Genomic DNA, 72,089 nt, shown 5'->3' with positions numbered 1-72,089 from the left:
AAATGATAAGGTACCATTCAAAATGCAAGCTTTTATCAGCTCCAGTGTATATATAAATATATTTGGTAAAGTGAAGTCAGTATTTTGAATTAAAGTATTCATATAACAATGTACAGGGTTCAATATTTCACAGGTTTCAGAGAAGATATATGGCACAGTCTACTTAAACTCAAGTTGCATTATTGTAAAGGACCATTTAACAATCCCTATGATATATAAAAACTGATGTCAAAGAATGTGCGGTTCCTTAAAGGGCTAAATATCAAAATTACAAAATTGATGTGAAGATCGATCACAGGACCCCATTCACTGGAAATAAATGTATATACAAAAATTAAATGTGTTACTCTAAGATGAACTTCTCTTGTGTCTGGAGCCAAAGTTCTTAGAATTCGCCCCTTAGAAACCATTAAATGTGGATATTATGGCCATAGCCCATGCAAGTGAGGTAAACTGCGGATAGACCTAGAGGTCTAGCATCCAGTCTCACCTTAATATCTTCACCAATTAACAATTAATGGAGAAATTGAGGATGATAATATTATACAAAATAATAACTAGGGAGAAAGTAAAATCAATCAACACCAACTGCTCCCCTAATATGGGGTATATGGGTTAAATATCTGTAAAATAGACCCAAAGAGTGGGGTTAGCCCCAAGCGGGTTTCGAACCAGACCATTACATCAGCTGCTCCCATAGTTCTCTAAGCAGAAAAGCATCTTTATATATTATTTGTTATTATCTTTATACTACATTACCCAATGATTTATGACACGAGATATGTCTAATATTATAAAGGCATGTACTTAAAATACTATACAGTAATCAATTAATAATTGAAAAAATGGTACACCCCAGCTTGAAAGCTTTTGGCACTGACATTATTAACTATAAACAAACCATACATGATAAGAAGCAATAGAAACTTAATAACAACATGATAAGACATTTATGAAGATCTATCTATCCCTTATAATATCAGAAGAACAAAAAACAACATAAACTTCATTAAATAATTAAAATGGACCTTTAGTACTGCAATCTTCCTATATATACTATAAACAGAATAAGCTAGTTACAAACCTTTTTATGCTTGGATTTAAATAAGGATAGTAAATAAAGTAACACCATAGTCTGATAAAAAAATTAAAAATAGTTAACGACTTAATTTTATCGTTTTAAAGGAAAATACCCCATCAAAATCTATAAGAAAATAAAAAAGATACAGCAATTTTCCTGACCCATAGTCTGCCCAGCCTGCAACGTGATTTACCATGTGACCATTGCAAACCACACATCCGTGCCCTTCGATCATAGTCTGCACTGCTCACTATCCAATCATCAGTTGTTTATCCTCACCGAAAGGCGGCGGGGGATATAGCAATAGTCTCCGTCCGTCCGTCCTTCCGTCCGACATTTTTGTCCGGAGCATATCTCAAAGAGTATTTGAGGTATCAACTTGAAACTTCATAGGTGAATAGATCTCATTGAGGAGGAATGCTGTGCACAATAACTCTTCCCATTATAATTTTTGAGTTATTGTCCTTTGTTATTTTTCATACTTTTTGTCTGGAGCTTATCTTAATTTTTAGAGGTATCAACTTGAAACTTCAAAGGTGGATAGATCTCATTGAGGGGGGTGCAGCACACAATAATGATAACTCTACCCTTCATAATTTTTCAGTTATTGCCGTTTGTTATTTTTCATACTTAATTTTTGTCCAGAGCATAACTATAAAAGCATTTGAGATATCAACATGAAACTTCATAGGTGGATACATCTCATTAAGGAGGAGTGCAGCACACAAGAATGATAACTTACCCTGCATTATTTTTCAGTTATTGCCCTTTGTTATTTTCAGCTATCAGTATTGACATAGGTTTTAAATGTGTAATCACTTCAGCCATCAGTTTTCATTACCAAAAGACCTCTTAAAATTGAATTATTCTACTCTACTACATATATATTCTTCCAATGAGCAAACACAATCGGCGAGGGATGGCCATGTTGACATGGCTCTTGTTTGAAATTTTCTCTACAAATGATTCATGGTTTTGTCCAGATTGATTGACAAGTCCATTTAAGATATTTAGTGTGGTAATTACGAACCAATATGTCTTATATCAAATGAAATGCTATAGTCCTTATTATGGCACTGTTCTATAATCATCCAATTTAACCTACTCCATAACTCACTAAATATATCAACTATAGTAAAATTAATGTTTTGGAAACATTATGAATAAACAAATTTAATTAAATATCAATTCATATAATTATACATTTGCTACAGTTGAAGAATAACTAAATTTCACCAAATAATATTTAAACAGATTTGGCATTTTTTCTTAACATGTATTATATAATACACACTAATTAGAAATTTAAATACCACAATAATGAGCTATTTTTTTCTGAATTACCACCTTAAATCAAATACTACTTGATACCTCAATATATTTAAATAGGTTTTTATAGTTATTTAAGCTAACATCTGTCTCTACTTGACATGAAGAAAAAAAAGAACCCAATGAGATGATCACATGCTATTAATTTCCATTCGGTTCAATTGACAAAACTTCACTGGACTGAACTTCTCTTTGTAAACTTTTTTCTTCTTTTCGATCAATCAGGTCAAAGGAGGCAATCCCGTCTAATCTAATGAAATTTATCAAAGGTGAGGTTTTGGATTTAATCACACTCAGCGTCTGTCGTGCTTTTTAAATGGCGTCAAACTTTTTCTTAAAACAAGAACTCCTATACCAATTGGCCAATATTGTTAAAACTAAGTAGTAATGTTCCTGGCTCCACGCCCCCGCCCCCGCCAATTTAACTTGTTTACTATCGACTTTTCCCTTGGCGGGGTCGTGGGACGAAAACACGCTAACTAACAAGGGCGCGGGGCAAATTTTAATAAATAAAACTAATTTGCGTGTTTTCGTCCCACGACCCCGCCGTTTTATTTCTTAAATCTTGCTCCGCGGCCCGGGGTCGAAGTTTAATTTTTAGCATCTGATGACTCCCAAAGCTTTTCTCTAAGTGATATTAATTATGATGTCACAATGTTTATAAACCAGGGATTTATTTTGCTTATTTTATAGCAGATAGTCATATAACCAAATGAAAAAAAATATGTTATTTTCCCAATCCACAGGAAAAAATTGCCAATTGTTACAAAATAAATATACTGAATAACAAATCCAATAATCTTTGAAAATAAGGGCTTCTTCACTATTATTGTGCTTAAATGTTTGAAGATGCCATCCTAGACAGTGATTCTTTGCATTCTTTTCATCACTGCAAAATTGAGGTCATGTATTTTCACCAATTATTTTACAAAACATTGCTGAAATTTACAATTCCAGGGGTATGGGTCATGTTCCCAAAATCCTAGAATAAAGAATGTAAACATGCATATATGGAGTTACAAACGAAACTCTGTTCTTTCACAATACATGAAAAATTTGCTCAAAATATAAGCTATTGAAATTGTTACTGAATTCATGTGATATGAAAATGATTTAGAGCATTATAATGTCTTTAAATTAAATAAATATATGTGAGTGACCTGGTTATAAGTATGTAAATTCTAAATGCTTCTGACATTGGTTTTTACATGATTTTGTTTTTTAACAGATTCGCTTGTATTTTCAGCATTATGTGTATTCCTTCTTCCAGATAGACAGATTCACAAGAGACTTCAATTAATCCAAGAACTGACATTCATGTGGAATTTTCTATAATTATGATATAAACAACATCATAGACTGCAATTTGCAAAATAGCTTCTTAACAAATATGATGTGTCACATGGGATTGATGAACAGTTCATGTATGGAATAATTTTGCATTTATACAAATACTAAAGTCACATAGTGTAATGAAGTCCAGTAATTGTTTGAAGATACTGGTATTTATATTATAGATAATGATTAGTATTAACATTACTCTTCCAAACTGGAGACTCAAACCATGTGTTGATTAGTAAATAGTTAAACTTTAAATAATAACTAAATGAGTACCAGTAACCTGACACTTATAGTTCTTGTTTTATCAGATAGTTGCAGTCATTGTATTGTTTAAAACATGAATATACAACTCAGACAATTAAAGCCATCAAAATAACTTACTCAAGGAATATGATTTTATATCAACTCTCGGGAAATATTTATTTCATTTTCCATGTTTTGTGAATGTATACATATAGATGTATAAAACTTTATTATATAACTCTATATGAATTAGATTCTTACTGTTTATTATTTTCTTTATTTATATTTATGTATAAACATGTTAATACTACTGCTAGTCAATATTTGTACAAAGATATTTTAAGTAAGGTAGTTAAAAGTGACATAATACCCATCCAATGGTATGTAATAAGTTAAGTTAATAGGTGACAAGTCAAAATATTAGTTTTCATTTTGCCATAATTCCTTTCAGTTTTATAATCTATTTTGCATGAATGATAAATAACATTTTACTTGACCCAAGGAAATGTTTGTAAATATCCATTGGAATTTACCTGAAATGTTCAATTTTACATAAAAAGAAAGAAAAATATATTTTATCCTAAACATGTTCCAATGTCATGTATCACCATAATAAAAGTATTTTTTTTTAGAATATATGGTCAATTCATCCCAGCTTGACAATGAAATTATAATGTCACTTTAAACAAAGTGTAATGTTCATGCATGTCCAGATGGATAATTACACTTGAATGTGGTAAATGATATTTTTGTGTTATCTTTGAAATCTTGGTAAATTCCTATCAATTGTATATGTAAAACATTTCAGTGTCATAATTACAAATAATATGTATACATATATAATTATTTAGGTTTTTTTTAGACAAATTGAAAATATCAAATTTATTTTCATTCATGTGTTGAAGTTTATTATATAGATTTGTGACTGGATCTAAATGACAGTTTGTCAAGTTTCTTTCTTTTTAATGTTACATAAGTATTGTTTTCTTAAATGTATTTTATGAGTTGCTATAAATAGATTTTTGTTAATGTTGCAAGAGCAAAGGCTTGTAGTGATATGCATTACTGTCTGCTAGGCCTATACAAAAGAAATACTTATGTCTCCGAAATTTTTTTGAAAGTTATAATTGGAGACATATTGTTTTTGCCTTTGTCCACTCGTCTGTCTGTCCGTACATCCGTCTGTCGGTCTACATACAGCTTGTTTGGTTTTCACAGGTTAAACTGCTGGTCAGATTTCAGGAAACTTAACAAGAGTGATCAGTACCATCCCTAGTTATGCATATTACCGGCACGTTTCTCTTTGCTGAACAAAATGGCCGCCTGAGCTAAAACAAGAAAAATCTTTTTCGTCTTTCACAGGTCAAACTGCTTGCTGGATTTCAATGAAACTTCACAGGAGTGATCAGTACCATTCCTCGCTGGAATGTTCTGCTTTGCTGCATAAAATAGCTGTTAGAGCTATAAATAGTATAAATATTCTTGTCTGGATCTCAAACTGCTGGTGGGATTTTGACCAAAATTAAAATGAGTGATCAGTACCATACATTGTTTTGGGAGGCATATGTCTTTGACAAAAACCCCTTTTAGTTGCATTTTGCCTTGTAATAAATTCCTTAAATGAATGAAAACATGTGTTTAGGCTATAGACAAGGGCTAAAACATTCCACTATAAAACCACATTTTTATTTCACCATTAAGGAGTGTTTTATTGTTGGAAGTTTTATTTGTTGTTGCTCTTTAAACAACATCTTTGACCTCGTCAACAAAAAAGTTGATTTTAACCATAAGTCTGGTGGAATCCTTAGGTTGCCTTGAACGAAGATATTAGCATGCATGATCTAGTCTGATACACAAATCCCATAAATCTGAAAAAGCTAAAAAAATGGCAATAAAAATTGAATTTAAAAAAATAATTTCTTATTCATCGATATGTTTTATCTCCAATATTGTATAAAATTTGCATTTTGATACATGATTTATTACAAGATTTAAATTTACAGTTTAATGTAAGATTTGTATTTGTGTACATAGTATAATGTAAGCTTTGTATTTGTGTACATAGTATAATGTAAGATTTGTATCTGGGTACATAATCTGTTTAATGTAAGATTGTATTTGTATACATAATTTAATGTAAGATATGTATTTGTGTACATAATTTACTACATTATATACAATGTAACTTGAAGATTTGTATTGTGTTCATGGTTTATTAGAAGACTTGTATTGTGTGCTTAGTTGTATTTGTGTACATAGCTTTCTATTACATTTGTATATTCTACATTACATGATATACTAAATCTTTTTATTTGTGCACATGATGCACTATTTGTTTTGAATTTGTGTACATTACTACACATAATATTCATATTTTTGTACAATGTTTTGACTGCATGTATAAGATTTTTATTTTTTATGCATGATTTATTTTAAGATTTGTATTTGTCTATATTAATTACTTTACAGTATTTACCATAAAAGTTCATGTGAATGATAAAAGAAATGCTGCTATAATAATGTCCATTTGATATTTTAAGTTACTTACATGGTGTAATGTTATGTCCCCGGGCATATAGGACTTGAATCGTCTGTCTGCATGTCTGAATGTTCGTCTGTCTGTATGAGGTTACCTAATACAGCAAGTTGTATTTTTCTTAATTATGTCTCCCAAAATTTGGGAGACATATTGTTTTTGCCTTCACAGTCTGCCTGTCCATCCGTCTGTCCGGGCGAAAATCCAATGGTCTATGAGCTTCATTCCGTCCATAATTTTAGTTTAAAAAAGATGGAAATCCTATAATCCGAGTGGTTTATGTGGTAATTTCACTAATTTATGGGGGAAAATGCCACATAAAGATCAAAGAAAAAGCATATAAAGTCCAAATGTTGGCACGTCCGTCCCTCCGGTTGTCCGTCCATCCACATTAAGCTTGTCCGCACTTCACAGGTCAAACAACTGGTGGGATTTTAACCAAACTTTACAGAACTAGTTGTGCACATCACCGGCACCTTCCGCTTCGCTGCACAAAATTGCCACCAGAGCTAGAAATAGAAAAATCTTGTCCGCCCTTCACAGTTTAAACTACAGGTGTGATTTCAACAAAACTTTACAGGAGTGATCAGTACCATTCCTAGTTGTGCACATTACTGGCACGTTCTGCTTGGCTGCATAAAATGGCCACCGTAGCTAAAAATAAAAAAATCTTTTCCACCATTCACAGGTGAAACTGCTGATGGGATTTAAACCAAACTTTATAAGAGTGATCAATAAAATCCCTAGTTGTGCACATTACCGGCACATTCAGCTTCACTGCACAAAATGGCCACCCGTGTTAAAAATAGAAAAATCTTGTCCGGCCTTCACAGGTCAAACTACTGTTGGGATTTCAACCAATCTTTACAGGAGTGATCAGTTCCATTCCTAGTTGTACACATCACCGGAACGTTCCGCTTCGCTGCACAAAATAGCCGCCAGAGCTAAAAATAGAAAAATCTTCTCCGGCCTCCACAGGTCAAACTACTGGTGGGATTTCAACCAAACTTTACAGGTGTGATCAGTACTATCAAAAGTTGTGCACATTTCCGGCACGTTCCACTTCGCTGCACAAAATGGCAGCCAGAGCTAAAAATTGAAAAATCTTGTCCGCCTTTCATAGGTCAAACTACTGATGGGATTTCAACCAAATTTTATAGGAGTGATCAGTACCATCCTTAGTTGTGCAAATCACTGGCACATTCCGCTTTACTGCACAAATTGGCCGCCAGAGCTAAAAATAGTAAAATCTTGTCCGCCCTTCAAAGGTCATACTACTGGTGGAATTTCAACCAAAATTACCACGAGTGATTTGTACCAGTCCTAGTTATGCAAATCACCGGCACGTTTTAATTCACTGCACAAAATGGCCACAAGAGCTAAAAATAGAAAAATCTTGTCCGACCTACACAGGTCAAACTATTGGTGGGATTTCAACCAAATTTTACAGGAGTGATCAGTACCATCACAAGTTGTGCAAAATAATGGCATTTTCCATTTCGCTGCACAAAATTGTAGCCAGATCTAAAAATAGAAAATTCTCGTTCGGCTTTCAAAGGTCACACTAATGGTGGGATTTCAGCCAAACCTTACAGGAGTGATCAGTACCATCCCTACATAGTTTTGGGAGACATGTGTTTTTGTGACAAAAACCCTTCTAGTTTTTACCTGTGCAAATGGCTTCATAACTTACTAATCAATACAAAGTAAATGATCTTGGCAGGTTACAGAACGACATGTAGTGCTCCAAGTTATTGCCCTTATCAGCACTTAGGGATTGAATATTGTTTACCTAAAACGGCAAGTTGGATTTATTTTAAAGTCTTTCTACACTTATGGCTTAATTTCCACGCATACTTATCTATACAAAGTACATGATATTGCCATATTATATAACTGTGCCATCCATTTTCCTAGTTATTTCCCTTTTTATCACTTTGAAAATAGGGCTTTGTATGGTTAACCTATTCCTGCAAGTTGGATTTATCTTAAATTTCCCCTAATAACTTAATTTAATTAATAATATCTTCCATATTTGGTGGGTGGATACATTTAATGGTCCTCTAATTTGTGTGAAGTAAGAGATCACTTGGATCAAGTTCAAGTTCAGTGGTGTAAAGAAAAATTAATTTAAACATCTTTTGCTCATACACAATTTATTTTTTAGTTGAATTCTTCATGTTTAATATGGACAATCCAAAGGAGTTCTTTTCTTTTGGGTTTAGTTAGGGGTCATTTTGGTCAAGATCAAGGTCACCGATGTCAAAAATAGATTTTTACATTATTACAGGTGTAACCTTGTTGAGGCTATTGACAGATGTCTTAAATATTTGGTAGGAACATAAAATTGATAAATGAAATTATGTAAAATTGATTTACCTTTAGATTGGGTAGGGGGCAGTTGGGTCCAGGTCATCAGTGCTAAAATAGATTTTTACAAATTTGCCCATCCAGCTTTAATTCATTGACAGATGTATTTTATTTTTAGTAAGAAGATAACTTGCATAGCTTTTCTTTTGATTGAGGAAGGGTCAGTGGGTCAAGGTCACCAGTGCTAAAACAGATTTTTACACTTTTGCTAATACAGCCTTTTCTTTGACTGATTTTGTAGCTCGATTTTTTTTTGGAAAAAAAAATAGAGATATTGTTACAGTCATGTTGGCGTTGCTATTGCAGTTGCCCTTGCCGTCCGCAATCTTATACCTTGATCATAACTTTTTAAGTTCCTGGTGTATCGTCTTTATACTTTGTCACAACAACTCTTGAGACAAGACATTTTAGTAGATCTGACTAACCTTGACCTTCATCCATATATGACATTGACCTTGAGGGTCAAAGTTTTGAAATTTTCTTTTTTATTTGCTCTAACTGGCTATAACTTGGTTATTATTGAATGGATTGACTTCATATTATAAGAGAATATTATTTAGAGTAAAGTTTTATGTATTTGATGTATAGCATACTCAAATTGACATTGGCTCTCTTACAACCTTGACTTTAAAAATTGATTTTTTTAAATCCCTTATTTTTTATAATTTGGCAATTAATTAATGGATTATCTTCATACATTGACTAAACAACCTTTTGGACAAGACCTTCATAGATGTTGAACTGACCTTGACCTTCGGCTTTAAATAGCCTAGACAGTTAATGTCACTGATTATTGCTTTAATTTGTCGTAACTTTGTACTTAATCAATTAACTATTTTCATACTTGGACAAAACAATCTTTTGAACATGACATTCTTAAATATTGTATGACATTGACCTTGAGCTTTAAACAACCTTGAACGTTAAGGTCAAAGTATTGAATTGTGTTTAAGTTTTACATCAGTTATGTATTTATGTCATGATTTGATTCATATGTGGACAAAACAACACTTGTGACCAATCAGACATATGGAATAATTTAGACATGACCTTTTTTACCTTGACCGTCAAATGATTAAATTTTGATTATAACGTTAAACGTTCTTGTTTTCCCTGAAACATATAATTTTGATATGCAAAAAAGTTACCAAGACAAAGTACTAAAAATGATAAAAATCAAAACAAGATTGCTGCATCAGCTTAAAATAATACGAACAATCTCCAAGGGACTTAGCTTTCTTAACCACTTGTCAGATTTATGAAGCTTAATAGAAAATATTACTGTAGATTTGTTTACAACAAATAGATTAAGTCATTTTGGTCGGCTAAATGAAAAATGATCCGCCAAACTAAAACTATCATTTAATGGCATATGGTCACCAACTATTGGACAGACTTTGATATAACTAAATGAAAATACTTTTCTTTTGGTGATTTAAATGAACTCCACTTAAAAAACCTGAAAATATAAAATTTAAATTTCTTACATAGATCAATGGCGACCTTCAAAACAGAAAGATCTGGTTTAAATGAAAAGCGTTATAATAAGCATATGTAAACCTGCATCAAATCGAACATTTATCTTGAATAATTATTTCTTATTCCGTCATGCCGAAACCTCAGTGGAGTCCCTTTAAGATAAAAATATACATTGTTTAAAATGGATCAAATTGTCTACCAGACCTTTTACATTTAAATAAAACGCTGTTTTCGAAACCACATAGTAGTTTTAGATGAAACTGGAAACAAGCATTATTCTTGGATAGAATTTGTACAAAAAAGTTTAACATTTAATTGTTAATGTTCAAAAACAGTTAACATTTGTACTGTTCAAAAACAGTTAAATTTTGTACTGTTCAAAACAGTTAACATTTTGTTCTGTTCAAAACAGTTAACATTTTGTACTGTACAAAAACAGTTAACATTTGTATTGTACAAAACAGTTAATATTTGCACTGTTTGCTGAGCGAGGGTACTTTCCTCACAGGTTGGAAATTTATTATAGAACTTTTGTTGGCAGGAGATATAAAAGATAATTTTTTCTTGGACATATTTTGTCTATGATTTAATGTATTTTATTATTATCATCATTATAATTATCATGTATCACAAACATATGATTTTGTATGTTTGTATAGTATTTTGTTTTTAAAATTTTTCTGTATTAAAAACAATAAATCGTGTTACAATGTTATTTTCTTTTTAAATTCCCCTGAAATATTATTGCCTATAATTATTTTAATGAACTTCCCCTTTGTCCCTGCGTCTGTAGAGGTTTTACCCTTTGATTTGTTTACAATTAAACCTCACCAGCGGGTTTTATTAAAATTTTGCAATTACTGACTAATAATAATTCAATTATTTGGCTATTGACAGTAGTGTACCTTTAATGTTGCCCGAGTTATTTCCCTGTTAAGCACTTTTAAAAGGTAGAGTTTGGCTAAATGGTTTTGTACTACACCACTTCAAGTCTTTAATTAACTAAGTACAAGTAACTGCTTAACTGCTATTAAATTTAGAAGGACTTATTCCGTTGTTGCACTTAGGCTGCATCTTGATTTTCACCCCAGTTTTTCCATTTTGCGCACTTTTAGATAGGACCTGATACAGTTTACCTATTCTAGCAAATTGGCAAATTATCTTAAAGCTGCATTTAATAAATATGTAAACATACTTTTTCTGTCGGCTTAAAACCAAGCATTCTATAGTTTTGTTAACATTTTAACAGTAGTGTGGTAAATCTCATTAGATATTGTTCATAAGTAATGATTTTAAAAGGAAAATTGGTAACACTAAAGTTTGTATACAATGTTTTAACATGCAAATGAAGACTATAATAAGCGTGTGTATGCGCTTGTGCAAACAAACTTTTACCGTTTTAGGTTCACGGTGCATTAGCCCTGTCTTTCCCTGTCTGGACACGAAAATAAGAAGAGGAGTCAATATAAAAACACATTTGATTAACGAAATATTAATGTAGCTATTTCTTTTTTATGAAATTTATAAAATGTACAACCAGTACCATTGACATAAAAAAAATGTTTATCTATTCTGACCAGTTGGATATAAGTTTTATAAGAACTAATGACTTCATACTATAAACCCAGTAACATATAAATATAAAAATCTGGAGACAAAGTGATCTTTCGGAAGCATTAATCACAACAAAATGACATGAAAATTGCAGACTCGGTTTGATTGAGGAGTCTGTACATGAGGGATAATAAAATAAATGCAACATCCCTCTTGCCCCCTAGCACTGGCTTGAGCGGTAATCGATTCTCCACACTTAATACGACTGCCTCACAGCACTTGACACCTGCTGTTGTAAAGTAAACAAATCTGGAGACAAAGTGACCCCTCGGAAGCATTAATCACAACAAAATTACATGAGAATTGCAGACTCGGTTTGGTTGAGGAATCTGTACATGAGGGATAATGAATGCCTGCAACATCCCTGACGCACCAAGCACCGGCTCAACACTTATAATAGTGCTGGCATCAATGATCCAGAAGGACCAGAAAAATATAACAACACTGAACAACAACACTATGAAGTTGAATATTCTATCGTATATTTTTCATACCAAGTTTAAATTGGCATATTTATGTAATATTTTAAAATATAATTCAAAAATAAAAAATATTTGCTTATTTACTGATTATAACAGGCATGACTTTATATAAAGATTTTGTTAATTGATATTTTACTTCTGTTGTTTTACCAACTGACCAAGTAGTATCTTTATTTGCTGCATGGAAGATATCATTTCATTTTATTTCATATATTCTAAATTTTCTTCAGTTCGCTTACTTTTTTATTCGCTTTTCTATTTTATTTACAAACTTCCTTGCTAAATAATATATGCTTAGATTCCGTTTAAATTTCATTTTTTATTACCATTTTGGACCAAAATAAAGACTAGTATTTAGATTTTGATTTTAACAAGTCTTTTGTTTCCATTATTATCATTTTCTACAAATCATGAATTTATATTTGATTTTAGATTCTGTTGATTCTTTGAAAAATAATTGTGACCTTGTTTAGCGGGAAATTCTCAAATTAATAAATTTAGTGTAATTGTTTTTTTAACTTGATTTTAGTATATAGTGCTTCATTGCTACGATTTGATGATAGTATTACTTTGATATATTCTACTTTGAAGGTTTCTAAGGTATTGCCCAGATATGTCTCAAGGAAACAGGTATCGGGCCAGTTATTAAAATAAGTTATTACATACATGTAAGTTACCTTTATCATTTTGTATTATATAAATGGTAAAATCAGTTAGTATACCTACTTTTAAAATGATGTATCTAGTATTAATGATGTTGAAACAAATACAATAAGAAATGTGTTAGGAAAGACGCAGCGCCTCATTCCATTATATGTCAGTTATGAGAACGTGTGCAACATTTTTATCATTGAAGTGTATGTAGTTAAAACAGTATTAATTTTTTTGAAATTGAATAATATAGGAAAACAATCGGTATCAAATGGTTATTAAATGATCACATTGATTTGTTTTAAAAAAATGTGTCTGTTTTAAATGAATGTTTGTGTGTGTTTTGATAATTGGTCAAAGAAAACATTGAAATACTTAGCAAGCACTATGGACAATAGGAAGTGTTATATGGAACAAAAGTGACATCAAGTTAGAAATAATAATTATCAAAACAGAAACGTATGACAAAACCTTGCTTTACTATGTAAATAGATGTCTTCTCATTTCATTGTATTTCATTAATCTTAGAATTAGTAGTTGGGAACTCAAGCAGATTAAATGTGTGGTGAATATGCATACTAACCACTTCTAAATATTTTCATAGACGGACGTTTACTCTGTAATGTCTTAATTAAAGTAAAACATAGATATTAATATATATTTCCAGTACAGGAAATCACTTCTCTATGTCTTCATAGACAGAAGGTTAAAAAATTGTATATTTGGTAATCACATAAACCGGGGCGCAGGAGTGTAATAAAGCCATTTAATAAAAGCGTTATTACACTAGTGTAATAACACTTGATGTGACATCATTTGTGCTATTATATAGAAACATAGCGTTAAAGCGCGCTAGCTAATGTTGCAATATGGGCGCGTCATTGAAACTTATTTTAACAGTTTTCTGTTCTTATTTTATATATGTGATAAATAGAATATTATATTGGTGTGGATTCAATTCTAAATTTATTGAACTCGTTGAATAAGAGAAATATTATCCTCGCCAGAGGCTCGCATTTTATTCAACTCGTTCAATAAATTTAGTATTTAACTACACTCATTCAATATCCTCTATATATAATCACGGATTTATATTACAAGGATCGGACACTTTCGTTTAGCTTAAAGTCCCGTCGCGCGCATGCGCAGAATCGGATAAAGGTGGACAGAATGAGATGGCGAAACGCTCGGAGTGCAAAATATGACAGATTTTCACAAGAGTATGTGGTGTTATTGCAGCTTTGTGAAAAATTATACACATATGAATGTATTGATACAGTATTATTTTGTGCAGCTAAAGTATTAATATATGAAAATACGCCGATAGAACGCTGCGACGCTTAGTTAAAAAGTACCTAATTTAAAAAATATTCGCCTATTGTTTAGGCATACTCTCTACACTTTGACGCCCTTTAACGTCAAACAAAAATTATTACCGCGATTCAGATTAAGATAATTATTTTTTACATGGTTTAATGGTGGCATTGCAAAAAAATGTTTCTGATTGCTAAAATACTTTTAAAGAAATTCATGTTTGAAATGTGTCTTTATTTCTGTGAATTATTTCCAAATGATTTGTACATTTTTTATTTGATATACCTGTATATCAGTATAAATATAGTATATATATTCTACTAATTAGTGTATTAAATATATTTTCAGATCATTCTAGACATTCGTTCATATATAGATGAATTCATTACATTGGCAAGGAAGAAACTTTTATTGGCATACTGAACAGCTGTTTTATAAAATTTTTATTAAACAGATTTTTTTCATAGTTATCCTTCACAATTCACTTCAAATGATTTATTTGTCATATGTTTATTTTCATTATTTTTCAAAGAAAGTGTTACGAGCCAGGCGTAACGAGAAAGAAAAGCCAGCAACAAACTTGTAACAATAACAAATTTATTACAGAAAAATTATTAAAGAAAATTAAAATAACAAATTATGTGTACAAATACCTGAAGTCCAAATATAAATGTAAAATTCAAATGTCTAGTCTGATCCTGGAATGATCCCTTTTTGAATAGCACAGTTAAATCCAAGTTAAATCCAAGAACACTTTAGAATAAATTCCCACAATAAAATCCACAAGAATAATTTAATCTATTTTGTAATAATCCAAGCTCCAATAAATCACTTAATATCCAAGTTGAATAATACTCCAAATAAATTGATGACTTAAAAGGTAACTGATGACTTAAAAGATCACTAGCTGATGACTTAAGGGGTAATACGAAAGAAAAATGTCTCCTAAATATATTAAGCTAAGAAGTGTCTAGAATAGTCTTTCATTTTCTACAATAATCATAATCTAGCAACTTCAACAATAAAGATCATTCCGGAAATTTCTATCTTAATATAATGCATGAGTTTTCTACAACAGTTAAGAAAGTTCTAGTACATACATGTAGTTTATGTTCTAAAAATAGAACAATGATAATATTGGAAATACAAACTGGTCAGATATAAATTATATTTATGTAATATGTTGCATACATAACACTTCCCCTCTTCAAGAAAAAGAAATATGAATGAAATGAATATTTCTTTAACATAAATCCAAACAATGTAACTTACGAATAACATAGGAGAAATGTTAAACAATTTTATACATTCATATATATGTGTATTATAAACAATAGCAAACAACAACAAAAAAATAATCAATCATATCATATAAATGTTAAATTTAAAATACTGCAAATAACAGTTTTAGACACGTGAAAGTGCATCAGGGATCAAATTATCTTTCCCTTTAATGTGTCTAATGTCAAGACTATATTCTTGCAAAAACAAGCTCCACCTCAACAACCTTTGATTTTTGTTTTTAAGTTTATGCAAGAAAGTGAGGGGATTGTGATCACTAAAGACAACAACAGGCAACTTTGAAGAATTTTTACACGAATATTACTAGTATAATAATCAATAACGGCCATTTTTCAGAAACTTTTAATATAGAGAGAGGTGTGAGACAAGGATGTCCATTATCATCGTCCTTATTTATTATATGTCTTGAAATATTGTCAAATTACATAGAAAATGATCGCGATATCAAGGGAATATAAATTGAAGGAAAAGAAATTAAACAAACTTTTTTTGCTGATGATGCATCTTTTATAAATGATGGTACACAAATGTCTTTTGAACGGCTTGTCTATGTCTTAAAGAATTTTAGTCTTATATCAGGTCTTAATCTGAATACTAGAAAATCAACAATATTAAGAATTGGATCACTTCGTAATACAAATACAATTTATTGTAAAAAATACAATTTTAAATGGTCATCAGAATCAGCAAAACATTAGGAGTTACTTTTTCAACAGATAACACAAATATATTAAAAAATAATCTTGAACCAAAACTTGAGGATTTCTACAACTGCTTGAAACAATGGCAACATAGAAAATTAACTTTGATGGGTTAAGGTAACTGTTATCAAGACATTTGCACTACCAAAAATAATATATCCTTTTTGCGGTGTTAGAAAACCCGCCAGAATCAAAAATCAAGGAAATTGAAAATGCAATATTTCATTTCATTTTTGGGAAGGAAAACCAGACAAAATAAAAACGAAATATTATAAAGCAAAATTTTGAGAATGGGGGACTTAAACTTACAGACATATCATATTTTTTAAAATCGTTAAAAGCAAGTTGGTAAACTTGTATTTTATGAAAACTGGTTTATTAAAGGAATTAAATTCGTACAACACTTATATGATTACAGAACAGGAAAGTTTTATAATTTCGAAGAATTTAAATATTTGTATGACATCAATAATACAGATTTCTTAAAGTATTATATGCTTATTGGAAATATATCTGACACTCTTATCAACAAGTTAAAAAATGCTGAAATTAAACACTGTTTCCTCGCAACCTTTTATACAAAATGTTTATACAATCCAAATCTGTGAATAAACTTTTATATGATTTGCAAATGAAAAACGGAAAATGTCAAGGGAAAAAAAGTAATGAAACTAAATGGGAAGAAATATAACAAAAGCATATTGACTGGAAAAAGATATATCAACTGCCTTATATAGAGAGCACATTAGATGTCACATTAAGAAATTTCCAGTATAAATTCCTCCAAATAGAATTATACCGACTAATACTTTTCTCTTCAAATGCAAACTGTCTGACACAAATTTGTGCGATTTTTATCATAATAGCATTGAAAATATTGACCACCTCTTCTGGAATGTACGAAAATACAAAATATTTTTGTCAATGATACACACGTGGCTAAACTCAATTGGAATTATGTTTAATCTTTATAAAGAAATATTATTCTTTGGAGAACTTAAAATTAATCTGCATAGTAACATAATTAATTTCATTCTCATTCTAATGAAATATTACATTTTTAAGACAAAATATCAAAAAAATATACACCAAGTTTTGAAATATTTAGAAAAAATGTTATACAGTAGAATACAAATAGAAGAACAAATTGCTTTATCTAAAGATAAATTGGAAGCGCATAAGACAAAATGGAATATCCTCTGTAATATAAGAATTGTGGATTGAATCAATTGTTAAACAATGCAAAAACCATATCTATAAAGAAAACTTATAAGATTTGTATAAATCACTATATAAAAAGGGACAAAAACATTTTTTTTTTGTGTATGAGAGAGCGTGTGTGAGTGCCTGTGTATGTATGTGTATATGCGTGTGTGCGTGTGTGCATATGTGTGAGTATGTGTATGTGTATTTGTGTATGTATCTGTGTGAGATTGTTTTGTGTGTATGTTTTACATTACTGTTAGAATTGAATAATTATTATAATGGAATATATTATGTTGAATACATGTAACAACAGTATGTTAACTGGAATGTTTTTGTAATTCATATATGAAAGAACATAATAAATGAAAAAACAAAAAAAAAACTTTGAAGAAGTTAGATAAACTTCAAAATGCTGAATAGCAAGAATAAGAGCAAGACACTCTTTCTCTATAGTAGAGTAATTTTTCTGATGTTCATTAAACTTTTTAGAAAAGTAACAAACGGGATGGTCAACACCATCGTTTTTCTTCTTGGATCAATACACTTCCAGCACCTATGTCACTAGCATCTACAGCTAACTTAAAGTTTTTATTAAAATCTGGTGCCAAGAGAACTGGTGCACTCTTAAGTATGGCTTTAAGGCTGTCAAATTCCATTTGACACTTGTCATTTCAAATGAATTTGTTTCTTTTCTTCAGTAAATTTGTCAATGGTTCTGCAATAACCGAAAAATTATTACAAAATTTACGAATAATACCCTGCCATACCAAGAAATCGCAATCAGTTGTCTTTTACAAGTTGGCACAGGAAATTCTGAGATAGCTTTGACCTTAGCTTCTATTGGTTTAACTTTACCCTGTCCCACTACATGTCCTAAAAAATGTTAAAAATTTTGCATGACAAAATTCACTTTTTTGCAAGATTAACTGTCAATTTAGCATCACTAAGTCGGTCGAAGAATGCTCTTATATAGTTTTGAGATGTTCCTCCCATTCATCAGAGTAGATGATTGCGTCATCAATGTATGCGTCACATCCGTGTAGACCAGATATTACCATGTTTATTTAGCCTATGAAAAGTTGCTGGTGAGTTTTTTCATACCAAATGGCATAACTTTATATTTGATACAAGCCGTCTGGTGTTACAAGGGCTGATATTTCTTTAGCTCTATTCAGTAAGTGGAACTTGCAGAATCCTTTTAGAAGATCAAACTTTGTTACATACTTTGCTTTTCCAATTTTGTCAATACAGTCATCAATTCTTGGTATAGGAAATGAATCAGTTTTTTGTTACAGAGTTCACTTTACGATAAATCTGTACACATTCTATATGTTCCATTTGATTTCGGTACCAGAATACATGGAGAGCTGTAATTGCTTTGACTTGGTTCAATAAAGTTATTATCTAATAAATACTTCTTGTCTTAGGTACTTTTGTTTTACAGGATTCGTTCTATATGGATGTTGTTATATTGGTTCAGAGTTTTCAAGAATGACACCATGATGTATTTTATCAGTCCGTGTGGGAATATCAGGAAATAAGTGTTCATATTCATAAATAAACTGTTTTCAGTTCATCTCGTTTTCCGACGGTTTCTAAGTGAGCAAGTTTTTCATCCAGATTTTTCAGAATATCAGAGTTTTCAAGCTTTTTGCTGAACCAGGATCAGACTTTTCATTCAAAATTTTCATAACTATTTGATTCAACTGAACATTGATTTTGTGGAACAGAGTTTACAAAAGATATAGGTTTACTAATTTTGCTATCTCTGTTCAAAATATTCTTTTAACATATTTATGTGACACATTTGTTTTTGCTTTCGCCTCCCAGGAGTATTAATAATATAATTAAGGTCACTGACTTTCTTTTCAATAGTAAAAAGGACCAAAGTATCTTGCCTGTAATGGTTTTCCAGGTATAGGTAAAAGAGCAAGTACTACTATCGCCAGGGTTTAAAACTTCTTTCCTGAGCATTCTCATCATACCTTGATTTTCATTTTTTACTTTGTGTTGCTTTTAAATTAACCCTAGCTAACTCACATGCATTAGTCAACCTATTTCGAAAATCTGATACATACTGAAGCAAAATTTAAAGATATGTCATCTTCAGACAAGAATTTCTCTTTTAGAAGTTTTAAGGGTCCTCGGACAGTGTGACTAAATACTAAATTCAAAAGGGCTGAAGTCAAGAGATTCCTGAACAGATTCTCTTACAGCAAATAACAATAAATGGATGCCTTCATCCCAGTCTTTTAGTGTCAAAACAATATGACCTTATCATATTTTTCAGAGTCTGGTGAAATCTTTCTAATGCACCTTGACTTTCAGGGTGATAGGCTGAAGACCTATATTGAGTAATTCCTAACTCATGCATGACCTGCTGGAAAATACCAGACATAAAGTTTGACCCTTGATCAGACTGTACTGACTTAGGTAAACCAACAAATGTGAAAAACTTCACAAGAGCCTTGACAATAGTTTTGGCTTTAATATTCCTTAAAGGAATAGCTTCAGGGAAGCGCGTAGAAGCACACATAATAGTTAATAAGTACTGAGAACCTGATTTAGTTTTTGGTAATGGACCTACACAGTCAATAATAACTCTACTAAAACTTTCATCAAATGCAGGAATAGGCTGTAAATGAGCTTTAGTTATTGTCTGGTTAGGTTTTCCAACCATCTGACAAATATGACAAGAATTATAGTACCTAGATACATCTGCTTTAAGGCCAGGCCAATAAAAATGACTGAGAATTTTATGGTAGGTTTTATTTACACCTAAATGACCTGCCATGGGTGTTTCATGAGCCAAGCTTAATATTTCCTGGCGATATGATTTAGGGACCACAATTTGGTGATTAATTGTCCACTTCTCTTCAGCAGGGACATTGGGCGGTCGCCATTTTCTCATTAAAATCCCAATTCTTTTCATAATAACAAACAGGGACTTGTAAAGCTTCATCTTCACTAAAAGCCTTTTGAAAAAAGGACAGAAATCTCAGGATCATTTTGTTGTTCCTGGATAAGCTGTGACCTTGACAGCGTATCATGACCTTGATCTTTAGATCTTTGGTGTAGAAAAGTCAGATATTGAAAAATCTGTCTGTGTTTCAGGCAGAGTAGGAGTAAGAGAAAAATTCATTTCATTATCAAAACACTGACCTATAAAAGTATCAGCTAAGTCAATATCTGAACAAAAATTGTCTTCTTGAATGGCCTTTCTTAGCCATAGCTCAAGTAACTGCACATGAAGGGTAAAGGTCAGGAATTTCCTGCTCAAATGGGGTCAGGTATCTGATCCACGCAAGGAGTGTCAGTTAAAAGTGGATTAACCACTACCTTATCTCCAGCTAAGTCATTACCTAGCAATAAATGAACACCTTTTTAAAGGGTAAGAAAGATCTTTATACTTACAGCCACCGGCCCAGTTACCAAATCTGAGGACAAAATAAATACTATGAAGAGGGACATTAGAAAAACCACCACTCTACACCCCTGAATTTAAGGACACTAGTTCCAGAAAAGAAGTCCTCTCAGAAAAAGGCGAGTGTATCTGCTTTAAAATAAGAGATTTGAGAAGCTCCTGTGTTTTCTTAAAATCTTAATAGGGTAGGTGGGCAAGCATTATCACCGATAAGTGACACGGAAACCTTCCGAAAGGAATGGTTCATAAATCTCCATTATAGAATCAGACTTGGGGGTTCTTTGACCTTCAAAATTTGCATTGTTATTTCAATTACAAAGACTAAGGTAGGTTCAGGACCTTGAAGTGGTTTAAGACCTGTGGGTTTGACCTCAATCCACGTTGGCTTGTTGCCTTTCCTTTTTAAGGTAAAGCAATCAGAAATAAGATGTCCAGTTTCTTGCAATAAAGCATGTAGGACCGAGATATAGGGACTATGAACTTTTATGTTTCATCAGATTGACTTTGGATTTGGGATGTATTTTGACTGACTAGATGAGCCAGATAAAATTACCAGAACTGAACTTGGAAATTAAAATGTGAGGGTGTAGACTTCCCTTTATTTATAAATGAGACTTTGTGGGTTAAAGAATAATCATCAGCTAGACGGGCAGCTTTCTTCTAAAGTTTCTACCTGTTTTTCATCTAAGAAAGATTTAACATCAGAGTGAATACAACGTTTAAAACTCTTCAACTAACATGAGCTGTCTGAACTTTTCATGATTTTTATTTATTTTTCTTAGATAAACACCACCGATCAAAAAAGTTGTTCTTTTTCTCTTGCAAATTCGACATGGGTTTGACCAATTTCTTTCTTAGAATTTCTAAATTTTTGCCTGTAGGCCTCTGGTACTAACTCATAACCTTTCAGAATTAATTCTTTTACATTATCATAATTAGAGCTTTGTTCAACAGTAAGTTGTGTATAGATTTTCACGAGCTTTACCAATTAAGACGCTCTGTAAAAGAAATTCCAGTGCTCTATTGGCCATTTTAAATTTTCAGCAATCTTTTCAAAATGAAGAAAATACTTATCAACTTCTTTTTCTTGGAAAGGTGGAACAAGCCTAATATTTTTAGTGACATCAAATTTTGAATTTATTCTATGTTCAAACTGATTTGCTCTCTCTTTGATTTCTAATTCTCTCATTCTTAATTGAAATTCTCTCTCTTCTCTTTCTTTTTCTAATTTTCTCTTTTCACTTTCTTTTTCAAACTGCCTTTCCCTTTCTTTTTCTTCCCTTTCTTTTTCTAACAGTAACTGCCTTTCTTCCCTTTCTTTTTCTAACAGTAACTGCCTTTCTTCCCTTTCTTTTTCTAACTGCATTTTCTCTAGTTCAAATTTAAATTGAAGTTCAAGCTCTTTTATTTTTTATTTCAGTAATTTCAGAGTGTTTTTTCAACAATGTGAGAAAGTGCGTCTTGTCCAAAAATATCTTCATCCACAAAATAATGAATCAGAAGATTTTTAATTTCTTGTTTACGCATTGAAGATTTAATTTTCTGATAAATTATACTTTTTTGCAAGATCAAGCAAATCAGTTTTCTTAGCCAAATCTAATACCTCCTGGGAAGGTTCAGCTACAAACTTTTCTAAATCAAAAGACATGACTGCTTGCTTGCTGGTTTTTAAACTTTAATATGGTGTGTTTAAAAAAAATTAAGAATTGAAAGGCACACTTAATAGAACAACTATGATATCAACTCAAATGAGTAAATACGGTAATAATAAATGTAAAATAAACGGTAATAATTTCAATAATGTATCCAAAAAAGAAATATTCAAATCCCGGACGAGCCCCCAATTTCTGTTACGAGCCAGGCGTAACGAGAAAGAAAAGCCAGCAACAAACTTGTAACAATAACAAATTTATTACAGAAAAATTATTATTAAAGAAAAATTAAAATAACAAAAAATTATGTGTACAAATACCTGAAGTCCAAATATAAATGTAAAATTCCAATGTCTAGTCTGATCCTGGAATGATCCCTTTTTGAATAGCACAGTTAAATCCAAGTTAAATCCAAGAACACTTTAGAATAAATTCCCACAATAAAATCCACAAGAATAATTTAATCTATTTTGAAATAATCCAAGCTCCAATAAATCACTTAATATCCAAGTTGAATAATACTCCAAATAAATTGATGACTTAAAAGGTAACTGATGACTTAAAAGATCACTAGCTGATGACTTAAGGGGTAATACGAAAGAAAAATGTCTCCTAAATATATTAAGCTAAGAAGTGTCTAGAATAGTCTTTCATTTTCTACAATAATCATAATCTAGCAACTTCAACAATAAAGATCATTCCGGAAATTTCTATCTTAATATAATGCATGAGTTTTCTACAACAGTTAAGAAAGTTCTAGTACATACATGTAGTTTATGTTCTAAAAATAGAACAATGATAATATTGGAAATACAAACTGGTCAGATATAAATTATATTTATGTAATATATTGCATACATAACAAAAGGATTATACAAATTAAGTTGTTTATTTTCAATTTCATTTATAAATGTTAATAAATAAAATAGATTTCCATTGTATTTATATATATCCGCTTCAGAATCATTTTCTTACCACACATGCCATGGACTGTAACTAAAGACCGCGCACATACAACATATACATTCAAATTCTATTTGTTTTTGAAGATTCATTGTTGAAATTATCACATGTAACCTGATAATGAAAGTTTGAAAGTAAAGTTTTTCAATTATCACTTGTTACTTGGTAATTAACCCCCTTCAAAAATAATTAAACTTCAAAGAAATTTAAGCGATGTGTAAAAAATAATCAACAGTTACTTTTATTTCGCATAATATACTGACTCAAACTGTAAAGATTTTTATTGTTTTTTAGCGTTACATTAAAAAAAAATCAGAAATATCTTTCTAAAGGCATTCAAATAAAAAGAATAATTAAAATATACGAGTAAAATAATTAAAATATACGAGTGACATTAAAAAGGCCGGTATTGAGACAGCCACACGAGAGTACTTTACTGTTACGATGATTGTCTACTTCACTGCACCGACATTTGAAAACAGATTTACAAAAAATAATAATAATGATATAAATGATGAAGAAAATTTAAATATCCTATGAAAATGGCAATACATGTATTGACAATATCAGCAATATCTTGTATTTCAAAAAATGAATAAATTTACTTCACGTGTTGAGCGAATTGTAAAGCCCGCAATACATTACCCGTAAAACAATTGTGCGTCAATTAATTTGACTACATAACCAAATGAATCTTAAATATTGCATCTTTGATCAACTGTGAATAACTTCCATCGGCTTCTTTTTTTATTAATTTTGAAATTGAATTTATTATGTTACCGTAAAAATAAATTTCAAATATCTGCTTTTTATATAAAAAATGTAAATTTACCGCGGATTTCGTCAAGTTAATTTCTTAATCGTCGTTGCGGACAGATAGTCTGTATCTTTAAAAAATAAATTCGATATTTGAATTAAACAAGCATTTTCCTTGAAAATAAACTTTAAATTTCAAAAATCGAATAATAAATGGAAAAGCTATATGGTATTTTGTAAAGTAGGTATCCGTTGCGAAAGGGCATTTAAATCGCTTAGCGCCGATAAATTATCGATCGATGTACCTTTATCGGGTGCACGACAAGATATTTAAGCATTTATATAGGGTTAACTGGGAGTGTCCGATCCCTGTAATATAAATCCGTGATATAATTGAATCGGCGTGAACGGTTTGACCCATTCTACAACTTTTTCTTCATACTGTCAAACCATTCCATCGCCCGTCCAAAAATATCTCGATGTCTCTTTGACAAGTCTAATTAGTTGGACTTCAGTACAAGTGATTCCCATGCCAAACAAAAAAGTACTATAAAACTTGTTCGCTGAAGTCCCTTTAGCTATGCCAGGAAGAAGCAGAAGAAAATTAGTAGAAGAAAATATAGTAGTAGTGTTTAACCTTAGCCTCCATCAATATTTAGTAGCTGTTTACCCAAAATTGATACGCAAGCGTCCAGTAATCACCGATGATCAAGCGAACTTTACCCTCTCCAATTTAGATGAGATCTAAGAAGATACTGTAAGTGTATTTGTATCTTATTTGATTTTTTGACCGTTATAAGTTTTAATTCCACCTGTTTATATCACAGGCAATCGGTGCGTGGCTTGGATAGTATACATGTATCGTCGAGTGACCCGTTTTTACGCTGCCCTATTTCGACGCCATTTATATTTTGCCTCATAATTGATATAAGCGGCCGCTTACGTCATTACTGTACTACGCTATAGCAAAAGGGGATTCCTCTAGTTTGTCAGGTAACAATATGTAGTAAGTAAGACACCCAAAGGTAAGATTTAGCATGTTATACCTTTTTTAAGAGATTTTTGTATGATTTCACTAATGCAATTTTGACCCTCACTTTACTATTTCACACAGGCAATCGGTGCGTGGCTTGGATAGTATACATGTACATGACCACGCCCACTTATTTTTTTATAATTTTTTTTTTTTCACTAATAAAATATTTTTTATTCAAAATGTTTTTAAAATATCTATTTTTCAATAAGTCAACAAACGAAAATTGTTTTTAAAAAATTTCATCCATATATAACTATTATATAGTAAAGGTAGAAAGGTTTCGCCAGCGACCTACACCAGGCCTTATGTTACCTCCAGATTCTTTGTTAATTGTTCAACCAATTTTCACCAAATAAAGTGCAATCTACGCAGAAATGATTTTTCTTTCGAAAAATGTACAATATTAGAACAGTTGGTACGACAAAAGATGGAATTTTAAAGCAAAAAATGCACCTTTTTGTCTAGGTCGGCCATTGCAATGACCGAGCCGAAAGTAGACGATTTATGAACATAAATCGATTCTTTTTCTTAATAACAAATAATGTCAGTGCATGCAAACAGTTGAAATAGAAAAAGGCAGCTATAAACTATCGCTTATGGTCCAAAGTTAATCCAAAACGTCTGAGGTACGCACCTTTCAGTAGTTATTTTGCACTAAACTTTTTAAATTTCCCGACATTGTATCATGTATAACAATTCTGATCCGGATATTCAAGGTACGCATGCTCGGTTTCCCGCTGGTACCCAGTTCGCTCAATTTTATTATGCGAAAAGGGGTACGCATCAGATACATCCGGGTCAGCATTTGTATACATGTAATGTCAGGGAATTTAAAAAGTTAGTGCAAATAACTACCGAAAGTGCGTACCTGCAGTTATTAGTTACTAGTTTGTTATTAAGAAAAGATCGATTTTTGTTCAAAATCGTCTACTTTCGACTCGGTCAAGCGATGGCCGACCTAGACAAAAAGTGCATTTTCGCTTTAAAATTCCAGTCTTTTGTCGTACCAACTGCTCTCTAATATTGTACATTTTTCGAAAGAGAAATTCATTTCTGCTTAGATTTGCACTTTATTTGGTGAAAATTGGTTGACAATTAACAAAGATCTGGGAGGTAACATAGGCCTGGTGTAGGTCCGCTGGCGAACCTTTCTACCTTTAACTATATTTATAGTATATATGACGAAATTTTTAAAAAACGAATTTCCTTTGTTGATTTATGAAATAAGAGATTTAAAAAACATTTGAATTGAAAAAGATTTATTAGTGAAATAAAATTATTTATAAAAAAAATAAAGTGGGCGTGGTCACATTGTACATGTATACTATCCAAGCCACGCACCGATTGCCTGTGGTTTACATCATTGTTGCAGGAATCCGCGGTCAGCTCGGCCCTAAAACGTACTCGGCCCCCGCACTAACAAAGTTTGCACATATTACCCTATGCTACGACCGGATGTAAACAATACGTTCGCACAGGGCAATGCTGCCGCCCACAACCAGGTGGTTAAATTCCACCCATTTTATTCGATTAAATTCTAGAACAACCCTACTTTCGGTTTCAATTTTTTGCTGGACAAGGAACAGTTTGAGTCAACGTAAGTGTTAATTTTAATTTCAATGTCTAAAACTTGCCACTACACGGCATAATTTTCATTACATATCCGTATTATCATCGTCATGTGGTAGTTTTTATTCCAGTCGGTCAAAATGACGGTACACATTTACATGTAAACAAACAGATTTAACTTCTCAGACAATTTAAATAAGGAATGGACAACACGGTAAACTCATGTTGCAACGTAATAGTATATTCATAAACCTGTTTAGAGAAAAATTGTCTCCGTGTTCAAATAAATTTCAAAAACGGGAAAAAATCAGTCTTTTATACGATTACCCTGCAACAGAACCTTATTATTCTGATGAATTAAATTGACTTTATAACGCTCGTATACAATTATTTATTGATCGATTTTCATTATATTTATTTTGTAATACCTATCATTCAATATGCAATCAAACAAAACCAAGTTTTCCTACATTCAAGGAAACTGTTAGTTAGGACGAGCTTTCAAAACGAACAGGTAGCAATTTCCAACACGCTTACCGAAACTCCAACATGGCGGCTCATTTGCCTAATTTATTCATAAACGCAGGAGCATAGAACTTTGTTAGTGCCCCGAGTCAGCTCGACCCTATTCCAACTCGGCACGGGTCAACTTGGCCCACTTTTCAATTATTAATATTTAGGTTTGTGTTATCACTATTTATTGTAATTATTGTAATTATTTATAATACACGGATTGACAGTTTCCAAACTAGCAGCAGACAGGCTTTTCTTATCAGTTGAATTGCGAGTAGCCGAGTATAGATAACCGATTGCGTATCTCACTGTATTTCTGACTTGTGGTAGGTTTAACCGTAAATTTAAATACCTTCAGTGTCAAACAAAAACACCTTTTTGTGTCGCCTCTACGGAGTAGTGGCGACATTTTCCGTAGAGGCGACATATAGGGATCACTTCTCCGTCTGTCTGTCCGTCTGTCCGTCCGTCCGTCACAAAACTTGTCCGGACTACTGCTCATAAACTACTGGTGCAATATCATCCAAATTTACAGGAATGATCAGTACCAAGTCTAGTTGTGCATATTGTCAGCATTTTCCGGTTCAGTGATTTTTGTCAGAGTTATGGCCCTTTAATAATTTTTAATTTTAAAGTTTGTCCGGACTACTTCTCTTATACCACTAATGCAATTTCAATGAAACTTTACAGGATTGATCTGTAGCTCAAGTCCTTGCGCATATTGCATGGGTTTTCCGGTTGAATGATTTTTGGCCGAGTTATGGCCCTTTGATAAAAAGGTCTTTTTTTCTGTGTGTTGCCAGATACGCAAAAGCTTGTCCGGACTACTCCTCATAAACTACTGGTGCAATTTTATCCAAACTTTACAGGAATGATCAGTACCAAGTCTAGTTGTGCACTGTCCGTCTGTCTGTCACAAAATTTGTCCCAACATGAAATTGGCCATCATGAGGCGACACATGTGATTACTGATCGCTCTTGTTATAAGATCTATATAAATTTTATCGAATCTGCAAGACAAATAAATAACATTTTTTTTCTAAATATACTTTATTTCGGCAGAAGTACAATTTAAAATTATATAAAAATAAGATATTTCTAATCATTCATTTACCTTAACAACATGCAAAGCAAAGTTAATACGTTATATATATTTTTGTAAAGTGGGCCGAGTTGACCCGTGCCGAGTTGGAATAGGGCCGAGTTGACTCTTTTCCTTGTTGCAGTATAATTGTAAACCTGGAGAAAAGAAAGCCTAAAATCATGACTTAAATCACAGGCGCTTGAAATTCTATCAATCATCGCTGCAGATAAAGTCCATTACAAAATTCCACTCGCTATAAAAAGTGTTATTGTATACAATGCTTGCAATGGATACAGAGTTATAGCTGCATTTCAGAAATTAATAGGGTAAAAGCCTTAGCTGAACAACATCCACTTCCGGATCGGTATGTCTTAATGTTGATACCGGATTAGTCCTATAAATATGACGTCGCTTTGAGATATTTTTGCTTCTGGGCAAAGCAACGTCATATCGAAATTGCTCAAAAACCCATAGCATGTTCCGCCAGAAAATCGGGCGGAACGAAAAACAGTGAAAACAGCGTGTATTTACATAATTTTTGACCTATTTATGAACAAAACTAAAAAATAAATACCTTTTGTCAAAATAATTAAACTGTCACATCCGAAAAATCATGATTAAATCCTCTCATGTATTTCAATTCCTTTTACAGCCGATAAACAAATGGCGGCCGTAAAGTGCGCGAAATCTGATTGGCTAATTCAAATGCAAGCGTTTAACTGAGTCAGAACAATCTAACGGAATATTTTTTTAACGAAATAATTGCCCATGCACCGTTAGTGTGTTCGAATATATTTTTCCGTTCAAAAATTTGGAATCAATCTGTAAAGCACCTTGCTTAACCAGTATGGCTGATAGACAAAAATAGATTGATGTTTATATTTTATTTTAAATTGATAAGTACATCGTTTGAAAGTTTTTGTGTATGATTGAGCATGAAATTGAAAGAAAATATGATAAGCTTTTGAATAAAGCTTGAAAGGCAAGACAATAGACATTTTTTTATTTTTTTTTGATGCTATGCGTTTTTGAGCAATAACTATTAGACGTCAGGCTTGACCGACAAAAACTATAACAAGCCTGTAACGTCTAATATATTGGACTAATACCGGATATGACTCATACGGAATTGGGAGGTTACGTACCACTGCATAAATGTACCATTTTTGGAGGTTACGTACCACTATAGAAATATATAATAAAGTGATAATAAGGGATAAGGTGTGAGTGGGTTTTTTTTTTTCTGGATGCAGGCCTCGACATTAGCGGTGGTCCATTGGTCCGAGACCACCTGATTTTTTCAAGGACCACCTAATTTTACAGGCAACTGGTCCGTTAGACCACTTGAATTTTCCAAATGGTGCAGGGCTCATCTAGGAGAATGGTTATTTGGTCGAAAAACGTGTTCAATAATTGTCATTTTAAACCATTTCTCCGATGTACAGGTATATGTTCATTCATCTCATAAGTTCAAAAAGATCTTAAGACATCCATAACATTTTATTAACTCGCTAACAGTGTAGTTAAAAAAGTAGAATATTATTTTAATAATTAAAGTATAAAATTCATTCAAATGTCTCTTGTACTGCATTGAATTTATAACATTGTATCACTATGGGATATCGGATAAACACATGAATAATGGTGCAAACAAAGGCAAAGGAAAAATTAAATATCTAGTAATCTTTGGCTACTTTTTTAAACGATCAGAGATCCATTTTTAGCTCACCTTGCACAAAGTGCAGGTGAGCTTTTAGGATGGCCAACCAAATGGCGTCCGTCGTCCGTCCACATTTTAAATATTCTAAGGACATCTTCTATGATACCGCAAGGCCAATGTTAATGAAACTTGGCATGAATACTCTTTGTATGAAGCTCTTAATTAAGATTGTTCAAAGAATTTCATTTCATGCAAAACTCTGGTTGCCATGGCAGCCGAAAGAAAAATCTTTAAATATCTTCTTTTAAAGAACCGTAAGAGCTAGAGCTTAGATATTTGGCATGAAACATCTTCTAGTGAATGTCTACCAAGTTTGTTCAAATAAAAGCACTGGGGTCAAAATTGGCCCCGCCCCAGGGGGTCATTGATTTTCCCTATATGCATATAGTAAAAACTTAAAAAATCTTCTTTTAAAGAACCCAAAGAGCTAGAGCTAAGATATTTGACATGAAATATCTTCTAGTGAGTGTCTACCAAGTTTGTTCAAATAAAAGCCCTGGGGTCAAAATTGGCCCCGCCCCGGGGGGTCATTGATTTTCCCTATATGCATATAGTAAAAACTTAAAAAATCTTCTTTTAAAGAACCGTAAGAGCAAGAGCTAAGATATTTAGCATGAAACATCTTCTAATGAGTGTCTACCAAATTTGTTCAAATAAAAGCCCTGAGGTCAAAATTGGCCCTGCCCCAGGGGGTCATAGATTTTCCCTATATGCATATAGTAAAAACTTAAAAAATCTTCTTTTAAAGAACCAAAAGAGTTAGAGCTAAGATATTTAGCATGAAACATGTTCTAATGGTTGTCTACCAAGTTTGTTCAGATAAAAGCCCTAGGATCAAAATTGGCCCCGCCCCGGGGGGTCATTGATTTTCCCTATATGCATTTAGTAAAAACTTAAAAAATCTTCTTTTAAAGAACTCAAAGAGCTAGAGCTAAGATATTTAGCATGAAACATGTTCTAATGGGTGTTTACCAAGTTTGTTCAAATAAAAGCCCTGGGGTCAAAATTGGCCCCGCCCCGGGGGTCATTGAATTTCCCTATATGCATATAGTAATAAATAAAAAAGTTATAAGTTATAATTATGCGAATTTCGTTCTGTAAAAGTCATATCCGTAGCGGACAGAAGTTACCGAAAATGACTAATATTTATTGATTTTTTATGAATTTTTCTTGATACGATGGTTTATAATAAATTTTAAATGATTTTACATGCAAAATATCGTTAATTTGGTCTGGTATTTAAAGTCATACCCCTTCCGAAAGAAACCTCGATAAAAGTAGTTCTTAATTTTGCACTTTTGTCACATTTACATCACTTCTTATTAAAATATTGTTTGCATAGTTGTCAAAAGGTAACTATGCATTTTAAGTTTAAAGAAACATCTCTAAACATGAAAGCATAAAATATGAAAATTACCAGTTCATTGATAAAAGCACCTACGCCTCAAACGTCATATCCATGCATGCGCGTGATAGAATGAATGAATTACAGGGCACTAGGACTTTAAAACATGGAGTCCATGGACTCCCAACCCTGAAAAAGTTGGAGTCCAAAAGCGCGTCACAATTAATGTTTACAGATAAGTCATTCAATGCTCACAATAGCATTACTGATATTTCAAATCTTCAAGAGACTTCTGGCGTTTATAGTTATTCAACTACATATTATAATTATTGTTTTGATGTTAATATTTATTATGAAATTATTTCATTATAATGCATCAACACATGGAAATCGTTTTTTTGTTTTTGTTTTTTTTTCTCACTTTTATACCAAATCAAATTTTATTCTGGTTAAATAAGTCCACTCTAAAGACAAAAAGTTTATATTTGTAAAAAAAGAAACGTAAATGTATATAGGCTGCGTTTAGCGGAATGAATAGGAAAATCTTGTACAGCATCACACAGTGTGTAAGAGATTCATCCAATCAACAGTTATTTTAGCAAATATCTTCAAAAGGGGGCAAATTGAAGATCAATATTTAAAGATTTAATGTTGATTAATTAATAAAGGAACAATTCATTCATATGTTTGGCTTGAAAACTGAGAATTTTTGTGAAATTTTAGGGTTTCTGGCGAACGTGAAATCGCGGATGTTCGGGAAGAATCTAAATATCAAAGAAAAGCTTATGTGTATTTTGGTTTGTTGTTCTGGCATTTCGGCACAATATCTTAAATTCTTAATACTCTTATGGAACGTTTTAGCAAGAATGAAACTAAAGCAAAATTGTGCCTAGAAAATGCCGAAAATATTCGACAATCATTCAAAATTACACTCATTTGTAATTTGAGGAAACAGTCTTTAAACTTGCTGCGTAAGTAGTCGATAGTTATTAGTTTTATCCTTTTGTCGGTAAAATTTGCTTATTTCCAATCAACTGTTGATCAAAGATATAAAATTATCACCTCGTGTTATATCTGGTAATTACATGTACAGCGATTGTATACATAAGTCTGATCAATGATCGGAAGCGTTATTGCTGATTGGCTAATCGCTTCACGGGTAGATGTGCATAGGACCGCCTACCTATAGACTGACACGCGCTGACGTAATTGTGTATATGTGGTTGTAAACAATCGGTAATGTTTATGCGTCCCCAGGCAAAATTAAGCGTACGTGGAATCCTTGCTCTGAAATATTTGCGTCCAGCTGTAATAAACATGGCGTACCGGGACGCCGAAATAAGCGTCCCCGAGAACCCTGAATTATGGCATAAAAAAAGTTGTCAGACTCTTTATAAAAATATGTCCAACATCCAAAATAAATATAAATCAAACAAGTTAACCTTATTTACACTTGAAGTTACACTTGCATATTGTTTTTCTATTTCAAACTGTTTTACAAAACGAGCATATATATACAGTATAATTTATATGGAGCTCCGTAACAAAAATGTAGGTAGTATCACAGCTTTCATTGTAAATGTAAAACAATATATCTACGTGTTAAAACAATTGAATACATTTAATTTATGTGCAGAAAAATGCTTATCTGTAAATGCATATAATTATGCAGACCGTCACTTCCAATTCTACATGTATTCTTATTAACACATTGATATTTAAATGTCTCGGCATGTAAGGGACTCGAACACCTAGCTGACTCTCGGAATACCGTTCTTCCAACTGAGCTATCTGGCCGGTTACACATAATAATCTCCCCTAAATAGTAAACAGTTTTATTCATGCATGTACATACCTTTGGACAGAAAATAATATGCGGTGGCAGATTTGTGCCATGGCATTTATTTGTTTCGTAAGGCAAAAACACAGAAATACAACAAATTAACCACTTTGTCATACTTCCCTGTTTTCACCTGACACCCAGCTAACATTTTAGTATTTTGCCTGGAGGGTTGGCTCTTTCCACAACCTAAAGGTTTAAATCGGTGCGCCTCCATTAAAAACAATAAGACAGGAGATGTCCTTTACATATTAGAACTTATAAAATATGAATTCAGTATATGATATTTTTTAGACCTTATATTTTTCTAGACCTTCTCTTCCCCTTTATTTAAGGACCTGTAATGAAATTGTAGTTAAGATTTCTGTTTGCTGCCCAGTAAAATTCCATCATGGGCCCTGTCACCACCAGAAATGTTCACCAATTTAACTTCAATACTGCACAAGTTCAGAAATATATTTTGAAATATACTTTGCTGTCCCAAAGGTAGACAATTATTGATAATCAATTCACTCAGTAAGGCTGAGCCACCCTTTATAATTTTTCCATAACTCTTTAGACAATAATATAGGTAAAATTATTAGCCATATATGAGCTTATGATTGCATGGGCAGCCAAATAAGCCTTAAGTAAAAAAAGAGTTGACCTGGGATAACCCCAGTGAAGAGTGAAATATGACACTCTGAACACCTACAGGTGCATTTTAAGTTTGGTGTTTATGATCAGTTTTAGCATAAATAGTAATTTAATTTCCCCTGAAACCACAAAAATTTATTTATTTAGAGTCCTGAAATCTGTCAAACCAGGTTTAAATGAATAATTATAAAATTCCTAGCCACAACAACTAGAAAAACAAAGTTTAAGGTATATAAATCTAGTGAAAAAATAATATTTCTATCCATATTCATCATTTCTGGACCTTCATCCATCTGATGAATTTATTCAACTGGTAACTTTTCATCTTATTCTGTTCTATTTGTTAATATAATTTTTGAAATATTTCTTATGTTTATATACAGCTACAGAAAGATGAAAAAAGTATTCATTAATATGGGAGATAACGTCATAACGTTATTACCGAGAGATTACTTTCCCTTGCACCATAACGATTTTAAATGACCTTGGTTGTTTATTGTGTAGTCTATTTATAGATAAATTATTGGAAAAACATGCTGACATAAAATTATGCTAGAAAAACGTCACTGAATGTTTACTTCTGCGCTTATTTTGAAATGGGTAGAAAAGGTTCAGAAATGACCATTGATGTAAAAAATATTGCTGTTTGTATGTATAATGATGGAATGTTAATAGCGGAAATTTCGAGAACTTTACAGAAACCTCACAGTACCATTTCATCTATTTTAAAAAAATTCAAATCATCAGGATCAGTGGAAAATTTACAAAGATCAGGCCGACCTCGATCAGTGACAGACAGAGATTATCGCCATCTTGACAGGACTGTGAAGTGCAATCGTCGGGCTTCATTAGCAGACATAAAGAGTAAATTTAATGATTGGAGAGCAGCGCCAGTTTGTAAGAGAACTGTTCAAAATCATTTACATAAACATGGATTTTCTAAAAGAGTGAGTAAGAAAAGAGTTATTGTGTCAAAGGTGAATAGAGCAAAGCGCCTTTCTTTGTGTAGAGAGAAAAGAAGGTCTAAAGTAGTAGGTGAATGGGATCGTGTGATATTTTCTGATGAAAGTCAAGTTGTAATAGGCAGTTGACAAAGAGTTTTGATATGGAGGAAGCGTGACGAAGGGTATAGACCTGATTTATTGACTCCCGAAATCTTCTAATAACAAGAAGGTTATCAAAGTGATGATATGGGGGTGTGTCACTTGGCATGGTGTTGGTACTCTAGCGAAAGTCAGTGGTAACATTAATGCTCAAAAATACGAGGAAATTTTAGAAGAAAATCTTTGGCCAGTTATTGCTCGTCATTCCCCGATAACTCCTACACTTTTCAGGACGACAACACACCTGTTCATCGTGCACCGCAGTGTCAATCTTTATAAGACCAGAAACGGTATAAAATCCATGTTTGGCCAGCACAATCACCTGATTTAAACATAATTGAAAAATCTGGTTGTACATTAAACGGAAACTTTCAAACAGTACAGTTATCATTAACAGTGAGCAGATATTATTTGACGAAATTTTTCGGATCTGGCAAGAGATTACACCCGCCTATGTTCAGAGCCTGTACAAGTCTATACCACGGAGAATTATGCAGGTTATAAGGTTCAAAGGGCATTTAACTAAGGATTAAGGTTAGTAAACCGAGTTTAAAAGTTAGTTTACTCGTTCAGTTAATGTTAAAATCAAGTTTGAAGTTATGTATGTAAAAGACAGAAAATCCAATATGGCCGCCAAATCACGAATACTTTTTTCATCTTTCTGTAGAATAGTCTGTAATGACTAAGATAGACAGGTAAGAACAAACTATTTAGTAAACATGAGTTACATCCCTTCAAATGGAGAAAAAATGAAACCCCAAAGAAACTGCCATGTCTGACAGACAGCAAAATTATAAAATGCTGCAGGCTCAATTTGATTAGGCCCATTACGAGGAAGTGGTTATAATTGTGGTCAAAAATTAAATGATATCATTTTCAAGGGATGTTTCTGATAAGAATAACTAATTGAACTTGGTTATTATCAATTAATGTTTCTTTGACTTTTATGCCCATGTACATGTATGTGACATATGATATATTAATGACATTGCCCCTGGGGTCATATATTAAGGTTTTCCTTATATGTATATAGTAAAAACTTTTAAAAAAATTGTCTTTCCAAAAAGCTTATGCTTAGAGCTTAAGATACTTGGTATATAATATCATCAGTACGTCCTCTACCAAAGTTGTTCAAATGTTGCCCCTTAGAGTGAATTGGCACCAGGGTGTCATAGGTTTTCCTTAAATGTATATACATGTATAGAAAAACTTAAAAAATCTTCTCTAGATTGACAAAGACTAGAGGTATGATATTTGGCATGAAATATTGTGTAGTAGACCTCTACTAAGATTGTTAAAATTACAGCCCAGTGTGATAAAATTTGCCTCATGCAACACCAGGCTATCTGATTTGTATGAGGGGGCGTAGCCCCCGTCTATAAATCAGATTGCAGAGTGTTTTGATGTTCTTTCTCTTTTGTTTCATAGTCAAACATAAAAACACGTTGCAGAGTGTTTTGATGTTCCTTATCTTTTGTATCATAGTCAAACATAAAAACGTGTTCCCTGATACCACAATGATGAAACCCCTCAAAAAGTAACCAATAAACGAGCATCTGAATATGACATTTGCATCGCTATCCCTTTCTCTGTCGTCACAATATGTAAACCCCGGACAAAATGAACCAATCAATAGGCATGCTCTGGAGTGCGGGTAACTAATACCTGCACTCCAGTTAACGCACTGTGCATACAACTGTATATGTATACGATTTAACTCAACAGAAAGGTCCCCAAACTATGATACAAGATAGTTAAACATCATTTCAAAGCCTTATAAGTATGGAAACTGTATATATTACATGTTAACCCCAGTTATTCTTATTTTCCAGATTAAAATTGTCATTCAACAATGTGATGATGTTAACTCAGTAAGACAAAGTAAACAATGGCTTCATATAGCCCAAAACTTTCAGATAAGAAATACAATAACTGGGTTAAAGCTCAGTTAGCAGCGTTGTTTACTAAAGAAGGACTTGAACCTTTTGTATGTCATGAAGTTCAAGAATTCCAGTTGAAATGTTTAGATGATATTTGCTACAACAATGGATTGATTAGTGGAACTTTGTGTTCAAATTGCTGTACGGAAAATGTTATTAAATGTCCAACAAATAGAATATGTAATGTTGGACGTGGAAAATGCAGTTATCATCGAAATGCTGCAACAAGGTATAATCCTGCCGGCTGCCCTAACAAGATATGTCATAATTTTACAACTGAGATACAGAACGCGCATAGGTACGCTGGTCCATCGTACAAAAACACTGATGCTACCCAGTGGTGCAGTAATTTCTGGGAAGTGGCGAAATGTTTCATGCCTCCAGATGGGTTTAAAGATAAAGCATCTGCAACAGAAACAGACTTCAATGGTATAATCAGCGTTATTCTCAATTACAAAGACTTCCAGATGAAAATACATGAAAACCTTAATAATAAGACGAATATGTTTGAGGAGGTAATCAATATTTAGATACTATTTATGCAGGCTTACATTTGGTCCTTAGTTACTAAAGACGACAATTATATATTTCAGTGACCGTATGATAATTTATATACATTGTATAATACACTTAGATTTTTGCCATGCTGTCTGAAAATAAAGCAAACTGTTACATTGGGGATTGTCGATAAGAAGGATTTGTAGGCTAGCATAAAGAATTTTTTATATATACAGAACACTCCTCAAGCAAACCACTCCACTAGCAAACCACTCCCCTAGCAGACCACTCCCCTAGCAGACCATTACCCTAGCAGACCACTCCCCTAGCTATGACATAATAGCTCAACACAGCTCTAATCTTGTTTGTAATTCTTTATTTATGTATTGTAATTCTTTATTTATGTTTAAACATGTGTTACTAAGTATTTTTTACTACATGTATAACGTAACAGTTTTTCAATTATAAGTAAATTTTATAATTAACTGATTGGTTTCAGGTAAAAGTAAATAAGAAATGTGATTTATTTTTGACTAGGCAAGAGAAATTGAAAGAAATGTGCGACATTCACCAACACTTGAAGTAGAGGATTCAGATCTTCAGAAATACTACATATTACTAATATTACAGAAACTACTTTCTGATCCAGTATATTTAGGTAGCGACACGCTAGCGCAGAATGCTAAAAAGAAGCTGATAGAGGTAAACTACTGCTACTACTACTACTACTTCTAACAATAATGATAAAAATAGATAATAATAATAATAATAATTAAAAAATAATCAAAATGGTTTAAATGATTAAATAGTAATCACATTTTAACCTTTTTTTTAATACACATGCTGAAAATTCATACAATTTATTTTATTTTTAACAATTATAAAACACACATACTTTATTCAGTGTATTATTTCGATCTGCAACTAACAAAGTCAAAACTAATAAAGTCAAAACTAGGACAGACACCCATTACTAGAAAACATTTGTAGTAGAAAATAATAATAATAAAAATAAAAGTAAGAATAAAACGATCATATTATGTACATATAATACATATGAACCGTGCTAAACTTGATCGAATGATTATTAATACGCTTAACAATTTCATCAAATAGCTAGTATATTTCGAATGATTTTAAATTAGTGTAATGTAAAAGAGTATAAGTCAAATTAAATACTTTTTTTTATTTTTGAACAAATCATGGTGTTTCCCTTATCGAATAATACTGTTTCTATGAAGTTATGCTCGATTCTCAGAAGTATTGCAACATAGAATGCTACTTACTGAACATGACTATTACACACAAACAAAATAAACTATTGCGGAACAAATTTTAAAATAGTTTGTTCTTGTTAAATGTGAACCGTTTTGCAATGGCTCAAAGTAAATAAACAAACATGTTTTTATTCACCCGAAGGGAGGCATAATATAATCGCACAGTCTGTCTGTCTGTCTGTCTGTTCAGGAATCACGTCCCTTCTTCAAAGGTAAAGGTCATAGTTCATGCTATCACAATTAGAGATTACAGGTACAATAAAAAACAACAATATTCAGCAATAAGTTACTTTCATTCTTTTTTCTTTTCACAAAACCTTCATGCTTAAGAAACCTTTTCGGGGGCATTCGTCACTTCGGTGAGAGCTCTTGTTTCATAAATGTATTTTAGAAGTACATTTGTGGATACACTTTTGTACAATATTTCTTTAAAATGTATACTTTATAAATAATTGATAGTATTTTTTACTATTTATAATCTTAATTATTTATTCATTTTCTTATTGATTATTTTTATTCATTTTTTGATATTGTATATTTTATTGTACCAATGTATTTATAATTACAGTTAGAAAATGACACTCTAACCCTTGGTAAAAATGATTTAAAGCAAGTACTAGACGATGTGGCAAAAGCAATACAGGACAAGATGAAGGCTGGATTAGATGAGCAATACGACAGAATTAAACTAGATATGATAAAAAGAAAACAAGAAGATCTTCAGTCTCTTCACTCACAAATCGACGAAGAATTGACACAATTAAAGGATAAAAGTGATGCTTCCGTTAAAAGACTGAATGAAGAACGGGACAAAGCAGGTGTGAAAATTCATAAACAAGAAGATAAAATACAAACAGACCTGGCTGAATTAGGAGAGACGTTACACAAAAAACTGAAAACAACAAATGAAGACGAGAAAGAAAAGGAAAATACTGATTCTAAACAAAGTAAGAGATATAATGTTTAATCACATGACTTCATTTGTTTAAATAATGTTCTAATATCATCAATTCATTATTTGATCCAATCCTATTATTTTCATGTTTATTTCCTGAGCCCAGAAGTCTGTATTAAATGCATATTGAACGCCATCTAGCCTCGCTTTTATTCCCCGAAAAAAGTATAATCCAATTCAAATACATCTTATATACTTCTAGCATCGTTGTCACTTTCTTTGTCAACAACGTCCATATCAAATTCATATTGTACTCGAGGTGACTATATCGTTATAGACATTTTTGTGCGCCCACTTTGCGGGGGGATTTAGATTTACCCTTGTCCGTTCATTCTCATTTGTAGCTGAGAAAATATTTGACCTATAGTCCTTTTAATTTCTTAAATCTCGCTCCGCGCCCCCGCGGGACGAAGTTTTATTTATTTAACTTCGCCCAATGTCATTGCTAATTAGTGTGTTATCAGTCTGCGCCCGCCATTTTAACTTGTTAATTTTCAACTTTTCGCTTGGTCACGGGGCGAAAACAGGAATGGCACAAATCAGCCACCATAGTTTACAATTATTTTGGTAATACTTATGTCTATAACTGAGTGCTTTTTAATTAGTAAACTTGTTTTGAAAACATTGTTACTGACATGAATCCAGGCCGCCCGGCAGGGGGGGGGGGAGTGCGTGGGGGCGGGTGGACATTTGTGTTTACCGAACATAACTTGTTTCTTGTTGTTTATTTATTTTATTTTTTTTAATTTATTTTTTTTATTTATTTATTTTTTTGCTTTGTTGTTTGTTGTTGTTATTTTAATCTCAGCCAACAACGAGTAAAATTTTATTTTTCAATAATTAATGTTGGATTTTAATCACTGAAAGGGAAGTTGTTTTATATTATATACTATATATACTATATACACAACAGCATCTTAACTTTACTACTTTGATAATGCAATCCTTCATAAGAAAATTACAATCAGTAAATAATTACACCATTTAATTGAAATCAGGCTCCAGACAATACACTTTTTCGTATCAACAATTAAATAAATACCCATCTTCCTTTTTAATGCAACCACCACCCTTAATAATATGTCAAAATTGATTTGGTGCCCCTAAGGGTGCTCTTTGGGTCAAAATATTATAATCAGTTGCTTTGTTTCATGACTGTTTGCTTCCATGTGCATGTATTCTGATATTTTTAAACAAAATTTCAAAAGGCATGTTCTTACTAGTTTTCATTTAAAACATTGCCCAGTCAACAGCTGTTAGACAGGTAAAAATGAACCACATGTTTGTTGTATGTTTGGTTCACCATATGTTTTCCATATGTATAACATATGTGTTTCATGTGTTTTGAAAAACATGTGTTTAAGAACATATGTTTTTCATATGTAAGATTAACATATGTTAAACAGGACCATAGGTAAAACATGTGTCAACAAACATGTGTTAAACTCATGGTTATCACATGTTTTTCATATGAATAAGTTTTCATATGTTAAATATATGTGACCTTTCATGTGTTTTTCATATGATAAATTTATGATACTGCAAGATTTACACTTTTAACAGTCTAAATAGATTCCACATAATTGCACATAAATTCTTTAAATATTCTTGGTTCATGCATCTATGTGCAACTTATTGTTATAGGGACAATAGTCTGCCATTCAGTTTTAGGAACCGAAGGGAGACATCATATTATCGCACTGTCTGTCCGTCCGTTTGTCCGTCCTTCCGTCCGTTCTCATATTGTGTTGCACGTAGCTTAAAATGTATTTGACCTAGAGTCATGAAACTTTTCAGGAATGTTGATCAGCATGTGAAGTTGTGCACCTGGGGTTTTGCTTATGGATTAATTCTGTTTTGTCACAGTTTTGCCCTTGATTTAATAAAAATGTGCGATTTTCAACTTGTGTCGCACGTAGCTCAAAAAGTATTTGACCTAGAGTTATGAAACTTTACAGAAATTTTGATACGCATGTGTAGTTGTGCAACTGGGTATTTTCGTTTATACATTTCTAGTTATAACATTTAAACAAGCATTTTAAAAGAGAAAATGGATCATTAAAAACAAAAATAATTGTTCCGCTTAATATCATTATCCCGGGGGCATTTATATTTTGCGGAACGAAACAGAAACAATATAGAACGAGTTGTACTGAAACAAATGTCACGTGACACTGGATTATGAAAGATTACTTATCCATTGTATATTTATTTTTCAAGCCACTGGACACAGCAGTTTGATCCCTCTAGAAATCCTTAGAATGGATAAGCATTCGATAGAATTATACAAACGAGCATTAAGTGAGGGCAAAGAAGCTGTTTACAATATTCGAGTAATGGTTGTCGGCCATTACGGTGTTGGCAAGACAACGCTAACAAAGCGTCTGTTAGATGAAGATGTTGATATTAACAAGCGAGAGAGCACAAATGGTATTGATGTTCACGTAAAAAGATGTAAAGTGTCTCGGGAAACTGGACAATGGGAAACAGTAGCCAAAGGTGAATATACCAACCTGCACTTGAAAATATCTGAATGAATGGTTTGTAGATTTGTTCATTAGCTATATGTCATGTGGTCGATATTTGTGTTTTGTTATTTGTTACGAATATCGTTTGTATGTATCATTTTGTCCTTGTATTTGTATATATATCTCGTGTATTTGTCTGTTATCTATGTTTCTCTACAGTCTGATATACTATCCATTATCCCATATCATTCCAATATCATTCCCTTTCATCATCTTTTCATTATAACAACTAATTACTTATATTTCATTTGACATAATTTGCATGCCGGGTCTCAGTTTTTACAAACTTCCCGGATAAACCACCTCACGCATGCGCACTTTGATAAACTGTCACAGGGTGAGAAAAATGTGCAGCCTGACCGGGACTCGAACCCGGGGCCCTCGGAATACCGTACTGTGGCTCTACCGACTGAGCTATCCGGCCGCTTACACATCATCTCCCCGAAAAAGTGAATAGTTCTGAACTTTGAGATACTCCCCTGCTTTATTGAAATTCGTCCTCGAATTTCACAGAGTTACAGAGCAATGTAAATTAAACTCTGAGCTATATGCAGTCACGGTCCCCCACACTGGCCACCAATGTCCTATGGTCCTTTTACATGTAGGGAATGGTTGTTTATGATGCCTGTAAAGGACATAAAAGCATACGCCTTGATAAATAAATAAATAACACAAACAATTTCTGGCGCAAACCTTAGAAATCTAAGGTTTGCGCCAGAAATTGTTTGTGTTATTTATTTATTTATCAAGGCGTATGTTTTTATGTCCTTTACAGGCATCATAAACAACCATTCCCTACATGTGAAAGGACCATACAACATTCGTAAAATGCCACGGTTCAGAACTGTCCACTTTTTCAGGAAGATGATGTGTAAGCGGCCGGATAGCTCAGTCGGTAGAGCAACGGTACGGTATACCGAGGGTCCCGGGTTCGAGTCCTGGTCAGGCTGCACATTTTTCTCACCCTGTGACATATATCACTGCAGTTAATTGAATTCACTATACCCTGTCTTCTGAGCCGATACAATTCAATGTGCATCATGACTTGCAATTACAACCATGTGTAACTTACATTTGTTTGTACCTTCATAAAAATCATTAAAACTACCTTACTGTGCTTGTTCTTGGGCACTTATATAGTTTAATGTTTACCTTTCTCGCAATAACATGATGTAGACATATTTAAACTGATAATCTAACATATGCTTTTCATAGTCCTATTTGGTAGTTTTGTTTCTTTTTTATGCCACCGCAGCATCTGCGATGCGGTGGCATATAGCGATTCACCTGTTTGTGTGTGTGTGTGTGTTGGTGCGCGCTTGCGTGTGCGTGTGTACGTGTGCTGTATAGATTATATAGTGAACTTAAAAAGTCATCTTGTGGAAAACGACTAGCCCAATTTTAACCAAACGTGGCAGGATTGTTTTTTGGGTGAAGGGCTTCCAAAGTTGTTCAAAGAATTCGATTCCATGCAGAAATCTGGTTGTAAGAATAAACTTAAAACATCTTTTTTGTAAAGATCCACACGGCCTAGAGCTTAGATATTTTGCTTAAGACATTGTTTGGTAGACTTCTACCAAGATTGTTCAAATTATAGCCCTGGAATCAAAATTGGCCCTGCCACGAGGTCATTAATTTTCACTATGAGCATATAGAAAAACCTTAAAAAATCTTTTTGTCTGAAGGTACAAGGCTCAAAGCATTGATATTTGGTAGATAATATTATATATAAGTCTTCTTCCAAAGTTGATCTGATTTTGCCCTGAGTGTCAAAATTGGCCCTTTTCTTATGTGTATATAATAAAAGTTTAAAAAAAATTCTTCTCGGTGAGATATTTGGCATGAAACATTGTATAGTGAACCTCTACCAAGATTGTTCAAATTATAGCCCTGGGCTCAAAATTGGCCCAGCGCCGGGGTCTTTGATTTTCACAATGTACATATAGTAAAAACTTAAAAAAAATTATTTTATGAAATGAAACAACTTTCAATGGAATGCCTGATACATATCATTGAATTTTTATGTAAAAGATTCAATAGCTTGGAGTCAGTATATAGGTCATAATTTTTAGAGATGTTTATGAAATGATTCATATCATGAACTCTAGCAAGACAGTTGTAAGCTTTGTAGAGATATTTGAGCACATTATAAGGACATTATGATTCACACTATGGATATAATAATGATTATGTTTGTAGAAATTGGTAATGCTTTATTGAAAAGATGGTATTTAGAAAAAAGTTACTGTACCTGCATTTCAAAGTTTAATACAGTTATATTAAACAGTTAATACCTATTTTGTCATTAAAGCTTCTTTCATCTTTTAACCTTTTACCCCATGAGAATATTGCGAAAAAATGGCCGTTTTCATTAAAAAGCCTCCTGTAACAAGTTCAAACTGCTATGAAACTATGAAAAATGCTTAAATGCTGATAAAACTTGGCACAAATGTTGACTAGACCATAGCCTCTGTAACAGTATGCTCAATCGCAAGTTAACAATGTAACAAGGGGACGTCTCAAATTTACCAAAAATCACTATTTTGCATTGTTTTTTTCCCATCAAAACTGATTTCAAAGTGCTACAACTTCTCAATGAATGGAGATAGAGTAAAAGGCTTTTCAGCGTCGGTTACTAGTTACCCTAAGATCGACCTGAGGTAATTTTTAGCCTGTCACATGTCCAAAATTTTCTTGGCGATGAGGGGGACTACCACCCCCTTCAACCCCCCAAACAGAAGGGGGCACATCCCCCTTCTGGCAACCCCATGATGTAATAATTTGGACAGGGGGGCGCCGAAAAAGTGGTCACTTTTTTCAACAACATTTCTCAAACGAAAAACACTGTTTGTGGTCTAAATAGGGCATTTTATCACTGTTTGAGTCCTCAAAAGGGGGGGGGGACAAAAGCCGTCGAAACACGTATATATGAGGGAAAAGGTTAATCAATTATTGCACTATGGCCTTTGTATATTAACATTAGACACATTTGCACATGCGTCTAATGATATGATATGCTGAAATATGACCTTGACTTCAAAATTCACTAGACACTACAGCATTATGGCAGTTCAATTTTATTAGTAACAAAAAAAATCTACTTCTGTTTATTTAATGCGGTGGCATAACATTTTTTACATATGCATTCTTGGTTATTTTGTTGTTGATGTTTTCATTTTACAGAAAAAAATGATGTGCGATTTTGTACCAACACAACATGTAAAATTAATACCAAGCAAGGAAGCAATGAAATAAATCACTTTTTGTTTGTTTGTAGATCAGAAAGTTGGCACAGTGTGTAACCGTCTGCTTCATTTGTTAAAAAAACCACTTACCACGGAAAAGGAAGTTGTTGTAATGGAAAATGAGAGTACAGTAGGAGCTGTTAATGAAGAGTTTGAAGTTGTAGATGAAGATACAGCAATAGAGAGCAACAGTCAAGATATAACAGAAAAGAATGAAGGTAATGATGATCATATAATGATTGAAAATACACTTGGAGCGTATTGTCACCAAGTATTGCTTAACATTGTCAAGACAACCAAACGGTTTTCAAATGGTTGAAACAAAACGCAGAACAACATTTTTCATGGCAAATGTTCGATTTCTGTATATCGATTCATAAATTGGGTACTATTGTGACATCTAGGTATATAAAAAAAATTTTCAGAAAGAAAGCTTAATCTAACGGCTAATCAACGACCTAAAGCACAATATTATTTATTATCCCCCGCCGAAAGGCGGCGGAGGATATAGAAATAGTATCTGTCCTTCCGTCCGTCCGTCCATCCATCCATCCATCCATCAGTCCGACATTTTTGTCGAGAGCATATCTCAAAAAGTATTTGAGGTATCAACTTGACACTTCATAGATGGATAGATCATATTAAGGAGTGCAGTGTGCAAGAATGATAACTCTATCCTGCATAATTTTTCAGTTATTGCCCTTTGTTATTTTTCAAACTTAATTTTTGTCCAGAGCATAACTCTAAAAGGCTTTGAGATATCAACATGAAACTTCATAGGTGGATAGATCTCACTCAGCAGTTGTGCAGTGCATAATAATGATAACTCTACCCGACATAATTTTTGAGTTTTTGCCCTTTGTTATCTTTCATACTTATTTTTTCACTTGAGTAGAGCATTACTAAATAAGTCTTTGAGATGTCAACATGAAACTTCATAGGTGGAAAGATCTTATTGAAGAGGAATACTGTGCATAAGAATGATAACTCTACCCTTTATAATTTTTGAGTTAATGCCCATTGTTATTTTTTTCTAACTTTTGTCCGGAGCATATCTCAAAAAGTATTTGTGGTATCAACTTGAAACTTCATAGGTGGATAGATCATATTGAGGAGGAGTGCAGTGCACAAGAATGATGACTCTATCCTGCATATTTTTTCAGTTATTGTAATTTGTTATTTTTTAAACTTAATTTTTGTCCAGAGCATAACTCACAAAGCCTTTGCGATATCAACATGAAACTTCGTAGGTTAATAGATCCACCTCAGGAGATGTGCAGTGAGAATGATAACTCTACCCTTTATAATTTTTGAGTTATTGCCCTTTGTTATTTTTTCTACTTTTGTCTGGAGCTTATCTCAAAAAGTGTTGGAGGTATCATCTTGAAACTTCATAGGTGGATAGATCTCATTGAGGAGTGCAGCACAAAAGAATGATAACCTACCCTGCATTATTTTTCAGTTATTGCCCTTTGTTATTTTTCATGTTTATTTTTTGTTATTTTCAGCCATCAGTATTCACATAAGTTTCAAATCTGTAATCACTTCAGCCATCAGTTTTCATTACCACCTCTTAAACTTGAATTATTCTGCTCTACTACATATACATTATTCCAATGCGCAAACACATTCGGCGGGGATGGCCATGTGAACATGGCTCTTGTCAGTTATTAACATACATTTTATCAATTTAAATAAAACTAATACTGTGAAATATAGGTGCAGAAGTTGTGTGTACAGAACCAGAACCAAAGAAGTTGAAAGTAACTTTGACACCGCTGGAAGAAGAAAACGTCACTTATGAGAATTTCCAACCACTTCAAGACACCAAGGAAGAAAATATACTCTATCACTTGAAGGTAAGACCATTTTTGTTGTGAGTCAAGTTTTATTGTGGAGGAATACCTCAAGTGCTCCTTATTTCATTATTTTAGGCCATAGTGTGCACATTAATAGAACCCCGACAGTATGTAAGCTACCTGGGTTGCTTTCTTCTATAAAAGAATGTTAAGTCCCTGGCGGATTCAAATCAACACGGTGGGAAAACAATTTTGTTAGAAGTCAGCAAACCTTTTAATTTTCTGCCACAGTTTTCCCCCAAAGTATAAAAAAGGTGCAATATTTTTAATCGTCATTGATTAAATCTCTTTCTTAAAGTCCCATTAAATGAAGTAAAAATTATGAAAAGTAGGATAGTGTGGTATTAATTGATTGTGTGTTATTAAGGATTGTCATTAATATTCAGTACTGGTTTCCTAGCAGTTTCCGGCCAAAAATCACACTTTTTTACAAACAGTATAAATATCGGTCGACGGATAAATATAAAATTTTGATAGAACATAGGTAGGTTCCTGCCCAGCAGTATCGTGTTTTCGATTATTCTATTTTTATTTTATTTTTAATGAAATATGGGTCAGAAAAGAAGTACCTTTTTCTAGCTTTTTTCTTTAATGTCATAGCAGTTTTCCGGACATTTTCATTTTACATATAGTTTAGCCCAATAAACGATGAAAAGATGTTTTATTTCAGAAATATTTTGTTCTACCCTTTTGTCACACAATACGCACAACTGCTTGTTTTTTTTACGTCATATGAGCTATAAATAGCTCCGTCAAAGTTGAGGCCCGGCCCGGGAGTAATAAAAATTAACAACAAACGCATATTAAAGGTGATTTGATGTTTCTATATTACGTACTGCATTAGATCTAGATATATAAATTCACTTTACCTTTTCAACATTTGAGAACAATCTACATAACAATGATTAAACATAAAAATACTTTTTTTAAAGAACAAAAACAAAAAATATACAGTATACATGTATATAAAAAATATGTTAAAAGTATACATACTATCACAGTTAAATTATAATCACAGTGAAGTCAACGAACTTTAAAAAGGTTTTTTTTTTCTACAGTAATAGAGCTTTATCCTGTAAAACATATAACATGTATATAACAGGCACTTTCTGTTTTTAAGTTCTATTCCTCATACAACCATGGTTTACAACTGTGGCAATACCAGACCTCATCCATTTCCATACTTTCCCATAAGTATTCTTTGGCCTGTTGCGTCAAGCAGTCTTCGTGGAACCATAAACCACACGTTTCCTCATCACATCCAAACCATAGTACTCCATTTTCCTCGTCAGCCGGGCTACCCTTCCCTTTACAAATATCACATATATACAAGCTTGCAATCATGATCTGTTCCTCAGTGTATGACCTTCTTTTTATCCGTTCCTCCTTTAATAAATAAAGAATTCACATTTAACAAGAGGAAAATAAAACAGGCATATACGTAAGGAAACTTACTTACGCAACCACACGCTTGCGCGCACACACAGATTCATATCAGGCTAAATGTCCAAAATAAAGATTCGAAAAAAACCATCGACTCGATACTTGGTTATTTTCAAACTTGAAACTAGATAAAAAAATAGACATTAATGCTCTTACCTTCTCTTTTTGCTTCCTGTCACGTTCCTCTATACGTTTTTGTTTCCTCTCATTCTTCAGTTCTTCTTCTTTCTTCTTTTTAGCTACCCTTTCTTCCTTCTCTTTCAGTCTTTTATTTTTTCTCATTTCATCATCAACTTCTTTCTGCTTTCTTTTTCTTTCTTGTTCATTTTTTCTCCTCTCTGATTCTTCTTTCTTCTTAGCGTCTAGGTCCTCTTTTTCCTACATAAATAGGAATTGAAAATGAGTATAACTCATATATTGTTATATTTTGTTACAAAACATGTTTTCTATCGTTCTTTACTGTTAAGATACGAATATTGACAAAAAATTGCATACTTAAGCATAGAAATGATTACAAAAATCTAGATAATTCAACTTTTCTGGAAAATATATCGCAATAAAATAAAATTTCGTGATATGTACCTTCAATTACTCATAAGTTAAAAAAGGGTTACAATATATGTTTTGAAATGTTTTGAAATTATCGCAATGACAGTTATGTATACGACATGCAGTCGAATTACTACCATAGCGTTTATAGTTAATCGAGAAACAACGCGGGCAAACCTTTAATTGATTCAACATTTCTTGGCCACTTATGAGCCTTCCCTCTGCTACCACTCTAGACTTTTTTGCTTGTGTGTTCTGTGGTTTAGTTGGCGGAGGTAGAAGAACATTTGCCAAAGACTCTGATATCATGCCTCTCCTTACCAATGGATTGGTAAGGAACGATCCACAGGTGCTACATGTCCTTACCTCATCTTCTTCTAAAAACAATGCAAATATTGTTAAAGTATTAAAAAATTATATATCAAATATTTACTGCTTTCTTTAAGTGTGTTTAGATATTACGAAATATAAAAAGAATTACTTTATCCGACAGTTTTTTTTTTTTTTTTTTTTTTTTTTTTTTTTTTTTGCCTTACCGGTACTAATTAAATTTACAAACAAATGTATCGTACTCGGCAAGTTTTACCTTCAATAAATGTTGGCTTCACTATCTGCGTTTGATCAATGATAGAGGGGTTAAATGGACAAATCCCTGTTTTCGTGAAGCCGTCAGCTATAGTTGCAGGAGCAATTTTGTCCATTGCGTGCTTTAATAACACCGGGAATTTTTGCCCTTCCTACGCTTACTGCAGTTTTTAGATATCCAAGACTTGACAGTGTTTTGGTGTAAGCGTCCTTCAAAGGTGATATAATCTGAAAGTATTTAACACATTCATCAAAAATGTTTGAAATTTAAAACTTGCACATGTGTGCAGTTACAATAAACTGATTAATACTAAATGTATTATAAACGATAATTTAGTTTGATGATTAGATTGTTTAGAACGTCCGGCTCTCTTTCTAAGCGAGATGTACAAATTTTTGTTCGTACTGAAAAGCAATTTAAGTAAAAATATGTTATTAAAACATCAAATAATATTTCCCAAAGCAAATAGTGGTAACATTAACTTGTATATTACATGATTGGGTAAGCTGACTAATTATTACAAACTTACGTTCACGTCCAAAGGCTGTAGAATATGCGTGGAATGACCAGGAAGACCAAGAAGAACAATATTTTCAGCTATCGCCTTTTCAACAACTGGAATGCTAATATGAGAGTCGTGGTTATCCATGATAAGTAGGACGGGTCTTGTTCTGCCACAGTTTGGAACAAACACGCTGAAAAACCATTTTGTGAAAAGTTCACGCGTCCATGTAGCCGTTTTCACTGTGGCCAAAATACCATGACGACGGTACACTATCTGTGTAATTCTGGTGAGGTAATGAACCCTGTAATAGAAAGTACATGATAGAAAACGTATCATTGTATATCAGAATAAAGTATAGTATACATGATAATTTTATACAGTTATCTTGTACATGAAAATAGAATTGTACTTTCTTCAAAGCGTTATCGCTAGCAAATGCATACTTAATAAAATACCTTGTAAATTATAAGAGGTGGTAGAAAGTGTCCATCTGCTGAGACACAAAGATGTGCTGTCACGTGATCTCCTGAAGATGTCTTTCTTCTAAACAAATGCCCTCCACGAGGCCCGATTACTTTCGACCTAGGTGCCTCTTTTCCTGTAAATCCAGTTTCGTCACAATTGAAGATCTAATAATAAAACATAACAGTTACTTAAATTATTCATACACGGTATGCTTATTATAACGATCCGTTGTGGAATATTCTTTGTTACCTGTATTTTCATATTTCATATGGATATATTTTTATGTATCAAATGCCATAATATATAAAAAGAGTTACATATGTAAAAAGAGATAATTAGTTCGTTATAGAACGTTTATTCTATATAAAGTGCCAACATAAACAATGCTTACTCTTTCTGGTTTGTCTTTCAAGTCGTATTTTATCAAGAAACAGACTTGAGAAGAGGAAAAAAAATTGTCAAGCATCCTTTTATGATGACATGATACTCGGGCATGTCCATGTTTTCTGCCCTTTCTTTCGCCCCAGCCAAAGTTCTGATGCGGGCCCCAAAAGCGCCCTTCCCCTTTTTTGGTTTTTTTTTTTACCCCCCCAAAGGAAACTTTGCTCACACAACCATCAGGGCACGCGCGTTCCGGGGTTTTTTTTCTTTTTATGTAGAAATTAAACTAGTGACGTACGGCTCTTTTAAAGAAAAATTTTTAACAAAATTACAGTACCCTTTAACAGAACTATATTTTCATTGTAACTTGAAATTAATGATGTAAGAATTCCCTTTAGAAATTCGTTCAAAATATGATTATGATAGACACAATATAATTGGTCGAGTAGATTCTAAAATTAAACCCGCAAATTTACCATGGAACATTTTATATTAAAAAAACACACACCTGATTGTATATTATCTCTTGTATGTAACACCTGATCATAGCCCTGGAAAGTGGAAAGCCTTGATTCGCCATGTATAAGAGATACTGGACAAGGAGTCCTCTTCGTGTTGTAGTAGCTGTTTTTCTGGTCCAGGTCTGTTTCCCCGAGTACTTGTGTCTCACTTTGTCAGAAGAGAGTTGATTTTGGTACTCCGAATATTCTAGCAGCCGCTGTAATTTCATTTTTCTTTGACGCACAGCTGACAAAGCTGACGCTAGTTGATCTTCGGTGTATGTCTTTGGCATTATATTACCTAAAACGTTTAACCAGTAATGTATAATAATAATTTTTATTTGGAAATAAGATAAATTTTAAAGTTTGTAAAAACAAATTTTATCGCGAATAGCTTGTATAAAAAATAAAAAGGAGAGAGGAGAGAGAAAAAAAAAAAAAAAAAAAAAGAAGTGGTCGTGAGTAGGTATACGAACCCGGGTCGCATGTGTACAACGCCAGTCATCATACCTCTCGGGCTACAGAGGATTGTTATTTGTGGACGATTGTAAAATATATATAACCATAAAAGTAAAAATAGCATCGATCGATATTTTATGCGATATTCAATTATTCTTGCTGTAAAAAACTACATACGACTTTCTGTGCATCTTTCACTGTGATAGTAATAATTTATCGTGTATATTTTAAAGCTGGAATAATTTTTAAAAAATTTTTTAACACATCGTCTGCAAGTAAAATGTTCGTAAATATTAATTTACCTCGAATGGGGCCTCATTATTGCGCATGCGCATTTAAGCTGGAAATCCCCAGGTGTTGTTAATAGGTGATGCGACAAGTTCCGTAAAGTAGCTACAAACAACCGGCAATTCCTCAAAATAAATAGACCGCTGTTCTTATTTATTTGCGCGTTGTCTAGAAAACAAACGTCTGTATGATTTGATGAAGTTTCTAGATGCTTTATAGTTAAAAATAAACCGAAATGAACGAAAATGAAAACGGCCGGAAAACTGCTAGTGTCCGGAAACTGCTAGGAAACCTGAGTACAGAATTTTTGTCTTTATTTCTAAAAACTTACTCTTTATTTAAACAGTTATGAATGAATATTTTTGCTTGACATCTTATATTTCGTTATCCATTTTCATCACAGTAAAAAAGTTGTGGAGGTATCTCACCAATTCGAGTTTTTGACTTATTCTTAATTTGTAATATCAGAACCATTCAGTTTGATATTATGTGCTGTAGGATTATTACATATCGTATCAAAAATTCTTTCTTTTCTTTCTAATCATCGTTTATACTTTTATTTAAGTTATAGATATTAATTGTTTGATTAAAACAAATACTTTCTTGAAGGAGTTTTAAATTTCATTTCTCTTGGCTGTCTTCTATCTTCAAAGGCCTTGATAGAAGAAGTTCAGCATTCAGGGTCCACAGATGATTTAAACATGGCGGATGTCTCCATTTGGGATTTTGCGGGACAGTCTGTTTTCTATGCCACTCATCAGGTGTTTTTGTCAAGGAGAGCAGTGTATTTGTTAGTCACAGACGTATCTAAACGCATGGAGGACGAAGTAAAAGATGATGAATGTTTCCAGGACAGCAAAGGAGTTAAACATTGGAAAATATCAGGTATGCCATAAAATTAAACTATATATATTAATAAATATATTAATTAAACATTTTGACGCATGTTTGTGTGTTAATTGTGGACAAAAGTACTGATCTTATTATGTTGAATGCATCATGATTATATGATATTTGTAGGGACGCGAGAAGACAAAATATTTGAAATATGTCAAATCACTCAATGCATTATTATTTTTGCGTATGATGTAAAAATATTAGAAATGAAACAGTAATAACAAATATTAAAGACTATTTTTGTTTTCTTATAATTTATCACAGAAAGCAAGTAAAAAAAGTTTCCAAGTGGAGAATAAAAACATAATAAAAGCTATTTCATGTCTTAAAGCAATTTTGCTGTTATCAAATGCTTTCATTTTTGTTCTGCTTTAAGTTTTATTAAAAATACGTTATGCTCATTTTTAGCTCGACTTTTCAAAGACAATGAAGAGCTATTGCAGTCGCCCCGGCGTCGGCGTCAGCGTCTGCGTTGTTAAAGTTTATTGTAAAGTCAAACATCTCATTTATTGCTTTAGATATTCAATTGAATTTTACAGTACTTATTTATAGTAACAATGTACATCAGATTGACAAGTTGGATAATTCTGCCTACAATATTTAAAGTTTGTTTTGGTTTGTTTTTGTTTGTTTATTTCATTTTAACCCTTTTCCCAACAGTATTTCGTCATAAAGGCGAGGTAGTTTCTTAACCATTGTTCATGGAGAGTTACACCAGTACTAGACTACTTTCCTCCGCCACTAAACTACCAAAGCATTCTCCCGGGGATCGAAAACCCACGACAAGAGAATCGGTAACTTAGATTAAAAGAAGTCATCGACTTTAAACCCCTCGGACCACAATGCCTTTATTTTTACTTTGGTTTTAAAGTTTTTTTGTAAAGTCAAAATCTTAATTATTGCTCGAATTTCAATTTGAAATTTACAAATACCTTTTTTATTGTAGGCAAATGTACATCAGTTTTTGCCAAAGTTTCATAACTTGCCTGCCAATATTGCAGACTTATGCCCCTTTAAAACCTTAGAAAATTTCTGGTTATGGTAAAAGGTCTTTAAGAAACTTGAAACTTTTACACATGTACTTAGGGTAATAATTGAAGGTTACATCTCATGATCCATTACTCTGCCAGTATTTTGACTGGAATTATTGCTCTCTTATGAACTAAAAAAAATCTCCTTTCTTGGGGTAAGTTTAACATGCAAAGTTTTGCATAATCTCTGAAAACTATTAAAGATTACAAACTTGAAACTTCATGTGTATATTTGTGCTCATAATTAAAGATAACTGAACAGCACACATATATGTGTTCATGCGTTTAGGCTGATTAATCTCCCCCTTTTTTACTTAGTCTCTTTGGTAATGTTTTAATGTAAGTTTTACATATCTCAATAACTATCAGAGATTTTGATTTGAAACTTCACATATATAAAAGGGTCATAACTGTATGTCAGTGACCAAGTTCAATAACTCTATCATTAAGGCTGATTTAACTCCCCTTTTCTACTTATTCTGTTGGTTAATGTTTACATGCAAGTTTTACATATCTCAAAAACTATCAAAGATTTTTATTTAAAACACATACATGTATGCATTTAGGGTCATAATTCTAGATCACTGATCAAGATCCATAATTCTATCTTGCATTTAGGCTGATTGTTCTCTCATTATGAACTTTATATTTTGATCAACATAAAGGTTAAAAAATTATTACAGAATAATCATTATATTTCCAAAGGTAATTTTCTCTTAATACATTTCATTTTCTGACATGACTGTCTATTGAAACTCCAACACGTCCATTACAAAACTGCTGACTTGTTCCTTGATTTTAAAAGGAACTTATTGCATATTTTTATAAACAAAAATAAAGGTTCCTGAAAATTAAATCTTTTTACACATGTTTGTTAGGTAGAGGCCATTTTTATAATAACTGAGTACTCTTGTTTTTCAAAATTTATTTTTTGGGCTATAAATTTTTATTCACAATTTTTTATTATGACCCCTTTAAACACATTTCAATTTGACCGAAAGTTTTTTATTTTTGTTTTGTTAAAATTTTCATTTCCCTTTTTAAATTAAAATATTCAAATTCCCTTATTGGAAATTTTAAAAGAAAGTTTAAATGCCCCGGCATTTCCTTTTTGTATGTTCCCAAATTTACTAATAGAAAAACTAGTTTTTTTCCCAATTTAAAAAACTGCATTTTTTTAAAAAAAATATTTCAATTTTACTTGCAGTTTTTTAAAACCCTTTTTTTTAAAAAAGTATGCTTAAAAATGATATTCTAAATAAAAAAAAATGCTTTTCCACAACCCCTAAACCCAGCCGGGGCCTAGCGTAAAAGGGTAGATTTCCCGGGCTGTAAAAAGGTAACCATTTTTCCCCAGTCCCTGTCATTTCCATTAGTCCCTAATGCCATTATTTGATAACTGGTTCTAATTGTCCTGCATGCTGTCATCGGAACTGCTCTCCAAATTTATTGCCCCTTTTTATACCTCCGATGAAACTCATGGTTAACTTTTTGCTTGTAAGCTGGTATCTACCTAACTACTGAAGGGAATGAAATTACATTAACATACATTTTTCATTGTGATTTTTTAACATGATTGGCAACAGGTCCCATAACTCTGATTTTACTTATTTACATATTTGCCCCATTTTTAATTTTCAATGAAACATCCTTTTGTGACAACTCTATCAAACGCCGAGCCGTTGCTGTCCGCCGACAGCTCTTGTTTCATTGTGAAGTTGAGTTTTTAATTGATTATATATTTTTTAAAGATTACCCCATTAACAGTGGCGATTGATTAACATTTGATATTGAAAAGTGTTAAGGATATTGTATAAATCTGCATTAAATATTTAACGGCTTTTCCACTCTTTTTTTATAAATTGAACTTTAGAGGTCATTTTCATTGAATATTGTTGGATATTTATAGATAATTTCTTATGCGATTATGTATCTTAATTTATCTCGTTAATGAGGATATATGGACCGAAAACTTTGGATTATTTTAATCAATTATATCCTGATATTCAGACATCAATGCATTGCATATCCATTTACTTAATATAACTTAACAAGTTATTTATAATTTTTCCGTAAGTGATTGAAATCTAATCCATGATTTCGCTTGAAGATCGAACCAGCAACCCAAGAATTATTTTTCCGTTGCTCCTCCAATTAAGATAAGCGTTCGGTCCCTAAGGCTTGGACATTTGTGTAGTTTTTTTGTTATTCCGTTTCAAAGTGGATTAATTTACAATGAACATATTTTCCAATAGATATTGTTATAAAATGTTGCTTGATATAAATGTTGATAAAGTTCTCAGTGATTTGGAATGACCATTTATCTGATGAATGTTATAATTATGTTCTAGGACACTTTTTTTCTGATGTTATATAGGATCATGTATTTCAGATTTGCCAACAACTTTCATTCTTTTAGGTCAACAGAACATAAGGTTCAGGGTGAGCTATTAGTATCAAAGGGGGATACTCCGGCGTCCGGCGTCCGTCGTCATGCGTCAACAATTGTCTTCTTCTCTGAAACTCCAGGGCAGATTTACTTCAAATTTGGCCTGTAGCATCCTTGTGACATTCACACTTGAATTTGCTCATGTCATTTCAATTGGCCCTTTTTCCAAATTATTTCAAAATAATTACAAATAATAACAAAGCTAAAAAACAAAAAAAACAATAAACATCTTCTACTACAGAACTAATTGATGGAGCATTCTTTGGCTGTAGCATTCTTGGGTAGTCTTTTATCAAGTTTGTTCATATTAATTTGATTGGCCCCTTTTTATGGGTCTCTAGGGCTAAGAATATAAAAAACTTTAGACATCTTCTTCTACAGAACTAATAGATGGATGATCACCAAACTTTGTCTGTAGCATTTTCGGGAAGTCTTTTATAAAAGTTGCTCATATTTATTTGATTGGCCCCTTTTTAGGGGCAGCTAAAGCTAAAAATAGAAATACCTTTAAACGTCTATTTCTACAGAACTTACTGATAGATGATCACCAAGCCTTGTCTGTAGCATTCTGAGGTAGTCTTTTATCAAGTTTGGTCATATTATTTTGATTGGCCCTTTTAGGGGTCTCTAGGGCTAAGAATAGAAAAACCTTTAAAAATCTTCTTATACAGAACTAATAGATTGATGATCACCAAACTTTGATTGTAGCATTCTTGGGTAGTCTTTTATCAAGTTTGCTCATATTAATTTGATGGGCTAAAGCTATAAATAGAAATACATTTTAACGTTTATTTCTACAGAACTAATTGCTGGATGATCACCAAACTTTGTCTGTAGCATTTTAGGTAATCTTTTATCAAGTTTGCTCATATCAATTTGATTGGTCCCTTTTAGGGGTCTCTAGAGCTAAAAATAAATAGAAAAACCTTTAGACATCTTCTTTTAAGAAACTAATTGATGGATGATCACAAAACTTTGTCTGTAGCATTCTTGGGTAGTCTTTTATCAAAGTTGCTCATATGAATTTGATTGGCCTCTTTTAGGTGCAGCTAAAGCTAAAAAAAAGAGAAACCTTTAAACGTCTATTTCTACAGAACTAATTGATGGATGATCACAAAACTTTGTCTGTAGCATTCTAAGGTAGTCTTTAATCAAGTTTGCTCATATTAATTTGATTAGCCCCTTTAAGGCGCCACTAAAGCCAAAAATAGAAAAACCTTTGAACATCATTTCCTACGGAAATAATTGATAGATGATCACCAAATTTTGTAGCATTCATAGGTAGTCTTTTATCAAGTTTGCTCATATTTATTTGATTGGCCCCGTTTAAGCTAAAGCTAAAATGCCCTAGGTCATGTCATTTCTTCATATCATTGTTTAAACATATTCCATGCTCAAAATTTTAGACAAAATTGACAATGGATAATATCTAACACTGAAAAGTAGTTGTTTCTTGTGAGCGACTCAGGGTCATAATGGCTCTCTTGTATTATTTTGTGGTTTGTTGTATTGCCAAATACTTAATAAATACTATCAACGTAATTATGCATTGAATTACAGTCCCAACATTATTGACCACTGCACTTTTTATGCCCCCAAAGGGAGGCATAATATAATCGCACTGTCTGTCTGTCCATCTGTCTGTCCATCTGTCCCCTTTCATTCGTGTCCGGACTGTAACGCTGTCATACATTGAGAGATTTTGAAGTAACTTGTCACAAATGTCGACCAAATCAAGACAATATGTCACATTCCTACCTCAAAGGTCAAGGTCACACTATCATTTTAAAGTTGTACATTATCGCAATTAGAGTAAATAGGTACACACATTCGTATCCGGACTGTAACTTTGTCAAGCATCGAATGATTTTAAAATAACTAAGCATAAATGTCTACCACATCAAGACGATGTGTCGCGTGCAAGAATAACGTCTCTACCTTAACGGTCAAGGTCACGCTAACATTTTGAATTTCATTTTGAATTCACAATTAGAATAAATAAGTACACACAATCGTGTCTTGGCTGAAACATTGTCATGCATGAAAGGATTTTAAAATAACTTGGCATAAATGTCTACCACATCAAGACGACACGTCGCGACAAAGACCCATGTCCCTAAAGTCACACTTATTGCTTGAAGGTACTCATTCTTTCGAGAAGTGTTTGAAGATACACATTCAAGTCCGGCCTGTAACTTTGTCATGCATGGAAGGATTTTAAAATAACTTGGCACAATGTCTACCACATCAAGAAAATGTGTCGCGGCTAAGACTCATGTCCGTCTGTCCGTGTGTCCCCACTTACACAACAATCATGTCCAGACTGTAACTTTGTCATGCATTGAGGGACTTTGAAATAATTTGGAACAAATATCTATCTCATAACAAAACTTTGTCGCGTCCAGGAAACACGTCCTTTCTTCAAAGGTCAATGACACACTTATATTTGAAGGTTCGTGCTATCACTATTCGATATTACAAGTACATTATTACAAAAAACAATATTTAGCAATTAGTTACGTTCATTCTCTTTTCTTTTCATAATACCTGCATGCTTAAGAAACCTTTTCGGGGGCATTCGTCACTTGGGTGACAGCTCTTGTTTATATAATGTTATCGTTTTTGTACGTATTTTTAAATTTGGTTATGATGACTTTCAGAATTTGTTAATTTCTGGTTGAATTCAATCCAGGAGTTTTGTGATTCATCAGAGGATGGAGGCCCGCCTGTCCTACTGGTTGGAACGTTTGCAGATAAGATAGAACAAGTAACTTGACATTCATTTTGTTATGCCGCATGGTTTAATAATATTTTAAAAAATAATATCAGTCCCAGTGGTGTTTATCAACTATTTGACACCAATGTTATCTACTTACTCTAATATGCATTGAACAAGTGTGACCATTTTTAGCATTGGATCTCAGGTGAGCGATCTAAGGCTATCGGTTCTGCTGGTTGGAATGATTTCAGATAAGATAAAAACAAGTGACGTGACATTTAATTTATTAAACCATATGTTTTAATGATATTTAAGAAATATCGGTTTTAGTTGTGTTCAAAAGCTTTTTTTCACCTGTTTGGAATTTTAATGAACGAAACAGTAGACCTCTATTAAGTCATATAATTTATGCTCCAGGGGCCAAAATGACCGCACCCTGAGTGTAAATTAGTGAACGTTGACTTATGATTGTGTAATTAAAAACGTTTTGGCATAAAGCAGCACGCCTCTAGATTCCTGATTATGTTCATTAAAATTTTGAAAATGTATTCAAAAGTAAAATATTATTAAGCGGACAGAGAAAATAGTATGCACATTTCAGACGGCACTTACAGCCAATGTTAATTACAAAAAGAGGTCAAAATATGCAAAATTAACCCTTACTGCGTTAGTAACGCAGTATAAATATGGTGAAAATTACTGAAATATTAGCCATCAATTGCAAATAACATGAAAATTATTACTTTTATCTTTAGTCTTTTTACATTTTTCATAAAACCTCAATACATTTTTGTAAGTGTTAATTCTTGAAGTTTTTGGCTCATCTGTACGCATGCAGCTTTAAACTGTACTGCCTACAGCTATATATGTTGCATGAAGTCTCAAAATTGTCTCCAAGAGAGGTATTTAGTTCAAAAATACTTGTATACTATAGGAAACACATATAAATCTTTTTAAAAATTACAATGATCAGAGTTTAGATATTTGGTATGTAACATTTTACTTGACGACCTTTACAAGTTTATTATAAGGTTAAAAATGGCGCTTTTTATGCTCTCTTATTAATCTCTTATGCATTTAACAAGTTTGACTATTTCTAGCATTTGGGTCTTATGTGGGTGATCTGGTACCACCATGAACTTTTTGTCATGTTAATCATTTTTATTATATTGTTTCTTTTCTTGCAAGACAAAAGTTCTTACGAAAATTATTATCTTTTGTTATTTAACAACTTTTAATGTATTCTGTGTATGTCAGTGTATAATTTTAAATAATATCTTTTTCGATAGGAATCAAAGCAAAAGGCAATAGAAGATTTTTTCTATACATTGAGAGAGTCGCTTGTTGACAAAGTAACATTAAGTCATCTTAAAGAGAAAGACTTTGCAATTGATAATACTATCAAAGACGGCAACATTGATTTACTGAAACAACAAATTGTCAAATCCGCTTCGGCACAATCATATTGGGGAGAGCTTATTCCAGCAAAATGGATAACATTGGAAAACAGCATTGCCAGTCTGAAAAATAAGGGTTCAAAGGTAGCAATACATTATATACAATTTCAGTAAGAAAAAGCAAATGAAGCAATTTATTCTTGCAGTGTCTGTTACAATGAATGCTAGTTCTATCCAATTAAATTTTGACCAAATGGTTGGAATTATTGATATTTGCCTCATTATATTTGTAAAAGGATGAGGGGTTGCCTTAAAGCGTTGCGGTATCAGAAAAGCAGCCACCGTTTATCCCTGCGTGATCTTCAGAGTCGTTTAATGGGTTCGAGTAACTGGAGTCTATGCATCTTGGAGGTGGTTTTGACCCAGTGTTAAATGGTGCCCGGACTACTAATATCAGTTATTCAGATTGTGCACGCAATGTCACACTTTAAAAATCTGGAGATCGTGTGATGACTCGGGAGCATTATTAATCACAACAAAATTACATGAAAATTGCAGACTAAATTTGTTTGAGTGTGTATATGACGGATGATGAAAAAGTGCAACATCCTTCACGGTCCAAAGCACCGGAAGACAACGGAAAACATATATGCTCAGATGAAAAATGATAGCGATTACAGAAATATTTCTTTTCTTTCTATGGGGTAGTTATTCTTGCAATGTCATATTCTTGTAATAGAAAGAAAAACATTTCTATATTAATTGTAGGTTCTACATATAGACATGCTACGGCGTCTGAACAACGCATTGCCTGTTCCTATAGAAACAGATGATGAACTGAAATTATTTTTAAGGTTTCATCATGAATCTGGAAATATTCTGTATTACAGGTATAGTATGACTTTGCAAACTCTACAAATCTTTTCCATGACTTATAAAAGTGTTGTCTACTCAGAAGAAAAGTTTCTTAAATCATTTACTTTTTTAACGAAATGACTTAGATAGTTTAAGAAGCTCGTATTCTAATATTTTCTGGATTTAAAGCTGAATGTTTATGGGAATGTACTGAATTCAAATATGTATTTGATATTTTAAAGTGACATTTTGCCCATTTTTTAGTGTCAAGTTGAGATGAATTAGTAATATGTTTCAAAGGATTCCCTGTTATAATGGAGATTGATCACTAATTGATAAAAAATAATAATGGGATATAATAAAAAAACAAACATTTTTTTTAAAAATCTGTCCCACTCTTTTTTAAATAATAAACGTAACTCATACATTATGAATGATTTTTATACATATTTCCATGTGTCACGTTTATTTATGATAATTTTCACATATTAAAATATAAAATTGAACACAATTATTGCAAATTCCCCATTTACAATTGGATGGGGATATTGTCACTAATAATTGATTCTAAGATTTGGCATGTTTTTGTGTTTTACCTTGAAGATATAGCAATGTGTTGATTTATCTTAATTTTTATGTTCTATCTACACTTTATAATGGAATATTATTATATTGGTTGATAATCCAATTAAAATTAATAAGTAAATGGCGTAAATCATTTATTTTATTAACTTAAAAACTTAAAAGGCACTGTAAAATAAGGCAACAACATTTAATTGCTATTCTTAGTGATTTATAAAAAAGGCGATGTTTTTTATTTCCAAATATGACATTTCACATTACTTTTTTTATTTTAATTGATATTCTCAAAATATTTAGGTTTGTGCATGATCAATTTGCGCTGTTTTATTGTCCATAAATGTTAATATACTTTGGTTTTTTATTTTGATGTCTCGCCCATGGGTAAGTTTAGATTAAAACAAACATTTGTATTCCCTTGTGAAATTTGAATGTTTATAATGTTTAAATAATAAACCATTTGATTCAAGTGTTTATTGCTTAATTTTTTAAACATTTCTGATGATTTTTCCCCAAAAAAAGTTTGTTGTTGAAAACCTCAAAGCTAAACTTTGAATATTTCAGCGATGATAACTTAGGTGATACAATTGTCCTTGACCCCCAGTGGTTGATAGACGCCTTCAAAAGCCTTATAACCGCCAGAATGTTCTGCTGCAGAAAGCCGAATATATTCGAGAAATGGATTAAGTTTAACGAGACGGCAATTTTGACTCGAGAACTTATTGGTGAGTGTAATGTTCAAGTATTTGTGATGTAAAAAACCTTTTGTCGAAATGTTTTATGTATGCAGCATTTATTTATAGCATACATTTTTGAGAAACAGATATAGAGTTTATGAAAGGTTTATCAATATTACCTCAGAATAGTGAATCTTATCTGCAGGCGGCTTGATGCGGGAATATTTTATTGCAGTAATGTTCAATGCATGTGGTCCCCAAATACAGTTAATGCACGTATGTGCACTACGCAAGAAATCATTTGGTGGCTGGGGAAAAAACACCTGCAAGTAAACTTAAAGTGTACATGTATTTGTTTGAAGGATACTTTATTGCACAAATCATAACCGACATTTCCGTATGACTTTTTCAAGACTCATATATTTCATAAATGTTCTAACAGTTGATGAAGAATTTTGAATTTATTTGTTTATAGATGCAATTTGGGAGCAAAAAGAGAATATTGTGTTTTATGAACACAGAGACCTTCTACTAAATTATTTGGAGAAACTTGGAATCATCGCTAAACCACACCAGCTTCCACGTGTAACTAACGTAAGATTATTTAAGAATAAAACACATGTTTTGTGCATGCATGCGCCTGGAAAGATAAAATTGTGTCTTGTAACTGATTTACCTGGTACTTTATGCAAACATGTGGCAAGTTGCAATCAGGTTTATTTAATGGCTTATGATAATTGATATCATAGTTCATATCATTGATGATAGATGTTTGTTTTTGTTGGGGGTTGTATATTAGGGGGTTGGGGATTTCCTTTAGGGTTGGAGGAAATACTTACAGATAGAGGCCTCTTACATGTATAATAAAAACAAAAGTGCGTATGTCAAGATTACAGATCCAGACTGGCAGGAACCATTCGCACCTGCTAAACACTCCCTTTATGAACATAACTTTTCAAATTGTATTTCTTAAAGCTTATTGAATTAAAAACACTTTGTTATTTTCTAAATTGTTGACAATAATCATAATTACAATAAGATAAAGTCATAAGTAGTAAAGATACATATACAGAAGGATATCATGAACTAACTATATTGATAACTGTTATATGTAAATATTCTATAAACGTTATCAATTTATCAATATTTTATGTTGAATATCATAGGAAACAGATTACTACTTTGTTCCGTGTGTCCTGAAAACACCACCGCCAGATGAATTGTTAATTCAAAAAGAGAGCACGGACAGAAGGTCCACCAGTAAACTGTGTTTGACAACCGAATTACGATTTCTACCCACAGCTGTCTTCAACAAGCTCCTAGCAGCTTGTATCAACAGATTGGCACTGCCAGAATCGGATGCGAAACATTTAATTTTCTGTGGATGTGCAGTTTTAGATCTCGAAGGAAATCATACCATTCATTTGTATTTTTTCGATCACGTCATTCAGATTTGGATTACAAAATTTAGCTCCCAGAAGGAAGAGCAATCCAATCGTTTATGTTCCCAAGTTTACGCTTTTGTCTTAGACATTCTCGCCAACGGCTTGCACCTTTCGGATCATCTGAAGGTGTTCTTCAAATGTCAGTCTTCTCAGCACAATTCAAATGAAAACATGTTTTCGGAAGAAAGACTTTCAAAAGGTACAGATGTTGTTTGTCACTGCAGAGCAGGACGGCACGTGTTACAATCTAATGAGCTTACCTATTACTGGCATTGTAAGTTCATGTAGTAGTTTTATTTTGATTTAAACAATTAAGCTTAGAACATTCTTATTCATTACAAAAAAAATTCAAACAACACTTATTTATCCGAAAATGACTGACAACTAATGCCTCATTATGAACCAGTGGTGAGAGACACATGAAATAAGAGTTAGTGTCCAAAATAAGTTGTTACAGAAAATATAACACCTCACCCATTGATCGAAATATCGACCTCTGGATTACTGAAACGATGCTCTACCTAATTAGCTAATGAGCTAAATAGATTGAACTGATGATAAGTGCCTCTTCGCAAATTTAAAACCTATTTAAAAGAATTCCAACATATAGTCATTAATCCCAGTAGTTTTTATAAAATATCTTAAACTGTTTCTTATGTTCTTTAGATGCAGAGGAAGATCCGGAAGAAATGTTAACAGATAAACAAATTAGTAGCATTGCTGGAAACATTGGTAAGGAATACCAGGCGCTTGCGTTTAAACTTGGTCTATCCCAAGTTGAGATTGATCACATTATCAGTGATTTCAATAATGCCGTAGACAGAAGAACACGTATACTACTTCGGTGGAGAGATAAGATGAAAAAGAAAAGGGAAGCTAATCTGGACACTTTAACAAAAGCTATGAAAGCTGTTGGAATTGATTCGAGAACAGTTTTAGAAAGTGCAGAATGTCTGTAGATATCGGAAACAAATAAAAAAAATGGTGGATTTTAAAAAGAAATGGACAAAACTTTCTTGTAACTAGAACACAACTAAACTGAATACTATTTGCATTTGTCATTGATTAAAGAAGTACGGGACAAAATGTATATAATGTGCTTCAGAATAATTTTTAAAAATCGTTTTGCAGTCCAGTGTTCTTGTCTAATCGTGTTTTGCATTGTTTTGTCATAGATTGCATTATCTTGGCACCCCTAAGATTTTCTGGTTTAAATTGTCTTTTTTTATCCTAATCTTTCATAGTCTTGTCTCCGACTGTCTTGTCTTATCTCGTCTAGCCTTGTCATGCCTTATCTTGACTATGATTGATTTGTCTTAAATTGTTATATCTTAAATTGTTTTGTCTTAGATAATTAAGTCTTAGATTGTTTTGCCTTAGATAATTTAGTTTTAGATTGTTTTATCTTAGATAATTTAGTCTTAGATTGTTTTGTCTTAGATTGTTTTGTCTTAGATTGTTTTGTCTTAACTTGTTTTATCACAGATTGTTTTATCTTAGATAATTTAGTCTTAGATAGTTTTATCTGAGATAGCTTTATCTTAGATTGTTTTTGTCTTAGATTGTTTTTGTCTTAGATTGGTTTGTCTAAGATTGTTTAGTCTTAGATTGTTTTTTCAAAGAGTGTTTTGTCTTCAATTGTCTCTGTCTTGCCTTGTTTTCCTTATCTTGCCTTATTTTAGACTCTATTATCTTTGCTCGCCTTCTTCTAATTGTACATATATGCAGTGAGTGTACACATGTGCGTATTTTGACGCCAAAAATATATTATATTTTCCAGTTTTGTCTTTAAGTATTTTTCAGTCTTGATTGTAATTCAATAAAATAATAATTATGATGTCCGTACATTTTTTTCCCTAAGCGTATATTCCTATTCCTGTCAATATGAATATTTATACACCCAAAACGAAGTATATAGGATAGGATGTATATAGGAGTCACCCGGTGGTCGGTCGGTTGGTCGGTCGGTCGGTCCAGCGGTCCGTTGAATTTTCCTTGTCAGGAGCATAAGTTGAAGACTAATGTTTATAATTCTATACAACTTCATACAGTGGTCAATCACATAGAGAGGAAGTGCAGTGCATAAGAACCATAACTCCATTTTGACTAATTACAGAGTTTTTGCCCTATGTTACTTTATATTGTCCAGAGCATAACTTGAAAATTACCGGTTGGAATTCAAACAACTTCGTTCAATTGTCAAGCACAATAAGGGGAAGTGCGGTGCACAAGAACCATAACTCTATCTAAAGTAATAACAGAGTTATTGCCCTTTGTTACTTTTCCATTGCTTTCTTTTGTTCGGAACATAACTTGTAGACTAATGTTTGGAATTCAATATAACTTCATACAAAGGTCAAGCACATTGAGAGGAATTGCAGTGCACAAGAACCATAACTCCATTTTGAGAAATTATTGTGTTATTGCCTTTGTTCATTTTCCTTGTTTCCTTGTTGTTTCCTTCTGGACTTATTACAGAGTAATTCAATAACACTTCATCAATGGTCAACCACATTGAAAGGAAATGCAACATACAAGAACCACAACTCTTTAATTACCCACAACCATAATTCTATTTCAATTCTTTTACAAGGCATTCTGTTACTAGTAACATCCTCATTTCCGAAGCAGTCTTGCGGGGGTATTAATCACATTTAGTGATAGTTTTAGTTTTTTCTAAAGTTATATTACAGATGTACTAGTATTATACAAATAGCAATATTAAGACATCTCAACATGTCAAGACATGATGCAAAATAATTGACAAAATATATGCAAACAGAGATCTTCCCAAGTTACACACTTTATTCACGTATATCAATATATTTTTGTAAAAGAATGATACTGTAAAATGGGGAGCCGTTCAACTTATGTTTAAGATGTCATCCTCTGAAACCAGAGATAAGAGGATCGAATTCTACAAGGGTCACGACCATGTTTCCTCGACAACAGCAACGGTTAATTATATGAAGCGGGCTCGAAAGGGTGTCCCATAGCAATCAAGTTACATGACATTTAAACCTGTAAATTCTTTGAAAGACTGTCAACACTCGTGTGATGAGTGATCACATGACTTCTTTTATATCCAATTAAATGAGTTTAAATACTTAATAAGAAAAAAGCAAATCAAAATCTCGAAAGAAAAAAATGGGCCGTTCAAAACGTTTCAAGAATTGCAATTTTACCATGAATAAAACAAAGTATTTTTAAATTATTTATTCTCACAATAAGTCTTGGTAAAAGGTCTGCATCTATATAGATAGCAGCCTTTAGCTACCTCATAAAAATTAAGTTGCAAAAGTTATGAAAAAAATATTTAAAAAAAAGAGAAAGAGAAGTTATTGAATGAGTGTAAGTTCAATGCTGAATTAATTGCACGAGCTGAATATTTTTTTTATTTTTCGAGCCTCTGGCAATATTCTATTTATCACATAACCAAAATGACGACTGTTTTAAAAGAATATTGTTTTCATTGAAGCGCCTATAGTGTTAACGTAGCATTTAGAGCGTTTTCACACTATGTTTGTATAACGCAAATGACGCCAGGTCAAAATATGTGTACCTCCGTGTATTACCATTTTTACGGACTCGCAAAAGCGTAACAACTATGTGATAAAATCAGTTATGAAATGTCAATAAACTTTTGTATAGCGTGAAAATGTTTTGGATTTCATTAACTCGTTTTATTTTAAAGTTACGTAGAACTCAATACTTCGCGAACTTTCAAGCAGCGTCTTTAAAAACGGCACCATATTTCAGATAAAATTCCGTTGATTTTATTCCAATAGTTTCAGTCATTTTCTGTAATTCAAAATTTTACACCGAAGCTCGTTTTAGAACATGACGCCGTTGCATATCCTTGGCAAAATATCTTAAATTCTATAGTATTCAACGGAAATTATTTTCTTCCTTTATGCTGATATAAAAGTTATCCTTTTACGTCAAAAATGTTTGAAAAATGGAACGAAAATTGACAAATTTGTATAAAGTTTGACGTTCAGTTTAACTACAATTTTCGGCGTAAAAGCGCATTATTAAAAATTTTTGAAATATTTCTTTTACTTTCCTTAAACGTCCTTTAAAATTTATACTCAGTCTAGATGACTAAACAAATTTCGGAACACGTGATTTTATATCCTCCCGATCCCTTTGCATAAAAGTCACGCTATCACAGGGTGTTTCTTTATTTGTCAGTGAAAAGAACGGCTTGTGTCAAAATTTCGCTATAAACGGAATCTTATTCCATTATGACTACTGCGGAAAACATATGGATGTACGGAAGTGTACATGATTCCGTATATTACAAACGGACGTATAAAATATGTGAAATTTAAAATACGGTACCGTATATCATGAAAAATGTATATGACTTATAGACCGTGCACTCGTAATATACAAGAACGTTATTGTACGAAGTCCGTATTTTTACGAAATTTCGTATTCTTGCAAATACGTATGCTGTATATAATCATAGAGGTTCAAAGATGTACTTGAGATTTATCATCTTTCTTTAGCAGGAAATAGTGTGATCTGAAATTTGTCAGAATAACACAAAATAGTAAAGCTTTAAGTAATATTTCCTGGTTTTATTAACATGTCAATATGACATACTGATTATATGGTCAGTGAACATAACATACAAAACATCGACAGATCCTAGACAATGTCCAAAGCATGTACAGAGAAAAAAAGGACAAAATATATTGAAATATCTATTTCATTATATAAAGATTATCAACACAAAACTCCTTTGTGCAGTATCCTAGCTCAAGACCACTTGGTTCGCTATATACGTTCTGCTAAACACCCGCTGACATGTTTTTACACCATTTCGGCATATTTTATTTTCAAAGAACCATTCTTTTAAATATTTTCCTGTTCAAAACCAATTCTTCCATAAATTTATTATACAGCGAATAATGGATAATTGCGATGACCAATTTTATAGTAGTTTAGTATACATGTACTGCGTTTATGATGAGTCCTGTAAATTCAAATTTAATGTTATTTTTATCATTATGATATTCTAAACTGAAAGCCAAAACCATAGAAAAAGTATAAAAGATGTTTATTACCTTGTGAAATCGAACGTGCTAACTCTGTAATCCAACGGCCACTGAGCAAATAAGCTTTAATTTGTCATTATTTCCCACAGTTATGTGGCATATACCCTGTCTAACTGCTGCAAAAGTTTATGCTTACATGTGATAATCTTGGTTTTAAAAGTTGAAATAATATCCTTATCACTCAAAGTATATATCACTGTTAGTGTGGGTAAAATAACTTTGCAGAACTTCTTGTAGCCTACGTATTAATTTATGATTCCGTAAATTTCTAAATTTAATTAAAATGTATTGTTCCTTTTTGCTCTTTATTGAACATTTCTCGATTCAAGTTTACTGTAATAAAAAACTAAAATTTACACTGCAATGATAACACTAAGTTGTAATTATTTTGTTTGCGCAAGGTACGCGTAGCTGTTGAACTTCTGACGTCATTTTCTTTATGATGAATTTTTGCTTGTTTGTTTTCCGTAATTTTATTTTATTCAACTTCACACACAGAAAGGCAATAATTAATTAGATTTAATTGCACTTTTACCTAGCCAATGAGTAAATTGGACAATTTTTCTTACGGTTTTTTCAAGTTTCACTCACTTCTGCCCCAGTATCCCGTTATATTGAAATGTACCTATACTCAGATTTACTAGCCTGCGTTCCAGTCTGTGCTTTTGCACGGCGAATTGACGATATATCTATCAGAAACGGTGATGTGCTTCTACGAAATAGCCCGTGATGAATAGGCAAAAAAACCAACGCCTTAATCCCAGGCTAAGATTTTAAATATGAATCTGATTTTATGCCCACGAAGGGAGGCATAATATAATCGCACCGTCTGTCCGTCTGTCCCGCTTTATTCGTGTCCGGACTGTAACTTTGTCATACATTAAGGGATTTTGAAATAACTAGGCACAAAAGTCTACCACATCAAGACAATGTGTCGCGTCCAAGAACCACGTCCCTACCTCAAAGGTCACGGTCACACTATCATTTTGAATGTTCACATTATCGCAATTAGAGTAAATAGGTACACACACTTGTGTCCGGACTGTAACTTTGTCGTGGATTGAATGATTTTAAAATAACTAAGCATAAATGTCTACAACATCAAGGCGATGTGTCGCGGCCAAAAATTACCTCTCTAACCTAAAAGTTAAGGTCACACCAATGTTTTGAAATTTCACATGATCTCAATAAGAATTTATTGGTACACACATTCATGTCTTGACTGTAACTTTGTCATGCATGGAAGGATTTTTAAAAAACTTGGCACAAATGTCTACTTAATCAAGACAATGTGTCGGGGCTATTGGGTTATGTCCGTCTGCCCGTATGTCCCCACTTACACAGCAATAATGTCCAGACTGTAACTTTGTCATGCATTGAGGTTTTTTGAAATAATTTGGCATAAATGTCTATCTCATAACAACATTTTGTCGCGTCCAGGAACCACGTCCCTTCTTCAATGGTTAAGAACACACCAATGTTTTGAAGGTTCATGCTATCACAATAAAAGATTACAGGTACAATAAAACAAAGAACAATATTCAGCAATTAGTTACTTTCATTCTCTTGTCTTTTCATAATACCTGCATGCTTAAGAAACCTTTTCGGGGACATTCGTCACTGGGGTGACAGCTCTTGTTTTTTCTAAAGATCTCGTTAAAAATTTCAAGCGCTTTGCCATAGAACAGAAGTTCATTGTTGTTTTTAAATATCTTTGTACAATTATGCTCCTGATAAGCTGCACATTATGCCCGCACTTTGAGGTCTCAAACGTAGTCACTGCATACGTCGAATTTTGTCACAAAAATTATGCAAGGGAAAGCGGAAATAAAATCACGTGTATCGAAAAATTTGAGTAGATGACTCCTAGTATACATTTAAAAGGGCGTTTAAAGAAGAAACTCAAAAATTTATTTCAGGAATTTTTAATAAGCCGTTTAACCCTTCACTTCATAAAGATGTATGTGACGGCTTTTCGACCCTCCCCTTCCCTTTTTGCGACCTAAAAAGTGAAAAATCAAAATTACCCTTCTAAGGCCCCAGACACTTTTTTGTTTGGGAAATGTTGCTTAAATTATTACCATTTGTAGGCCCCAACGCATTTTTTCGTTTGGAAAATGTTGCTTAAAAAGTGATAACATTTTTGGCGCCGCCCCCTATCAAAAAGGTACATCAGGGGGTTTTGCCTTCTTCTGTTTGGGAGGTT

General features: G+C 32.7%; 4 protein-coding genes across 5 annotated transcripts; 3 read left to right on the top strand and 1 right to left on the bottom strand.

The window, feature by feature from the left end:
- Positions 1 to 34,783: 34,783 nt before the first annotated feature.
- On the top strand, positions 34,784 to 35,278 carry LOC132725490 (uncharacterized). The gene has a single exon (XM_060710630.1). It carries the CDS (start codon positions 34,784 to 34,786, stop codon positions 35,276 to 35,278), a length of 495 nt encoding a protein of 164 aa, XP_060566613.1.
- Positions 35,279 to 37,178: 1,900 nt separating this feature from the next.
- On the top strand, positions 37,179 to 53,664 carry LOC132725500 (uncharacterized). Its single transcript, XM_060710639.1, has 7 exons — positions 37,179 to 37,745; positions 38,266 to 38,430; positions 39,574 to 39,823; positions 42,181 to 42,459; positions 45,766 to 45,951; positions 47,453 to 47,592; positions 53,422 to 53,664. The coding sequence occupies exons 1-7, from the start codon at positions 37,179 to 37,181 to the stop codon at positions 53,662 to 53,664; spliced, it is 1,830 nt and encodes a 609-aa protein (XP_060566622.1).
- On the bottom strand, positions 48,269 to 51,318 carry LOC132725473 (uncharacterized). Of its 2 annotated transcripts, XM_060710614.1 has the most exons (6): positions 51,131 to 51,318; positions 50,700 to 50,976; positions 50,171 to 50,397; positions 49,762 to 49,961; positions 49,192 to 49,413; positions 48,269 to 48,978 (listed from the first exon to the last, which is right to left on the bottom strand). In XM_060710614.1, exons 3-6 carry the CDS (start codon positions 50,283 to 50,285, stop codon positions 48,715 to 48,717), a joined length of 801 nt encoding a protein of 266 aa, XP_060566597.1. In that variant the 5' UTR covers positions 50,286 to 50,397; positions 50,700 to 50,976; positions 51,131 to 51,318; the 3' UTR covers positions 48,269 to 48,714. The 2 variants fall into 2 exon arrangements, with proteins under 2 accessions (XP_060566597.1, XP_060566605.1); XM_060710622.1 differs by lacking the exon at positions 51,131 to 51,318 and having other exon boundaries at positions 50,700 to 51,031.
- Positions 53,665 to 59,802: 6,138 nt separating the features above from the next.
- LOC132725466 (uncharacterized) lies at positions 59,803 to 66,171 on the top strand. Its single transcript, XM_060710601.1, has 7 exons — positions 59,803 to 59,912; positions 61,154 to 61,405; positions 62,030 to 62,151; positions 63,260 to 63,420; positions 63,848 to 63,966; positions 64,539 to 65,091; positions 65,484 to 66,171. Exons 3-7 carry the CDS (start codon positions 62,045 to 62,047, stop codon positions 65,774 to 65,776), a joined length of 1,233 nt encoding a protein of 410 aa, XP_060566584.1. The 5' UTR covers positions 59,803 to 59,912; positions 61,154 to 61,405; positions 62,030 to 62,044; the 3' UTR covers positions 65,777 to 66,171.
- Positions 66,172 to 72,089: the final 5,918 nt, after the last annotated feature.

This window comes from Ruditapes philippinarum, unplaced genomic scaffold, assembly GCF_026571515.1.
Source record: "Ruditapes philippinarum isolate M1 unplaced genomic scaffold, ASM2657151v2 ctg4778_1_1_1_1, whole genome shotgun sequence".
In the NCBI taxonomy this organism is placed as follows: Eukaryota; Metazoa; Mollusca; class Bivalvia; order Venerida; family Veneridae; genus Ruditapes; species Ruditapes philippinarum.
The sequence above is the reverse complement of the archived record's forward strand: the minus strand, read 5'-3'. Positions and strand labels throughout refer to the sequence as shown.

Excerpts from the sequence above, each read along its gene's own strand:
- LOC132725490 (XM_060710630.1), top strand. The coding sequence starts at position 34,784 with ATGGGTAGAAAAGGTTCAGAAATGACCATTGATGTAAAAAATATTGCT.
- LOC132725500 (XM_060710639.1), top strand. The coding sequence starts at position 37,179 with ATGGCTTCATATAGCCCAAAACTTTCAGATAAGAAATACAATAACTGG. Across the intron at positions 38,431-39,573 it reads CTAAAAAGAAGCTGATAGAG|TTAGAAAATGACACTCTAAC; the intron begins GTAAACTACTGC and ends TTATAATTACAG. Across the intron at positions 42,460-45,765 it reads ATGGGAAACAGTAGCCAAAG|ATCAGAAAGTTGGCACAGTG; the intron begins GTGAATATACCA and ends GTTTGTTTGTAG.
- LOC132725473 (XM_060710614.1), bottom strand. The coding sequence starts at position 50,285 with ATGGACAAAATTGCTCCTGCAACTATAGCTGACGGCTTCACGAAAACA. Across the intron at positions 49,962-50,170 it reads GAAGCCAACATTTATTGAAG|AAGAAGATGAGGTAAGGACA; the intron begins GTAAAACTTGCC and ends CATTGTTTTTAG. Across the intron at positions 48,979-49,191 it reads ACAGGAAGCAAAAAGAGAAG|GAGGAACGGATAAAAAGAAG; the intron begins GTAAGAGCATTA and ends TATTTATTAAAG.
- LOC132725466 (XM_060710601.1), top strand. The coding sequence starts at position 62,045 with ATGCTACGGCGTCTGAACAACGCATTGCCTGTTCCTATAGAAACAGAT. Across the intron at positions 63,421-63,847 it reads TTTGACTCGAGAACTTATTG|ATGCAATTTGGGAGCAAAAA; the intron begins GTGAGTGTAATG and ends ATTTGTTTATAG. Across the intron at positions 65,092-65,483 it reads GCTTACCTATTACTGGCATT|ATGCAGAGGAAGATCCGGAA; the intron begins GTAAGTTCATGT and ends TATGTTCTTTAG.